Raw genomic sequence first — 64,739 nt, 5'->3', positions numbered from 1 at the left:
ATAGTCAGCATATAATTAGCTCATTTCTTGGCCTCATTGCTGTAGCAGGATTGCCCTTTCCTAAAAATACTGTTCACCATGTCAGGGTTACAAAGGACAACGTGACACACACACACACACACACACACACACACACACACACACACACAAAAGCAAGAGCCTCTTAAATACATGCATGTTGAACAATCCTTGCATTTAGTAATGAACACAAGGCATTCCAGCATCAGATGAGCCCAGTGAGAGGACAAGGCTGCTGGACACTCTGTTTATCTCTGCTCTTCTTTACCTGGCTTCCCCACTCTCTCCAGGGAATTTCTGGTCTCAAATCCAAGACAGATCTATGGTGGAGCTGTGGGTAACCATGACTTTGTGATGAAGATTTTGTAAAGGAAAATGTGATGAACATGCGTGGGTCAGAGAACAACTTAAGTGAGAAAGTTTATTTCTTCCACCATGTGAGTTCTGCAGATTGAACTCAGGTTGTCAGACTTGGGAGCAGGGACCATTACCTGCTGAGGCATGTCACAGACACATACACTTACTTATGTGTTCTATCTATCTATCTATCTCTCTATCATCTATCTTCTTATTGTGCTTGTGATCTTCTCATTTCTCTCTTTCTGTTTCAACACATATATGCATATTTTTGTCAATGCAAAACCAATCAAAGATCAAAAGAGCCATTTGTGTTAGAATTCTTGGGTTCAAGCTCATTCCTGTGTTGGGTGCATCTCTCCGAGAACATGTAGATACATGTATCAATTGAATGCGATGAATGGAAACTGGTAGTTGATTTGGGTTTATGAGGTCATGGAAAAATAGCCAATCAACATCTTTATTTGGAAAACTGGCTTCTCACAGAATTGATGCAGAATTACCCTGTACGAGGAGCAGAGAGATAACCTGAAGCTTAAATATAAAGGGTAGAATAGTGTTAAAGAGAAAAAGAGTGTTTGAGAGGTTCAGAGGAGAACAGTTGCAGGTGCACCGAGGTCAAAGATGTGCACTCATCTTTCTCACTGAGCAGGAGTGGAAAACCCCAGGGAGAGAACTCCAGACTATTGTGAAGACGATAGCAAAAGCCATGTTTAGGAAGAGGCCATTCCATGAGAGATTTCTGAACCCCATATTCCACAACTGTAACTTTCATCGTTATATCAAGCTTTATTTTGAGACACCCACAGCAGCAGTAGCAATGACAAGGGCCCAAAAGGCAGGCAACTCTTTCTCTTTTTAATGCCATATAAGATCCAGGTACTAGGATAATCTAAATAAAGACATGTATGTGTGTGGGGGGAGCTCCAACTGTTCCTTACATGGTACTTCCTTTCAGGCACAGAGGATAGGGTTCTAAGCCAGCTTTTATCTAAATTAGAAAAAGGGAGAAATGTGATAGTTCTTGCACCTGCATGGAAAGAGCAAATCTATGCCTGATATAGATGTGTTTTTAAAAACACAATGAGAGTGAAATCACACTGTATAATGTATCATGATCATCCCCTGGTGCTAAATATTCTCTTGTAACATAATTTAAAATAACTGCATAGTAACTGAGGTATAGACAAAATACAGTTTTACTAGTGCTCCTTAACTAAACAGTTGACTTCTACTAGTTACTACCATATATGTTATATAGATTATTACAGTAAATAAAATTTTAATATTTATTGACTTTTGTGGCTCTGTACCTTAGCCTGTATCCTCCATTCTTTCTGTAAGATTTTTGAAAAAGACTCAAGTCAAAAGACTTACTGAATTTTCAAGTTTTAAATTCTTGATATATGCCAATAAAGTGTTCTGTTTTTAAAGCATCAGCCTCCTTTTACCAGAAAGATGGGAAGTTGTCCATTCCCTGGTACTTTAGTCAATGCTGGGAAGCAACATTTCTTCCTTGTTGGCAGTGGAATTGGTGAATAATGGTATTGTCATCTTTTGACAGCATTTAACAAAAAAAAAAAAGGGAAATGAATTTCTCACCTTAGTTTCAGACCTCTATTTAATTTATAGACCTGATTCTGTCAGTTGATGTTTGCTCTGCTGAGTATAGACCATAAGCTGTGCAGATTTCTAGTGAGATGGGTGGAAAGGAAAGGACAAGAGAGAAAGGAGGAAGCAATGGTAAACTCCCTCAGTGCTTCCAGCAACAGTCCTGTGTTGCTGAAGAGGATGCACTGGAGGCTTGCTGTTTGCTGACTGTGTGCACTTGAAGGGCTCATCGTACTCTCTGTCTCATGCTCTTATCTGAGGAGATAATCACATCCCCACCTCACTGGCTTGTTGAAGGACCAAATGGAAGAGTCCCTTAAGTATGATGACAACCCTGGGAGCATAGGAAGACTCCAAGAAGTATCAGTTGTTATCACTACTATCCCAGCCTTAGCTTATGTAACTCATTACCTAGTTTCGTCTTTTGTCTGTGCTACTATATGCTGTTTTAAAGATGTATGGACAATTTGCATATGTTCATATTCTGCTCTGAAATGTTATGTCACATGCATGTATAAACTAGATAAAAATGTCTATTTTTCCATAAGTAGGTTGTATATGTATGGTACAATAACAAGATACTATAGACTGGTTTTTGTTTGTTTGTTTTTGTTTTTTGTTTGTTTTGTTTTCTTTTGAGAAAAGTATTTCTTTATTCATCTGGAGGTTAGAACTGCAAGATCAAGACATCATCAGCTTGGCTTTTTCCTGAGGCCTCCTTGCTCTTTTGTCAATATGACCTTGTCACCAAGTCCTTACTTAGTTGTCCCTCGGTGTATACTTATTCTTGCATCTCACTACATACCCAACTTCTTCTTGGGAGAATGCCAGCTCCTCCATGGGAGTAAGAACTGCTCCAGTGCATATATTTTAGTGTTTATCTCGTTAAAAAAAAGCCATATCTCCAAATATAGTTGCATTCCGAGAAGTGAGTTTAGAACTTCAACTACGAGTATCAGAGAGGACATAATTCAGTTCCTAACACTGGAAAGAGATATATATGTTCATATACATACATAAGGAATAAGTTTAAAGCACTTGTTTAGTGTTCACCCCCATACAATAATTAGTCACATTTTAATTGAGTTAAATCCAGTAATGCAGTTGAGTTTCATTCTAATATCGGATGTGAGATTTTAATACAAGTGGCCTGTTACACATTTTTTTAAAGAGAAACTACTCATGTTTTTAGGGAGTTAGAATGGGAAAGAAGAAGGGGGAGGCAAGGAACAGAGGAACTCACAGAGACTTTCATTTCACAAGATTTTATTGTCAAAGGCACTCAGTACTTTTGTAGTACTATTGCAGAGTCTGGAATATTACATTCCCAAGATGGAAAAGACACCAGGCACTTTCTCCATACTTACACAGAAATTAGGATATTAATTTTTGGTTCAATCCTTCCCCTGACCCTGAGACTCTGCCCAGTGAGGTCTAGTATTTGCATCTACATTTTGTTAGTACTTTTGTTATTTTAAAAATTCAGTCTTTTTAATGTTTATGCATTCGAGTGTCTTGCCTGTATGTGCATATGTGTACTGTGTGTGTGCTTGGTGCTGTCAGAGTCCAGAAGAGGCGTAGGATTTGTTGGGAACTGGAGTTATTGATGGCTGCATAGCACCTTGTGGGCACTGGGAACCAAACCTTGGTGCTCTCTCTAAGAACACCAAGTGCTCTTAACTATGAGCCCTCCCTCCTGTGCTCTCCTCCTCATTTTTCTTTTAATTTAAAAGGAACATTTGACATTTAAATTTCTATGTCATATGAGATTAATATACTCCCAATACTGAATGAGTTCTCTCAATACTTATCAGTGAGCTATAACATGTGGGCTTCATGGGGCCAGAATAAACAGAAAATGACTGGTTGGTGCCTAGCTGAGTGTAAGAGTTGAACATGCAAGCCTTTCAAGTTAACTCCTCTTCCAATTTTTCTTACTGGCTCCTTTTTGGTTTTGAAAACAAGTGTTCAACCCAACTCCAGTTTTAGAATTAGCAAATCATGAAAAGAGAAGCATTGGAACCTTGTAATAACTGAGGGAGTTTCTATCTGGCTTTGACATTCTGCTTTATCAGTGGGGTCTTGTATTGAAAGGAAAAGGTTTGTTGTCAGGGAAGTGACTGGTTCCCGGTCTTCTGTAACCAAGGCTTTGACAAAGTACTGCATTTCTCATTGTGGCTCATGGGATCACCAGAGATCCCTTTCTTTTCAAATTTATTTTTATTATTTTTAATTATGTATAGGTTTGTGTTGTTCGTGTGTGTATGTGTGTGTGTGTGTGTTTTCATATGAGTTCAGGTAACTCCCTGGATCTGGAGTTACAGACTTTTGTGAGCAATCTGACATGGGTTTTGGAAACTAAATCGGATGCTCTGGAAGACCGTCAAATGCTTTTAACTGCTGAGCTACCTCGCTAGCCCTGGAAAGCCCTGACTTTAATATTTCCAAGCTGACTTTCAGATTCCCTTCATTCTGGAGTTGTCTCTGCCCAGTGATTTCATTTTCTTTCTTCAGGAAAACACTTTGCTTTGGTTAAGCATGCCTTCCTCCCTGGCAAACATGGAAAAGATGCATTTATCCATTTGTTTTTCTAGAACGTTGCACTCCTTTGGCAAGTAACTTTCCTTCTTTTCCTGGCCAAATCTTGCTGAGTCCTTAGTTGACTTCTTAATTTCTTTTATGCTAGAAAAAGAGTTGTTCTATTATTTATCTTAACTTCTCATAAAATCTTTCTTTCTTTCTCTGGTTCACTTTTCTTATCATTTTGGTCCACTCCCTTCCCCTTCCCAGTAAACTTCACCTTCCTCGGGGGCAGAGTCCCTCATGTGTATGATTTTATGACTCCAGTGGAGTTTTCTTATCTCTGATTACTTCATGTTAAATTAGCTCAGGCTGACTGGGGGCACTCATACACATGATTGCATTAGTGGCTCAGTGACCTCGCTGGAAAAGGTCTTTGACTATTGCTGATGAACTATCTGAAAAATGCTGACTTTAGTTTAGTGTATGACCCAAGCCGGGGATGTGAGAGGGACATATCCCTGACTTCAGACCTGTAATTTGCTTGCTCAGTTAGTTACTCTCTAGCTAATGTAATGGGAAGTAGGGCTCCCTTTGCCACAGTAAAGAGGGAACTAGGGTGACTGCATGGTTAGTTATAACACTCTCAGCTGGTGAATTTCCAAGAGGCGATGGCTTCTTTGGAGCAGACTACACACGTGACTTTGTCAAAGTCAAAGGAAAATAAAGGAATGATAGTCTCTGGTCTTTGCATATCACTTGTGGTGACCATAGTACATAGCAGGCATTTTTCCTGAAGTCACCTGGTATGCAGCTCTAGCAGGTTATATGTTTGTAAAGATAAGATCAATATTGTCCATTAGATCCAGTCTCTTAACTATTTAGATATATTTTATTTACTCATTCACTCGTCTCTACATAACAGGGAAGTAGATAGTTAATTTTTCTTTTGTTGCTTCCCTCTTTACCTCATGAATCCCACTTTTCCCCACCTTTGCTCCTGCCAACTAGCCATGCCTTCCCTTCCCTTCCCTTCCCTTCCCTTCCCTTCCCTTCCCTTCCCTTCCCTTCCCTTCCCTTCCCTTCCTTTCCATAGTACAGCTTCCCTTGACTCTACTGTTTCTTCAAGATGTGTTCCTTTGTGAGTCTGTTCCCACAGAGCTCAGATGAGTAATTGCCTATATTATCAATTTTATTAGTTGTCTAAGGTGTTATGACATGGTAGACTTAGCTTAGCAATGAGATTCCAATATGGAAATTGCCTGCATCGGGAGAAGTGTTTGTAGAAGATTTGTAAAGAGGCCCAGCGTTTGAGGCAAGTTGAGGAGATCAACGGAGAATATGTAAGTAGCTGCCTACTTTCAAAGTATAATTTTCAAATTAAGTTAAGAGAAAGGCTTTCATAGAAGATATAATGAATGCATGTCAAAATGTATTCTGTTCATTAGTGAGGAACCCAAAAATATGGCAAAGATAATTCAAGGAAGAATGGAAGAACTGAGTATTTATAGATAATGAGAAAAAAAATGTGAAACTAACATCACTGTATTAGACTACCAGATACGATGCAAGAGTGTGTAATGTTGAACAATAAAACCATTACTTTATGGGTTTTCTTTCTCACTGGAGAGAAACTGTGTATACAAGTTTAAAATGTACATGTTAACTTGGAACAGATTGAGTGCTAATCAAGACCACACAAAAGGTCAGAGGTGTATTTCCCTAATACACCTCTGAATAATGAAATAATGAAATGAAATAATGAATGGATTCGGGTCATGATATTGCTGATGTATGGCATTGAAAAAGACACAGATGTCTTTGTTCAGAGAAAGAAAAGAGAGAGGAGGGGGAATATTTAGGGATATTAGAAACAGACATGTATGTGTTTATATATCCATCTATGAAAAAATATATAGAAATAATAAAATATGTGTCTCTGTGTGCATGTACATACATGAATAGATAAATGCTACTTCTCTAACAATGTCTAAAGCATTGGGCAGCTTATTAGCTCACAGATGTTGGTTCCTGGATGGTGCACCAGCTTTATATGGTTTGCAGTACAATCTAGTATCAAAGTTGGTCAAAGCCAGTCCTGATAATAACCCTAATTACTTTGACTAAGAGACATTTTCTGTGAAACAACTTGAGGCTTTATGACCCCATGAGAAAGGAGTCTTAGGATAGCTTTCTGAGTTCCTCATTCCGCAAGCTTCATGCCTGCAGATACTCCATGGTTTTATGCTTCTCTATGATATGGGTAGGGTATCAGCTCAGTAGTTGCTATTTGTCTAGCTAAAACAGCAGAACCTCAAAGCCATATAGAAAGGGAAGCCTCATTGGTAAGTCCAGTGGCCTGTTAGGATACAGTGGCTAGTTTGAAAAATGAAGCTGGAGGCACATACCAGAGAGGTTTCTGACACATACAGCCTGCAGCTGGTCAGTCACTAGGCTGTGGCAGATAATTCCATAAAGACCCTAACTTCTTGTTCAAAAAAATAGGTCTTACAATCTTCCTGGGGAACTTCCTAAGGCTTAGGGAACCTTGAGCCATTTAGTTTGTAGTTTTTCTTTCAAGAATATTATTTCACCATCTATCTTTTCTATTAGTGTCTTTTCTATTCATCAGTCCATATTCATTCACCAGTACCAACCTCAGTTTTCTTCAAGGTCTTTATCCTCAGGTTAGAGTGGTGAAGCAGTGAAGTGGCGAAGTGGTTCTGCAATGGTCCTTTTTTTTTTTTTTTTCCTCAGCAGAAGTGGAATAAAAGGAGAGTGTCAAAGAAAAACTTCTAGACAACAAGAGAAATGGTTCACAGAGATAGTCTCTGGCTATTAGGCCCTCATCCTTTGGTACATCTATCTGAATACCCGAGTACTAGATTTGCATTCTCCAACATTTGTGGACTGTGTATGGAGGCTACTGGTGTTGCCTCAGAGTTTAAGGAAGGCCAAATGATGAGTTGTCAGATACCCCTTCACAGAGTTGTTCTGCATTTTGTGATTTTTATACTTGGACCTCTTGTGAAGTTTCAGTTGCAAGACTCAAGTCCAGAACATTTTAATAAAATGAAATCATTTTATTGCCCTCACACTCCAATGATTCTGAGTCACCCATTCAAAGAAAAGTTTTCAAGATCTGAACAAAGTTCAAGGTACCACAGTGAGTGCACGCATGACTACGGGGGTGGAGGGTGGGGGGAGTTAAAATGCTGAGTAAAGGTTCCCAGAAGAGGAGATACCAGTTTATACTTGTGCCAAGCCTCTAATCTGCTAGGGGGGCACTGTTGTCCTCACCTAATACATGATAAACCCAAGGCTCTGCTAGGTTATTTTGTTGCATGGTCAATAAATGGCAGGTTGGGAATCAAACTCAGGCAGCCTGGTCCCAGAGCTCTGTTCTGAAGACTACAGGCGCCACTCCTAATATGCATAATAGGCATTGTAAAAGGACCAAAAGATCAGCCTAAGAGAATGTGCATTTGAGTATATTTCTGAGATCTAAGAAGGTACACTGAAAATAATGGGGAAGAGGCAAGTTAGTAGCAGCTCACAAGCTAACAGGGATGCTTCTTGCCACACAGAGAACACAGTAAGCATTGAGCTGAATTTGATATATGTGCATATATATATACCAAACAAAAGTAAGTGGTAGGTTATCATAGCTTCCCTGAGTATTGGATATAAATATAAAGAAAATGTTAAAATATTGAACAATGTCTCTGTTTTGTTCATGGTGTAATAGTTATGGATCGGCAAAGAAGATGACAAATATTGATATATTTGGTTGTCATTTATACATCTAATTTCACTTGGCAGGTAACAGACTTTGTCCAAACATTCTCAGAATTCAATTGAGCAGAGCCTTGTTTCTTGTAAGTACTGTATGTTTTTAATACCATGCTGGCTGTTTGGCCTTTCCTCTCTGGGTTGTGGGATTATAGTACTTTGATGGAATGATAGCTTTGGCCACTTGCAGGGTTAGTTTTCCTAAGCATCCTCTGGGGACAGGTTTTCAGTGTGATGTTGGTAGCAGGGTCCAGGTTTGATGTACACGCTGAGAACTTAGGTCACACTTTGATTGATGGCCACAGCAGCCCAGCTAATTTGGATATGGACCTTCCTGCCTTCCTGCCATGCTAGACTCTAGTCGGTGCTTTATTGAACACCTCTCTCTTTGCTTGTCTCTGCCCTGTCGGAAAGTGCAGTTTTGAACATAAGCTCCAGTTCAACCCAGCTAGGTACTTGGAAATAATTGGAGCTAGAACTTCTGTTGGATTTGCACTGTCAGGACAACCTAGGGGTTAAGAGATATAACTGTTAATAGTCACGGAGAGCAGCATGGCTCCCTGGAGGCACAGAGAGGCACACAGGAAATCGATGTGGCATAGTTTAGCCTGCTTCTACCATTGTCCCTTCTTGCCAAGGCTAGATAATGGGAGGGAGGTCCCTAGAGTACACTATTAATTTTACATGGAGGACTGGAGGTGAGACCAGAGGAGCCAACGAAGAGCCTTTCTTTCAAGATGCCTGCATGAGAATTCAACCTATGAAACAGTGGAGAAAATGGAATGGCAGCTGCTGGTAGTGCTTCATGCTGCCTGAGTGGGCTGAGTGCCCCAGTAAGGTAGGTGTGGTTCTCTACCTACCAACTCACCTTTGCTGGTTTTCACGATGTGGTGGACCTGAGAGGTTTTGGCTATGTAGCTAAAAGGAGTTTCATTGGAAATACTTTCAGTTTTCCAATCTTAGCGGGAGATATTTGAGATGGGTGCAGCACAGCGTACTCGAGTGACTCCAGTAGATCATGTCTTGCTTGTCATCAAGATGAGCCACAGTTGAATGTACTCTTTGCACGTCTTTCTTTCTTACCGTTTTTTTTTTTTTATGATCTCTGATATCATTCCCCAGCACCATCTTTCAATATACAGCCTGTGCCTTAGTCCTTCACTCAGACGGTATTGAGGACATAAACCAGAACAGCAGAGGTGCTGTGATGGTGGGAAGGGTAAGTACTTGAGCTAGATTTCTTAACTCCTTCCTTCTGATCCTGGCTCCGTCCTGGTACCATAGGTTGCCAAACTCCAGGTATAGATTTAGAAGCGGCCCATCCTTCTACAAACTGAAAATGCCTAGGATGAATTCATCTCTCCTACAGCCCCTGCCGTTTCCTTACTTTTGTTATTTTTTGACAATGGCCTCCACTATTTCTCCAGCTCTCCAGGGCTTGATTCTGATTCTATACTTCTTACATCTATCAGCTAAGTTCACCTTTGCTATCCCTGGCTCCCACATACAATAGACTCAATAGATCCCAAATTCTACCATTGAAACTGTTTCTGAGTTACTGCTTACCCTCCACCGTTCTAACCACTGCTGCATTATCACACTCACTTTGGACCCAGCTTTCCTGGATAGGGTGGCTCTCTGAACTCCTCTCTGGTAAATTGTAAAGCTACTTTATTTATCACATAATCTTACATAGGCAGTGAGTGCTGAAGCCAGGAGAGTGTTCCTTTTTGGCCTATGCAAACTGAGAGGTGATGTTTCCTACCCTCCAGGAGCATCTGATGCTGGACACATGCAAAGTACAAATAATACCCACTTTCTTGCCTCAAGATGGAATAACCGCCATTTTTTATCCCTGTAGCACTCTGTGGGGTAGGGCAAGGGCAATCTTTATTTGGGAGTACATCTTGTTGTGTTCTGCCTTTTCTCTGTCCTTACTTCCTACCTTGCTCATCTGTTTTCCTAGGAGAGTGCCTTTTTTGTAAGCCTTTTGTACAGGGATCTCTGGTTGAGCTCCACTTCTAGGGAACCCAACCTAAGAATATTTATAAAGTAGACTGCTGAGGGCCTCTGGAAAACCACTGACCAACAAGATTGCATGCTTGGTAACTTTTCCCATTTCCAGTGTTGTTTGGAGTTGCCTTTCTTGTGTATCCATTTTGTTGCCTTGTACTTGGCTTTCCTCCCTTTTGCTGGCATTTTAGATCAATAGCTGTATTATATACAATAGCATAAGCTCCTATTGTTAAATTTTGTAAGAATTCTCATACTTCCCTGGATGATATTGCTCTGTAGGTTCTTTTTCTTAAAATGTTGTTGTATGGCTTTGGTATCAGAAGAATGCTGTTCTCATAAACTTGTTGGTAAGCTATGTAGAATCAGTCTAAATTCTTTAAACATTGAGATGAATTAATGGGTAACACCACTTTTATCTTCTTTTTCTGTTTCCGTTTGTCCTTTCTTCCTCTCCCTCATGGTGTATAGCTTAGTCCTGATCCATCTCCACTCTGTCTAGTGTATACCTTGAACATAGATATTCCTAGCCTCTGGCTTCCAGGGGATTGAGCTTGTTCTTCAAGAATCATAAGGACTTGCTATCTTCCACGCCTTTGGGGGTTTTCTTCACATTGTCTATGGTCAGATCCATGTATGCTTTTAAGTGCTTTTTGTGATACTGTGCATGTAGATGTTCTTTTCTATATTCCTAGCCTCTATCAAGGCAGCTACCGAGAGGCTTTCTGTATAGCCTAGCTTAGAGAGGATAATGGGATACCCATACTGCCTTGTTCCTTACAGAGTTTCTACTCTTTTTCAGTATTGTCTCAGCTACATGGATTTAAATTCTGGGCCTAGGAAATCTAGAGTTACCTGCTTGCTGGAGAAACTCACCAGAGAGTGCACCACCAAGGTCTTCAAGGTCAAGAAATACATTGCACAGTCATCCAGCAGTGATGCAATTCTCATGGTATTGGTTGTTCACATTGCATAGTCAATTCAACGCTGACATAATTCCCATAATATTGGTTGTTCAGTTTTGTGTAGTCTGACTCCTTTTCTACATCTATGTGTACCACAGTCCCCAGTGCCAAGATCTTTGTTGACGTAGTTACACTGCTGTTTGCTGTTGAGATGTGGAGGACACTGATTGCTACATGGCATCCTGCATGTCAGCCACCACTTACTTGACTTTGCCATTCCTGTTTTCTTCTCTTCCAGGCATCAGACCTGGTAATCTTGGACTACTATAAGGTCTTCTGTGTCTACATTAACATGTTCAGGGACTTATTTTCCACATTTATAAACCAAAAGTCTTAAAATATATATACCTTGATGTCCCCTGCTGCATTAGTGTTCGAATTTCCAAGTTGATCTGCATGGCCCTTAAATTTTTACCTATTTAGAGAGGAGGATTTTCCACTCACTCTTGGTGACTAAGAGTCCTGCTATTCCCTTGATTGATATAATAGACTCTACAGACACACTACAAGTGTATAAACATCAAACAAATATATATTTCTAATGAATTATTTACATTGTATATCAGCATTAGTGGCAGTGGTTTTGTGGAAATGGAATTACAAGTCAAAATTCAGTTCTGGAGGAAGAGAGAGGACATTTTTTCACTTCCAGTTAGCTGAAGGCAAAGGTTTCTGGGAAAACAGAGGGTATTTTTTTTTTTTGGTTTTGTTTTTTAAGGATTTAGTTTAAAGGAAGTGGGGAGGAATTGCACGTGAGCTAAGCCTTCCAGTTACAGAGAACAGAATAAGAAACAAATTAAGATGAAGGAAGATTGCAGGTAAGCTTGGAGTTCTGAAATTGCAAAGGCTCTGGAGTCCTCCCTCTACCCACAGCCCACGCTGATTTTGTATTGGGGCCAAGACTGTGTGCTCTGGAAGAAAGCGCACAGTAAATACCATGGAAATAATATTTGTGGTTTATAAGTATAGCTCATGTTCACTAAGAGTTTGCTGTGTGCCTGGTCTGAGACCTAGTGCTTCATATGGATGGCCTTCTTTCCTTATCCTAACATGTGGATGCAAATGGTAGCATTGTCGTTTACAGGTGAGGAAACTGTCATGTCTATTGTTAGTAGCGAATTTCCCAAGGGTATGTAGCCATTGAAGTGTAGAAATAGGACTCAGTTTAATATTTGTGTAATCCCAGTGACTTGGAGATGGCTCAGCTACTAAGAGCACTTACTGATCTTTCAGATGACTGAAGTTTAGTTCCCAACACCAACATGGTGGCTCTCAACCATCTATAACTCCAGTGACAGGGGATCTGATGGCTTCTTCTGGCCCCTGCATACATTAGGCACAATAATTCTGCGCATGTGTGCACACAAACCAGGCATACATCTATAATGCTAGTACTGATAGTTGCAGCTCATTGGCCAGTTGGTCTTGATGAATTGATGAGTGTCTAGCTAATTGAAAGATCTTGTCCCAAATAGTAAGATGGGGAACAATAGAGGAAGGTGCACTATGTTAAGCTCTGGCCTTCACATTTCTGCTCACATAAGTGCACACACACATGAACCCATATAAAATACACACAAGCACACACACATGCATTTTTTTTAAAATGGTGAGCCAAGATCACTACAGGCAAAGAGAATGGTTAATATAATAAATCCTTAATCATGAATTTTCATTTGTCTATTTATTGATTCTAATTTTAAGTGTTTCAGAGTTGGTGTAATATGATAAATCTTACATTTTAAAATAAATAAATTTTATTTATGTGTATGATTGTTTGCCTCTGTGTGTGTGTGTGTGTGTGTGTGAGTGCACACATGCACGCATGTTTGCACATGTCACAGTGCATGTGAAAATCAGAATACAATGTGTAGGAGTCAATTCACTTCTTCTAACACATGAATACCAGGGATCGAACTTAGGTCACTGAGCCTGGTGACAAGTACCTCTGTCTACTAAGGCTATTTTGCTGACCCCTAAAATCAAAACAAGAATTTGATTTTATGTATATGTGCACGAGTGTTTGCCTGCATGTATATATATGCATTGTTTTACAAGCCAAAAGAGGGCATCACATCCCCTGAAACTCAAATGAAAGACAGTTATAAGCTGCCTTATGTATACTTAGAACTAAACCTTTGCCTTCTGCTCCTACCTTAGGAACCATCTCTATAGAGCCTGAGTTTTAGGCGGGTACTGAGAATTTGAACTCGCCGTTTTATATGACAGGCACTTAGCTGATTTATCCATCTCCTTAGCATCTGGGCTCACCACTAACTTGAGGTATCAGTGTGTTGCACATTGTGCTTACCATATACATTATTTTTCCTGATGCTGGGGTCAATCATGGTACCATGGAACTGGTAGGCAATTACTCTATCACTGAGTTACATCCCATCCCGTTTGTACATTGCCCTATAACACTTACCTCAAATTAAGCGCTATTATTATTATTATTTCTAGTTAAAAAATAAGCAGACAAGGCAGTGATAAATCTATTGCTCAAGATCACCTAGCTAGTAAAAGGCAGAGGTATTAAATGGGTGTTTTTGACCCAAAGACTTTGTACTTAGTCATAATACCATAATGCATGTTAACTCAGGGAAAGACAATCCTTTCAAACCCACACTGATCAGGGACAACAGATCACTGTTGTAGATATCTATTGTTGTAGATATTACATATCTATTGCTCTTCTAAAAATGTGCTTATTATTGTGCTGGGTAGTTTTATGCCAACTTGACACACGTGAGAGACATTGAAAAGAAGGGAATCTCAGTTGAAAAAATGCCTCTATAAGATCAGGTGATAGGCAAGCCTGCAGAGCACTTCCATAGTTAGTGATTGAGGTAGGAGGGCCTGTGGGCAGTGCCTTCCCTGGGCTGGTGGTCCTGAGTTCTAATAGAAAGCAGTTTGAGCAAGCCAGTGAGAGCAAGCCAGTAAGCAGCACTCCTCCACAAACTCTGCCTCAACTCCTGCCTCTAGGTTCCTGCCCTGTTTGAGTTTATGTTCTGGCTTCCTTTGATGATGAACAGTGATGATAAAGCATAAACCAAATAAACCCTCTCCTCCCCAAATGTCTTTGGTCATGGTGTTTCATCTCAGCAATAGTAAACCTAACTAGGACAATTACGTTCATCTATTTATTGTTTGTGTGCATGTATTGGAGCAGGCATTCCTCAGTGTGCATGTGGAGGTCAGAGGTCCAACTGCCATAGGTGTTTCTCTTATTTCACTCTATGGATCCTGAGAATGGAACTCAGGTCATTGGGCTTGATGGCAAGCACATTTTTCTGCTGATTGATCTTGCCGGCCCCTACCATTCTCTTGGTCAGCCGCTCCATCCATCTCCTAAATATCTTTTGAATTTGGATTTCACAACCTCTCACTTTTCCATAGCATGTTTAAGGAAAAAAGATAGAACCAGAGAAAACAATGAACTGGAAGAGGAGAGTTTAGAGCCTCAATTTTCTTAATAAGGCAGGCAGTCTATGGTTTTAAGCCACAGATTTAAGGGGCTGGGCAGGGCAGCAGGGCAGGGTCAGAATGACACATCTTTTACTTTCAGATTCTTGTTACTTTTCTCTAATGGGGACAGGAAATATGAATGAGTCACTCCCTTTGCCCTACTTTTTTCCCTGCTGAAGCAGGCCCAGAAAACTTCCCATGCAAACTCATCTCAGAAGCTTTTGCTGCTGTGTATTAAATAGCATTGTCCCCTGCTATGTGCTGAGGACTGAATAATCCAGTCTTTACCCTGAAGTGCTTCAGAACATAATTTCCACACAGTACTCCTCAGTTCTATTCCAATCCTGCATTAATCAGAGCCACCCAGTGAACTTCACAGTTTACTTTCTTTTCTTGAGAATCAGTAGAACAAAATGATTAGCTTATTATGAAGCCTGACTCCCTCTGTTCAAATCTGGGCACTGTGTGGTCTTTGTCAGGCTGTTTGACGTCTCTGGGTTTCCTTTTTAAGGATGTAATAACAATTCTTAACTACTTGGGCTAAAATAAAGATTTAAGTGGATAATATGCATAAGGAAGGAGAAGGAGGAAGAGAGGGTAGAGAAGAGGAAGAGGAAGAGGAAGAGGAAGAAGGTGGCTCTGCCACATTTGCTCACAAAATTATTAGGTCTGAATGAGAATTTGTGACATGGAGAATCTGGATTCATTCATCTGGGCTTTTAGGACTTGTGAGCGATTCTGCTCTTGAATCTGTTTTTGGACCCTTACTTTCTAGGGCTTGGCAAAATCTTCCAAATGGAAGCTTCTATCCTGGGCCTCTCTTCTCTTCCTTCCTTCTCTGTCTCCATCCTTTCTTCCCCTCCATCCTTCTCTTCTTACATCTTTCTTTCCCTATTTCCTATTTTTTTTTTTAAAATTCACTTATTCTCCAGAAAATCTTGTTTCTCCCAAACACCTTTTCTTGTCTGGGTTACACTGAGGTCTCTCAAGATGTATCAGTGACCAAGACACTGGCTCAGAAACTATCAACCTATTAAATCTTCTGGATGCATGCCATCCATCTTCTCTGGCTATTCCTGGTTTGTCAGCCCTGGGAGATGATAAATCTTTTAGTGTAGACCCACACCTATGTAGTTGCACACAGTCAGAGTGCAATAAATGTGAAGGTTGTAGTGATCTGATACATGGTTCAGGCAGCCATTCTGATTATACTTGCTGTAGTTATTGACAAGGTCTCCACTCAGCTGCTGTGAGTTATTTCCTTGATTCCTGCTAGGAGAAATAGCGTGTTTATATTTATGAATCTTAAAAATATAAGTGCAATGAGAAAAAAATATCATTTCACATATATAATAGTTTACAAGTGTGTCTTTAGTTTTTACGTCTTATGTATCTGAAAGTCACTGTCTACAGATATTAATTACAACCTATGCAAGATGGTTGAGATCAAGTCAGGGTTTCAAGAAAGTCAGTAAAGTAAGAGAAACATTGATTCCAGAGGGGAGGTTCATTATAATTTGCAAAAAATGTGGGGACAAGACTAGGCTAAGCAGAGGCCAGCCTTCCTTAGGAGCTATTGAAGCTAAAAATAAAGATCTCAGGTCTGCTTGATGTCAGGGTCAAACTGCGCAACTGGAGGCTTGTACAATAATCATCAGGCAGAGGTATACTGATGGCAGATGGTAAATGAGGCCTGAGAAACATTTAAAGCCCTGTTTTAAGTCCCCCAGCTTTCCCTCAATCTATTTCTCTCTGTCGTGCAGCCTGCAAAATCATTCCTTTTGCTTCTGCTTATATTAATATGATTATTTGGATGTCCTAGGTTTTTTAACCTGACTTTTAGAATTAACATTTCTTTTTTCTATTAGTATAGATATATGAATACAAAGCTTTGTGGTTTGAATGGTATGATATTTGACTCACAGAAAATGAAGGATTCATTTATGACCCAGACATTTTAAAACAAATTCTTGAGAAGCTCTATTTCTCTGTATGCAATGGGCATTTAATTCCTTCAGCCTCTATGTAAGATTTTTCATCTTGATTTTTCATAAATTCCATCTTCTTGGTTATACTCTAGCCTTTCTGTATTGGTGACATATGTTCACAGACTCTCACCACATATAATTTTGCCCTTCATAATTTGTTTCATCTGCAAACTTGCTGTAGTGTATTTCATATATTCGCACACACATATAAAATATGCAAGCTCAAAATGAATTTTCCTTTTATGCACATATTTTCTCATGCCTTGATTAGGAGAGCCAATAAAGTATGTCCTTTGCAGATACTTTCAGAAAGAAAGATGGGAACAGGGTGGTAGATAAATAACATATTTCTATAGTCATACTGTGAATTCTCTTATTGTCGTTAAAGCAAATGAACTAGAATATTAAGTATGAGCAGTGATTACTCTTATAACATTTTCATGGAAAAACATCAATGAGCAGAGTGACACAGGTAACCTGCTATATGATATTGTAACAAAATGTTGTTGACAAAATGGTAAAGTAAATGATCAATTTTAGGGGGTAGGAACATAGATAGCCCTCATACTGCACTTGTGGATTTCTGTGTTTTAAAAAATTATCTCATTACACAATCTACAGCTTCTAGTATGGCATGAAATATGAATGATCTGAGGGGAATTTTAAAAACATAAATTTATCTTATGCTAAAAAACTTCATGCGAGCTATCTTCAATATTTCAAGTGTGAAATTCAATGTTGTTAACTATATGCACAATGCTGAAACAGTGGATTCTAAGAACTTATTCATCTGTGTAACAAAAACTTTACATGCAGTGAAATGTGCCTTTCATTCTCTCCTTCCACATGGCCCTGAAAACCACCACTATATTTTCGGTTTCTCTGACTCTTCTTACTTTAGGCGCCTCATGTAAGTGGAATCATTCAACATTTGTCCTGTGATTAGCTAATGCTTTTGCTTCCACAAAGGATGCAATTTTCTTCTTTGAAAAGTTAGCTTGCATTTGATGCATGTGCATGCTTATAGTTTATTCACTCAGACATTTGATGGGCAAGCAGACTGCTGTCACATCTTTTGTTCATTGGTGAACTTGCAATGAGCATAGTGTGGCCTTCCCACAGGCCTGAGCAGGCCTGCAAGTCATTTACCACAATAGACCAGGCAATAGTAGGTCCTGAGATGCATTGCATTGCCAGCCTTGGCACCTTGGAGCCTGCTACCTGAGCTAAGAAGAATGGACTGCCTGCTGAGCTAGCCTTGACACCTTCCGGACTGCTATCTCCTTACCCAGCCTCTGGGCTGAACTGAGAAGAGACTCTGGGGGGGTGGGGCTTCCCCTTTACATGTGAAAGCAAAATATTAAACTTCGGGCCTTGATCAGAATACTTTCTCTTGGCCCCACGTTTCTCTCGCCCTCCATTCCCGTTAATTCCCAGGCTTCCTCTCAGAAGAACCCGGTTTCCCGTGGCTGCAGGCAGCTACACATAAGACTGTAAATATCAGCCATCTTGACTTCATTTAATTTCAGATCAGTAGATGAAGTACTGTTGGATTTTATGGTAGCTCTATTTTTTTCCTCTCTAAGAGAATCCTGAATTGTGTTTCAAAATAGAATAGATGCATTATCTACTGTTTCTACTAATGATTGCACACGTGTTCCAATTTCTCCCCACATTATTATCATTTGTTACCTGTTTAAAAACCATGTTTATCCTAGCACATGTGAGATGAGATCTTGTTGTGGGTTTGATACTTATTTCCTTGTGACATTTTCAATGTTTTTATATACATTTTGGTCTGGCATATATAGTTTTATAATTCTAAACTATATATTTGACATGTCACTAACTGTACCAACCTGCCCAGTTAATTGATCACAGAAGTAAACACATTTGTTTTGACACTGAACATTCAGCAAAGCCTGACTAGACACTCCTTGAAGCGACTCTTATGCATGCATTTCTCAACAGACCTTGAAGTTGGATGTGAGTTATGTGACTATGTCCTTCACTATAGAATGTGGATGGAAACAACAAGCCATGTCTAATTTTAGCCATCAAACTCCTTGCATAACCCTTGATGCTATCTGCTGCCTTCCATGATGGCTACAGACAGGTGGATGAGAAGAATGACCATTCAGAAGTAGCCATCTAAGGCAGCTGATCTCTTATGTCAGACTGTGATCCGCATGACTGAAATAGACTTTCTTGTGTTGAGTCACTGATAAGTATGGGAATGGTTTTCATATATATATATATATATATATATATATATATATATATATAAAGATTTTTTTATTCAATGGTATTAAAATATTAAAAGACAATTAAAAACAACATTCTGTTATTCTAAATCAACTTGTAATGTCTCTGGCTTTCTCTTTCCATTGTAATCCACTGACATAGTTTAAAGAAGCTTAAATCAACTAGCTACAGAAGAAAATCTTGGAGTAAGTATTCTATAGGGTCAGAATTATGGGAAAAGATTTTTTAAAAGTTTCTTGAGGTACAAGCAAATACATTTAATATTTTAGAATTAATTTATCAAATTGTAATACCATTAGCATTTCTTTCAGTAGGATTATCACTAGTTATTAATAACTTTTTATGTTATGAAAAATCAATTCTAAATTTCTGTATAAAGATATAATTTCTTTTGAAAATCTTAAACAATACAGAAAGTTTTCAACAATCTGTAGTCATCTTTAGGTCCCAACAAAAAATGTTTGATGTAACATTAATTATGTACATGTATGCAGACAGTGTGTATATTCAAATTAGTTTATTAATAACAGTCTGTATATCCTACCATGGTGATGAGCTGTGAATATGTTTAATGCAGCAAAATCTCAATGGCAGTACTTTAGATAGGAACTATCTAGTTTAAAATTCAACCTGGCCACCTTGCAGAAAGCAATCTACAGAGTCAATGCAACCCCCATCAAAATTTCAACTCAATTCTTCATAGAGTTAGAAAGAGCAATTTGCAAATTCATTTGGAATAACAAAAAACCAGGATAGCAAAAACTATTCTCAACAATAAAATAACTTTGGGGGAATCACCATCCCAGACCTCAAGCTGTACTACAGAGCAATAGTGATAAAAAACTGCATAGTATTGGTACATAGACAGGCAGGAAGATCAATGGAATAGAATTGAAGACCCAGAAATGAACCCACACACCTATAATCACTTGATCTTTGATAAAAGATCTAAAACCATCCAGTGGAAAAAGGACAGCATTTTCAGCAAATGGTGCTGGTTCAACTGGAGGTCAGCCTGTAGAAGAATGCAAATTGATCCATTCTTATCTCCTTGTACAAAGCTCCAGTCCAAGTGGATAAAGGACCTTCACATAAAACCAGATACACTGAAACTAATAGAAGAGAAAGTGGGGAAGACCCTTGAATACTTGGGCACAGGGGGAAAGTTCCTGAACAATGAACCAATGGCTTATGCTCTAAGATCAAGAATTGACAAATAGGACCTCATAAAATTACAAAGTTTCTGTAAGGCAAAGGGCACTGTCAATAGGACAAAATGGCAACTAACAGATTGGGAAAAGAGCTTTACCAAGCCTACATCCAATAGAGGGCTAATATCCAGTATATACAAAGAACTCAAGAAATTATACTCCAGGCAACCAAATAACCCTATTAAAAATGGGGTATAGAGGTAAACAAAGAATCCTCAACTGAGGAAACTCAAATGGCCAAGAAGCACCTAAAGAAATGTTAAACATCCTTAGTCATTAGTGAAATGCAATTCAAAACAATCCTGAGATTCCACCTCACACCAGTCAGAATGGCTAAGATCAAAAACTCAGGTGATAGTAGATGTTGGTGAGGATGTGGAGAAAGATGAACACTCCTCCATTGTTGGTGAGATTACAAGATGGTACAACCACTCTAGAAATGAGTCTGGCAGTTCCTCAGAAAATTGGACATAGCATTACCTGAGGACCCAGCTATACCACTCCTGGGTATATACCCAGAAGATGCTCCAAAATATAACAAAGACATATGCTCTACTATGTTCATAGCAGCCTTATTTATAATAGCCAGAAGCTGGAAAGAACCCAGATGTCCTTCAACAGAGGAATTGATACAGAAAATGTGGTACATTTACACAATAGAGTATTACTCAGTTATTAAAAACAATGATTTCATGAAATTCTTAGGCAAATGGATGGAACTAGAAAATATCATCCTGAGTGTGGTAACCCAATCACAAAAGAACACACATGGTATGCACTCACTGATAAGTGGATATTAGCCCAAAAGCTTGCAATACCCAAGATTCAACTCAGAGACTACATGAAGCTCATGAAGAAGGAAGACTCAAGTGTGGGTGCTTTAGTCCTTCTTAGAAGGAGTAACAAAATACCCATGAGTGCAAATATTGAGAGAAAATATGAAACAGAAACTGAAGAAGGGTCCATCCGGAGACTGCTCCACCTGGGTATCCATCCCATGTGCAGTCATCAAAGGCAGAAGCTAATATGGATGCCAGGAAGGCAGAAGCCTGATACAGCTGTCTTCTTAGATGTCTGACAGAGTCTTACATATACAGAGCTCACAGCTAACCATTGGACTGATCAGGGAGTTCCCAATTGAGAAGTTACAGAGAAGACTAAAGGAGCTAAAAGGATTTGCAGCCCCATGGGGAAAGCAACAATACCAATCAACCAGAGGTCCCAGGGTCTAAACCACCAGCCTGAGTACACATATAGAGGGACACATGGCTCAAGCTGTATATGTAGGGGAGGATGGCCTTGTCGGCATAGGTTGGGGAGAGGATATCCTTGGTCCTGTGAAGGCTGGACACCCCAGTTTGGGGAAATTCGTGGATAGGGAGGTGGGAGTGGGTGGGTGAGGGTACATCATCATAAAAGCTGGAGGAGGGGGGATGGGATAGGGGGATTTCTGGATGGGGGGGAATGGAGAAAGAGGATAACATCTGAAATGTAAATAAAATTTCCAATAAAAATTAAATTAAAAAAATAATAAAAAAAAGTCAACCTGGATATTTACATTGTTCATTAAAACTGAATAGTATAGAATAAAAGAGTGTTAAAAATGTCATTCATTCCTCATTTCTCCGTCACACTACTCACATTCAAATACCCTGTGGCTACAGAGAGTTGTATTGTGCTGTGCATTTAGAGAACATGTCCATTAGTGCTGGAAGTATGTTGTACAGCCCTGATATAAAGTTCAGAGGTCTACACAGGATGATTGAGCAAATCCTCTGCTCTGAGTAATTAGGCTTCCTTTGGTCATATTACATTCTAACTAATACAGCACCCAGGGATCTGGTAGCATTCTTTGGGTACGTACATTTATATTTATGCTTACTTTGCACACTCCATAGAGGAGATCTACTCCAGCTGGACGGCACAGGATTATTTCACCTTGGGTCCAGTTCTTGCCATGATTGCTTCCTGATTTTTCCCCTCATGGTCTCTTCTACCTCCACATTGTTATCTGGAGACCTTACAATCTCACGCTTCTTAGGCCTATTTTATCTTCATTGTCTCTAAGTATATAAAACAATGGTCCAAACCTCTTAGCTCTTCTTCTGGGAATAGCATTTCTGAAACAGTCACTTTCCATTTTCTGTATTCACCAGCAATGGGGTATGTTATGCCAGAGTAACAAATAACCCTAATTTCTTAGTGTCAGTACAACCAGGTTTCACTTCTCAGTCATGCTTTAGAAATTGTTCCACATTATCCTCCATCCAGGATTCTAGTTGATTGACTAACTGCCATCTAGAAAGCTGCTACAATTGAAGGAGAACCAGCTCCATAGTGCGTGCCCTAACTCTTAATGCCACCCTTCATAGGCAATATGCAAGTCTTTCCATTCATTTCAATGATTAAAGCAAGTTACATAGTTTTGCCTGAGTCTGAAGGAGGTGGGAAGTACATGTGGCTGGGAGAACAGCCAGAAATATTTGGTACAAAGCGTGGATGGTGTATCTGTAGTTTATTTATCTTTTAATGTTACAAATTTTTTTGCTTAGGCATAATAAAATAAGGATGATGACAGCAATATTTAATATTTACCATGTGTTGAATATTTTGGTGGTATTTGCATACTTACTTAAGCACCCTGATTACCTTCCTTTTACAAATGAGGCATGGAAAGGTTAATGATCTTACCTAAGGTTGCATAGCAATAAATGTTAGAACTGGGATCGTGATTCTTGAGTCTGAACATTCCAATGCTGTCTCCGCTACTTCACTAGCTCTTAAAGCCATACTAACGACCCCAGCCCCATACTATTCTTCAAATAGGACGATTCCGTCCAGACATATTATTTGTCCATAAGTAATGCTGCCTTTGTGGTGATTTGAGAGCCACCCGGTTGCTCAGATGGATGAAGTAATAGTATATATGGACGCATACCCTGCTCAACTGCAAAAATACAGTTTCCTTGGCATTCTGTGTAGTTTGCTGAATTTACTGCAGAAACAGTGGCTTTGTCTCTAGTCCTTTGGGCAGGATTTCTTCAGGTCCAAATATTTGGCCACAGGCTCAGGGCAATGTGTTTGTTAGAAGCAATTTAGTAAAGAGGAAATATTTTGGCCTGGGAGGCTTTGTACATGAAGTGGCTGTAAATGTGTGCCTCAGAACACCCATCTTTCTTTCTTTTGTTCCTATTCCATTCATTCCCGTTTCTTCCACAGGTTGCTTTGCTGCTAGAGCCTGTAGAAAGTCTATACCCCCATCATTCTGAAGTGATTCTAAGCTGAGTAATACCTTCATCAGTTTTCCAAGGTGAGTCAAATATTTGGAACATCCTGCTACGTTCTCATCTTTTCCCTGCCAACGTGTCTGTGCGCTCTGCCTGGCCATAGGGAAACGGACTCCACATATAACCACCTTCTATCTGCCCTGCACGTGCCCATGGCCTCTGCAGCCGTTTCTCTTTCTTCCTGCAATCGTTTGTAAGGAAAGGTAGTTATTTCTTCTCATTTGATGCTGAAGCTGGCAGAAACTAGTCACTGTATAGTTCACGTACGATTGGCACCAGTCCCCTAGGCCACTGCTGGCGTTTGTACCCGACACCCTCTCTCCCCGCTCTTCGGTAATTTCAGTTATTATCCTTGAGGAGAGTGGAGACTATGTTTATGTTGTCATCCTTCCTGTGAGTCTGGTTTTTATTTTTTCAACTTACATTTTTTTTAACTTAGCAGATGTTAAAAAGTTGCTTAAATTTGCATTTCTTGATTACAAGTTAGCTTGAACATTTTCCCAGACATTTGTTTCCTGTTTGTGTTTTCTCCTGTGTAAATCTTGTTGGTTTGAGACTTGATCACTTAGCTTGTAGAGCCCTAGGGCTAGTTTCTAAAAACACGTGTATGCATTTTGAGATCATCAAGGTATTGCTCTTTTCTTTCATTTTTGACGCAAATATTTTCTTGTCCAGTTATAATGCACACCCTTTTCATTTTGTGTATATTTTATAGTGGATTTTCAATTACATTATTGTCCCTCAAAATTATTTCCTTTTAAAAAGCTGTTTACTTGCTGGGTAGGTTTTCCTGTTCCTGTAGGACATGAGACCTGGTGGCTCTATTTTCCACTTCATCCCTACTATCTAGAAAATGTCGGTCACATGGTAGCAGCTCAGTAATACGTATTGTAGAATATGCCCATGATTTGCTTTATATATTCTAAAAGGACCATCTTCTCCTACTAGTCTAAGTGATTAATTAGAGTCTTATATACATTAGCTTGACTAAGCTAAAATACATAAAGTTCTTTAACTAGAACATATCGCTGATGCTTTTCTTCAAGTTATTATCTTTACCTTATATATTATATAATGCTTTCTCATTCTTTTTAAAATAACCTTTGAATCATATATTAAATTATTCCTTTTCAGGGGTTGGCTTTTGTAACTCTGAAATATTATCATATGGGTTGCATTATTACTGATAAGTTAAAACAGCTATCATAAGTTTCATTTCCCCTCCTACCCCTTCTTCCAAGAACTGTCTTAATGAACATGCTCAGATTCCTACGTGTTGCCTTCAGAATCATTTGTGAGTCTCTCCTGATAGTCTCTCATGATTGCTACCATATTGTTTTAATATTAATGAGAAGATAGTGGTTAATTCCGTTATGGATTGGCAGCAGGTTTGTCCGGTTGTCATTTCCTGTGACTACCTTTCCTACCTTAGAGAATGCTGAGTAATATTTTCTTATCTCTGAACTTTTGGAGTCACTTCCATTTTTCACAATTCACAGATTATTAGCAGGAGCTCGGCAATTGTACCAGACAAGGTCCATAGTATGAGAAATGTGATTTTTTTTTTTTTTTTTACTGCTGATTAAAATGAATTAAGCACCTTTAAAACTATGTATTCATCTCATTATCTTTCTTTTGTTTTTCGAGACAGGGCTTTTCCATACATCTCACGATGGCCTTGAACTCTAGGTTGTCCTGCCTCGGGCTCCGGATTGTTGGGATTACAGGTGTGTGGTACCACATCCAGTTGCCTTTATTTTTACCCTGTACATGTTGTCTCCGTCTACAGTAAAGCTTAACTCATGGTTAAATACTCCTTTAACAGTCACAAGAGTTATCAATGCATGAACTCCTAAAGTTCTAAAATGGTCCTTCAGGCTTCATAATTTGAATGCTCAGAGTAAGTTGTTGACTTTAAATACCTATTCCTCATCCACCCACGGACTTAGGACACTCTGGGAAGGCCTCAGATAGAATTCACATGAATCAAGTTGTTTATTATGGAAGTTACACAGTTGAGAGGTACAAATATAGGTCAGACTTCTGGCATAGGTAAACACAGAGAAAATTAGAAGAAAACATAAGATGTCCAAAATGTCACTGCTGGCGAGAAACCATTTGAATCAGACTTGCTTGAAAGGACCAAAGAAATCTTTATTTTAGCCAATTCCCAGGGAATGGTCAGGTGTAACAAAATGAGTTACACCCATGATATCACTGTGGAATCTGAGGTCTTGTACAACTAACATGAATAATATTGGCTCAACCAGAACATTCTCCATCTGGAGTCAACATAAATCCATCAAAGCAATGTTTGTTGTTTAAAATAATTAAACATCATTTGTTTCTGGACCCTGTGTCGTGTTGTGAGGCTATCAGAGACAATAGAAAGGTCCAGCAAGTGGCAGTGGAAACCTTAAGGAGACACTGAGCTACCAAGGAGCTTATAATAGCACATATAGGTAAGCAATGTTGCAGTGAAAGTAAGGGCACAATGCTTTGCAAGTGAACAAGAGGAATATAAAATGCAGATTACATGTACTGGAAAAGTCCTCTCAGGAGAGACCAACTTCTAATGAGAAAACTGAGAGCAGGGAAAACAAGACATTAGCTTGTCCACAGTAAGGTGGAAATAAACCTGACTGAAGATACAAAGACTATGGATGTTATGTACCATATTAATTACTCTTTATATTGATGCCATAGAATACCACCAGCAGCAGCTCAGGGCAGGAGAGGCTTCTTTAGGCTCTGTTTCAGAGGGTACCAAGGAGGAACAAGGCACGGCAGCCAGGGATGCTTGGTCAATGGTGGCAGGGACTTGTGGCAAGACTTGTTCAAATAGGTGAGTGTCAAGAAACAAAGGGTGGGAAGGAAGCAAAGTCAAACCATAATCTTCTCAGCCATCCTCCAGTGACCTCTATGTGCTAGCTAGACTTTGTCTCCCAAAGTTTCTTTAACAGCTCAAAACAGCAGTATCAGATGTTTCAACATACAAGCATGTGAAGACACTTTACATTCAAACCATGTCATGTATCTATGTTACAATAAATAAACAGAAACTTAAATCTATGTAAAATTTTTAGTCACTATTACACTGGACTTATATTAAACCATGGATTAGAGCATATTGAATCCAATAGCTTTTGCAAGTAGTTCCCTGGGCACTGGTGATGGTGGCCTTCATGACCTCCATTTTTGTTTGTTTTTGAAATTCTTCAACTTTCCCTCTTCCTCTCTAATTCTAATTCTAAGACTGATATAATGTTAAACTCTGATTACAGTAAACTATGCTCCTTCAGAGTCCTGTCATTGTCTTGGAAACCAGCCTATCTCCACCAAGGCTTTGTATGTACATGTGTTCTGACCCACAGTTCTTATTTTGCATTCTCTCAAAGACAATCTACTCCCTCGTTTCTAGGAATAAACCTCAGTAAAATTGAGGCTGCTATATTTTGTACTGTTAGCTTCTTGTTTTGCTTTCTTTAACACAGACAGAAGACAGCACACATTTAATGTGGAGTCAAATAGACTTTTTGCCTGAAGAAGCCTTCACCATTCATCAGTGATTCTCCATATGACTGAAAATGTTAAAGCATTGTTTGGTAATTACATACCAGACATGATATATGTGTGATTCCAGCAGTTGAGCAGAAGTTAATGATATTGTCCAAAAACCTTTCAAACCTAGGCTATTTCCTACAACTCGTATATAAATCATCAGAGACAAACACAAGTGTTGATAAAGTCAGGTGACACATACTGTCATCAATGAAGGTACAGACGTCAAGAACATGGACCTTGGAGGCCATTGATCTCATTGCATGGAAGAGAAAAACCCCACCTTTATGAGACTCCTGGCTCAATAAAACAGAAGAATCAGATTATCCACACTTTAAAAATTCCTAGACGACCTTTCTGGCTTGTTGGCATTAGTGAAGAGCAAATTTTCAGAGCTACTATTATTTTGTGCAGCACTCTTTTGGAGAAATTGGGGTACATTATACCAGCCTAAAACCTGGGTTCTCCTCCTCACTTGCTGCCTCAACTTTGGAGCACATTTTATTTTTTTTTTCTCTGCTATTTTTTTCTTTTTTTAATGAAAATGTCATCCTTGAGAGTTTTGGTCGATGGTTCAGAGTATGTCAATTTTGCTCGTTACATATGGCCCTGTGTCATTTATGTCAATATACAAGAGTGATTGACTGGGAAATTTTATTGACTGATAATATTGATCATTCATACAGAAGTGCTCAGACCTCTCTGTGGTGCTGTCCTCAGAAGGAAATTTTCCTTCATTATCATTTTCCTGAGAAATGACTTACTTCCAAGGGGTTATGTGACCTTTACCTTCTCGGCGTGAGAGACATGAAAAGTGACTTGTCTGTGGATAACCATGGAATGGGTTTTTTGGTTGTGAACTCATGTAGACTTGGCTGGCCAATATTTGTATAATACTTACACAGGGGCTCAAACACTGTGGGTGCCTTGAGAGGTATCTGGGAAATGCAATGTACTTTAAATTACCACCAAGTAATTTGATCTGAATAAGGCAACTCCAAAGAGAGCTCATTATGTTTCACCAAAAATGCAATTGCAAACTGTAATTGGATTTTCTTTTAAGATGAACAGCAAAGCAAGAGAAGTTGTGCATTTATCATTTTTGTCAATCCTTTTCCAGAACTTGAACACCAGGGATGAGAGTACACAGTGTCACCCCCTTGGGTAAGAGTGCTTTTATATTAGCTCTTACACTATAGTTAGAGTAAGCAGGTACTGCAGGATGTCACTCTTCTGTACACAATGGTCATCAGTGGACATTTGAGCAGAGGAGGCATTCGTGGATATTTGTAGAAGGTTATACTGAGAGGACAATTTATTGATTAGGAGTCAGAAAAAAAAGTTCAAGGAAGGTAGATTACGAGATTGATGTCCCAGTCCAAAATTATAGTGTGGTAGTGTGGATCCAGGTCAGCAGTAAGTTTGGAAAAGAAGGTGTGAGTATGAGGAACAAGTCAGGAGACCAGTATCCAGAACACTTAGCAACCAGTCTTGCACATGGGTGATAATGGACTGTGAAAATGCCTGGAGTCTAGGCATCAGGAAAGAAGATGCTCCAGGGTCACAGTGAGCCTTAGGTTTCTATTTTATAAAACGAGAAATTGAACCAGAATAATTTCTACTTTTTTTAAATAGCTACCATTATAAGATACGGTGATTTTTAAAGTATTTCAAAATTTCCCTCTGTTTTCTGTGGAGAAGTCTCATGTCAGGAAAGAGTGTTAGTTTTGTTTGTTGTCTTTCTGACTTCTTACAGATTCATGAGCACTTCAGGTAGATCCTTTGGCATCAAAGTGCTCAGTTTTACAGACACATCATCTTTTGTAACCACTGTTCAGAGTCAAAGACATCTGCCTTGGATTTATTTATGTTGGTAGATGGTCTTAGAGAGTAAGTTGTAATGTGGACTATCCTAAGGCATATCTTACTTTTAAAAAGATATTTGTTTGTTGTATGTATGTATGTGTGTATATGACGTGTGCATATGTGTTCATGAATGTGCATGCCATTGTGTGCTTGTGAAGGTCAGAGGTCAACCTTGAGTCTTGATCCTTGCACCCCACCTTCTTGGAAGCAGGGTCTCTTTGCTTTTCGCTTCTGTGGAGCATATTCTGGGCTAGCTAGCCACCAAATCTCTGGAGATTCCCCTGCCTCTGCCTCCCATCTCACTATACTAAGCCATGATTACAGACGCACAGTGCTATGCCAAGCTGTTCTAGAGATTTTGAACACAGCCCTCCATGCTTGGGTGGCAGAACTTTACAAACTAAGCCATCTCCCCAACTCGATGGCATAATTTCTCAAGAATAATATGTTACTTTTGTGCAGTCAGATCAGTTTTCAGATATAGGCAGGATTTTAGGAGCACTGTGGGTCCCAGAGACAGAGGCATCAGTTCATCTATAGATTAACTATAGATGAAGAAGCTGAGCATGGGGACAGCGACACAAATCTGTACAAGACCTCAGAACCAGCAAGTAGCAGAGAGACAGTGGAACAGAGTAGTTTTTGATTCCAACACCAATCTACTTTCAACCAACACATCATAACTGTGGAAATTCTAAGTCCCTGGGCAAGAATACTGAAGAAATGCTCCCAAGCTGGGGCCATGGGAAACGATGTAAAAATCACCCTTTGGCCTGTTTTTCTGTTCCCAGGTATAGTCCCCTGCTACCATCTCATTTTGAATAGTCCTGGCAATATGCTGCTTAGTAATCCATAGCAACGGTGATCATAATCACACGTTTTCCTTGACCATCCCGAAGAACATTTAGTGTATTAATGTTGTTAATTAATCTTTGTGACATCTTAGCAAATGAAGCAGACTGCAAGTGGCATGTCCCACTTGGATGACTGGGAAGCTGAGGTAGAAAGCAAGGTTACTGAGTTGCCTCAAGGTGAGAGAATAAGTCAGTAGAGCTGGTGAGCCATGAATAGCCTTTCCACAGCAGAAGTGTTAAAGTCTGTGGGGAAGAGGCTCTTGCTATTCTACTTCAAAGATTACTGTTCAGTCACCAGAAAAACATTGCCACTTTAAAGCCAACATTTTCTTTCTTTGCTGTTATTTTTCTTTTTAAATTTAATTAATTAATTAATTAATCTTTACTTAATCACTTTACATCCTGCTCACTGCCCTCCTCTTGGTCACACCCTCTCACAATCTTTCCCTCATCACCCCTCCCCTTTTTCCCTGAGCAGGTGTGTGTGTGTGTGGGGGGGACATGAGTATTCTCACTACCCTGGCACTTCAAGTCTCTGGGAGGCTAAGTGCATCATCTCCCACTAAGGCCAGACAATGCAGCCCAGTTAATAGAACATATCCCATGTACAGGCAACCATTTTTGGGAAAATCCCCATTCCAGTTGTTCGGGACCCACATGAAGACCAAACTGCACATCTGTTACATATAAGCGGGGAGGCCTAGGTCCACCCCCTGTATGTTCTTTGATTGGTGGTTCAGTCTCTGAGAGCCCCTAAGGGTCCAGGTTAATTTACTCTGGTAGTCTTCCTGTGGAGTTTCTATTCTCGGGGCCTGCAATCCTTCCTCCTATTCTTCCCTAAGAGTTCCCAAGCTCAGTTCACTTTGGCTGTGGGTGTCTGTATCTTTCTGAGTTAGCTGCTAGGTAGAGCCTCAACTTAAGAATGGATAAAGAAAATGTGGGACAATGGAATACTATTCAGCTATTAAAAATAAAGAGATATGACTCTGGAGGCAAATGCATGGGTGAGATGGCTAGATGTCCATGTAAATAAATGGAAACCTGCAACTGGTAGGGGTGAGGAGATGGAGGCATTTTTAGGATGAGACAGAGACCCAAGAATCAATAGGGGTGACCTTAGCTGTGATTCACTACATTGGGCATATGGAACCTGATGAAGCCACCTCCTGTAGCCAGACAGGAATCCCACTGTAATGATAGAGATACCAACACATCCACAAAACGTTCAACCCCAAATTTATCCTGTCTACAAGAAAAGCAGGGATGGGGGATGGAGCAGAGGCTGAGGGAATAGCCAAGCATTAACTGGCCCAACTCGAGACCCATCCCATGGGCAATCACCAATCCCTAACACTATATTCTATTATACTTGCAGACAAGAATTATTTTTCAATGCTTTCGAGTTTATTATTTCTCTTACTCTGGGCGTTCCCACTCTTCCAGGACTTGGGTGATTCAATATTTTTTTTTGGGAAAGCCTGTACTTCAGATGACAATATCATTCCCCCCTGTAGTTTCTTCTATGAGACTGGGACATTCTGGTTTGTAATGGGTCTCACCAATCTGTCCCATTGGGCTTGCTTTTCCTTACTCGGAGATTCTAGAATCGAGTCTTGTCTTCTCAAGGTAACATTTCTCCTAGGGGAGAACATTTGTTTCTAATTCTGTATTTCAACACTTGATTGTCATGAGAGCAAAGGCTGTGTGACTTCATTTCCCTGTGTTGAAAATGATGACTGTCCAGACCATGTGCTCCTCCCAAGCTCTCTGTGGTTTCTGTGGTTACTGTAGCACTAGAGGTTGGCCTTGCCTAGCCTTGACTGATTACCCTGAGGCCAAGCCAAACAGAAGAGTGTTATTTCTCTGTGGCAAAGTGTCTGGTTACACTGGAGGAGAAGGGAATGGGATTCCTGTAGGCTGACAGGAAGACCTTCGTTATCTGTGGGAAAAGGAATGATTATGTTTCTCTGTAGTTGGGTAATGTGGTTGCCTTTAACCTTGAGCCTGACCAGAGAATCCTGCTATCATTTATTTTGACACTGTATTTAAATTCCCACAATAATTAACCACGTTTCAAACATCTCCAGGAAATGAGTTATTGAAATAATATTCTGATGGTAAGGTAAAACGTCTTTAAAAGCCTGAGCCACTTACCAATGATAAAAAGGCAGAAGAGAGACTATACCAAAACATTTACTGGCTGTCCTTTTAAAAGTGATTCGTTGTGAGCTTTTTGAAGCTTTGTGTGATATAGAGGGATAGAAAGGCATGGAATGAAGCAATGCCACCATTTCATTAGGTATTTGCTTAATAAATGTCTTCTGTGAATTGAGATGAATTAAATGGTAGTGTTAAAGAGTAAAACACTGGCAGAGGTCTAGAACTAAAAAGGATAGAGGAAGATAATGACGACTCTCCATCTTGTTGCCTGAGATCAGTAACTTCATGGCAAACATTACTAATGGATCTCATCACTTTTCTTTGCTATGTCTATTCCAATCTAACCGTGTTTATCATTATTTCAGCAAACCAAACACAATTCTATCATAGGATTTGGCTCTCCCTTTGCAAACCTTGTACCAATGCTATCTCGGAGCAAGTCAACTGTTTTATCCTCAAGAACACAGCCCAAAGTACTAAAGAGTCACATGTTTGAGTCCCAGTGACAGTCCTATAATGTAGGCATTTTCCAGCGAAGTTGGCCTAATTTGAGTTCTAGACTTGCCTCCAAGTTTAGAACACTTGAGCACACTATACAATTAAGAAAATAAATGCAATTTAAAATGCCAGTTAAATTTTTTTTTTAGCCAAACATTTGATAATATAAAGTTTGGAGAAGACCTCTGAAAACATTTTCATATGTCTTAGGATACTGCAATTTAAATTAGCATTATGATACAAACACATATCTGTAACTTTTAAAATATGTTTAGAATTTCTTAATATTATTGCCACACTGAGATATTTTTGTTTAATAATACTTAGGTTTTAGAGCTAACATTTTCCAGTCACATAGGATACCTCTCTTCTTGGTCCTTATTTTTCTTTAATGTGTATCTTTTAATTGGATTACAAAGTAGTAGATTTTCATTTAAGATTTTATTAAAACCTTTATTACGGTTAACCTTGCCCCCTTCATCCTTCTCTAACTTTAAGTGGGAGCTTAACCCTTTCTGACCCAGTATTCTTACCCTCTATTTTCATGCTGCTTACATTCTAGTGTCTCTCTCCTTAAGGGATCTACCACCCAATGTTTTTTATTTTCTAGTTTCCTAGGTTCTGCAGGAACTCCAAGTTAAATACACAAATCTAAAAATTCAATGTTGGATCCACACTGGAGCACAAAACCAAGGTATCGTCTTTCTGTGCCTGGGTTACCTCAGTCCAAGTGATTTTTTTTTCCTGTTCCATACATTTGTGTGCGAATTTCAGTATTCTTTAACTGGATAACATTTCATTTTATGTTATTGTTTGAAAGTTTCAGACTTTATACAATGCTTACTGATCATATGCATTCGCTACCATTTCCCTCCAACTCCTTTTGGCGCCTCCTACTTTATCTTCCTCACAGCTTTCTATACACTTTTAAATCTTTCACTTTTGTTGTTCATGAGCCCCCAAATCTAATCAGTTCTGCCCATATGCATACGTGATTGTGTCCATCCACTAAGGCATGAGTAACTTACCAGCAGCAACATCCCAAAGGAAAGGGACTTTTCCCTCAGCAGACATCAGTTGCCAGTAACTCTTTCAATAGGGATAGAGCCTAGGGGTTTCCTCCCATATTTGTGCGAGAATTTTGGCTGTCTTGATCTTGTGTAAGTCTTGTGTGGTTAAGCAGAGCTGCTGTGAGTTGATGCATGATCATCCGGGTCATGTGGGAAAGTTTGCATTTCCTAGCTCTCCTCCTCAACCACTCACTCGTACACTATTTTCACCCTCTTCTATCAAAGTCCCCAAGTCTGTGATTGTGGGAGGTTGATATAGAAGACCCATCTGTGGTTCAAAACTCGGGAGTTATTTATACAAACACTTTGGCTGGTTATGAATCTTTGCATTAACTGCTACTCTTTGAAAAGAGAACCTTCTTTGTCCATAGTTGAGAGTAGCACAAATCTGTGGCCATAGACATAAATATTTATAATGTAGTTTGGCAGCATGACCACTGAGCAATGCAACAACAGTATGCTACCCCGCCCCCTATGATTTCCTAGAACCTATGATTTCCCAGTCTTAGGCTTATTAGTAGGATTATAGTACTAAGCACAAACTCCCTCCAGTGGAACAGAGCTTATATCCAATCAGCATAGAGTGGTTACCACCTGTCTTAGGGTTTCTATTGCTGAGAAGAGACACCATGACCAAGGCAACTCTTATAAGGGACAACATTTAATTGGGCCTGGCTTAATGGTTCTTAGGTTCAGTTCATTATCATCATGGCAGGAAGCATAGCAGAGTCCAGACAGACATGGTGCTGAAGAAGGAGCCAAGAGTTCTACATACTGATCTGAAAGCAGATAGGAGAAGATTGGCATTCTCAGGCAGCTATGAGAAAGTTGTCATCTATAATGGGTGGAGTCTGAGCATAGAAGGAAACCTCCAAAGATTATGCCCACAGGCTTCCTTCAACAGGGCCACACCTTGTAGCAATACTACTCCCTATGGGTCACCCATATTCAAATGACCACCTCACCATAATTTTCATGCTACTACTGAAACAGTAAACACACACACACATACATATACATACACATCATATACATACACATACATATATATGTACACACACACACACACATATATATATATATATATATATATATATATATATATATATATATATTTCTATATGTCTTGCATCCAAAATAAGTGGTATCCTCAGCAACAGGTTCTGGCAATCTAGTTATGGTGGACAATCAAGAGTAATAGGCTGTATTGCTTTTGGTGTCTGGGGCTTTCTCATCAATAATGCATGAAGAGGTATTCGTAAGACTTTCTTTTACTAATCCATGTCTTCTGGGGGAAGCATTGTCCCCTGATGCATGGTACTTCTCTTTAAATTTCCCTTAAAAAATTAGCCTACATTCTCCTCTTCTCCATCATGCCCCATCCCCTCTTAAAATCTTTAACCCTAAGTATATTTCTCCTCTCTTTTCATGGCACCTGTGTCTACTGTCTTCTCTAACTGACAGTTTCCTACATGTTTCCCTAAACTTTTTCAGACAACATTCGTCTGCCCAATGTCTCATTTCAATATCCTCCACTTCAATACTTAAGGTTTTCCACTCGCAGTATGAACCCTTTCTACTTTCATGGATCCCATTTTTCACTATCGACTATTACTTAAAGCTTCTACCCCAGGAGACTATTGTTGCCTTGATATTCTGCTTCCATGGCTTATCTTTCCTTTACCTTTACTTCTTCCCTCATTAATTCCTGGTTGCCTTAGGTCTCAGATACCCTTCCCTTATACAGACATCTGCCCTGTCCTCCCAAGGCCAGGATTTACTCTTCTGTGTGTGATATACTACTCTTGTGTTTAGAAAAAAATTATGGAACAATCTTGCTTTGATTTCAATGCCTGCTTGTTTTTGTCCCTCCCTCCCCCCCCCCCGACTGTTTTTTTTTTTTATTTCTTTAATGTCTGGCTTATTTATCATTATGTCCCCAGAATCTTATTCCACATAATATACTATTAATAAATATTGTTAAATTAATGAATAACCTGAAATTATTTGATAAGTAATCTTTACTAAAATGTTAATGTCTTTTCCTTAGAGAAATTTGTCTTTTATTACAAAAGGGCAGAAAATTTTAGATTTTTATCATTAATGAGCTGCTGGCAACTCTAGTTTACTAATTTATTATTTTGGCTTACAGGTTGTCAAGTGTCTTGTCTGGGTCTCAGGGGTTTCCTGAGACTTGGACAAACTGAAATGGTTGGCCACTCTAAGTTTAGATCAACTACAACATAACATGCTGTTCTGTTTGCACAAAAATGAAAATAGCTGGTATCATTTTTCTCATTTCAAAAATTCAGAAAAAAATGTATTACTCATTTGCCATATAGTTATGATCACATACCTATGAGGAAGCAAGTTAAAGACATAAAGGCTCATGTGGCTCACAGTCACCAGGATGCAGTCAATCACCATGGGAGAAATCTGGCTGCAGGAGTGGGAGGCATTTGATTACAGTGCTTGGGAAGTAAAAAGGCAGAGAGATTAAACAAGTAGTGAAGCTACGCTATGAAATCTCAAGGCCTATTCCCAGTGACCCACATCCTCTATTGAGGTTCTGCCTTCTAAGGATTTAACAACCTTCCCAAATAACTCCACCAACTGAGAACCAAATGCTCAAACACATGACTTCATGATGCATACTTCACATTCACAATTCAATGTTCTGCTCCTGGTGTCCATGAAGCAGTGAAGCAAAATTCATTCATTTCAACTTTAAATGTCCCAGTGGTCCCCATTATACTGACACTGTCCAAAGGTCAAAGGACAAAATCTTCTGAGACTCAAAATAATTTCTTTTAGTCCCCATAATATAAAGAATAAATTGCATAGGTTTAATATTCAATGGAACAAAGTGAACATTCCCATCCCCCAGAGGGAGAATTGGGGCACAGTAAAAAAGATTGTACCAAAAAAGCAAGACCAAGATCCAGAAGGGCAAACATCAAATCCTTCAGCTCTCTGGAATCTGTCTGGAACTCGTGTTGGAATCTTCTTGTATGTAAAGGACTTTGGTAACAGTACACCTCCAGCCCTGTTCCTCCAACTTTGGTATCTGTAGGACATACATCCTTCCTTTAGGGCTAGTGGTTTTCTGTATATATTCCTTTCTTCAGTAGAAATCCCATGGTCCTGGCATCTCTGCTATCCTGGAGTCTCTTTGGCAACCAAGGCTGAACTTTCACAACTTCGTGTAATGGGTTTTCAAGGCCTCTTTTTTGACCTAAACTCTCCCTACACAATAGGCGGCTTCAACAGCTCTCTGAAATTGTATAACAAGACATCATAACCCCTCAATGGTGCATCAAAACCAGTATTGTATGAAGGATGCTGCCGAGTTCTGTTGCCAGATTAGGATAGAGTCAAGCTCCCTTGGAACAAAGCTATAGAAGCCCGCGCATACTTTGGTGGCTGCCTCTGCAAAATTACTTCCCTAGGCAGTTGTTTACAATGTGGAACACTTTTTGTGACATTATCAATTTAGACTCTTTTCTTTCAAATAAATGTGCATTTTAGGAATGTTTGATTGATGGAGTCTTGACCTAAGGGCAAGTTTCTCATTGTTCCAGCATATACATAGCAGCGGCTTTCTCTTTAATAGGTCTAGTCGCTTTAACAATTACAACCTCTTTTCTAGCTTTAAACTCATGCTTTGTTCCCCATCAAACTGTAGTTCTAAAATGCCTTTCTGCCAGACTTGTAGCTCTCTTTCATTATAGATCTGGATAATGACAGGAAGAAGTACTGTCATATGACCACCTGAATGCTATCCTGCCTTGAAATTTTCTCTGCAAAACACATTGACCTGTTTCTTTCAAGTTCAGCCTCATTCACGTTCCCAGGATAGAAGCAGAATGAAGACAGATTGTCAGAATATCGCCTGAATGGCCTCTAGCCCAGATCCCAATAGGATCATGTTCCTCTCTAAAACCTCACGAGTTGGGCTTCCATCGCTTGCATTTCTCTCATTCTTCTTGTCTATCAAACTCCCATGAGATGGCCAATTAAGTTCTGTTCATGGCATTTTAGGGCTTTTCTAGTTCAATGTTCCAAACTTTTGCGCTAGTCTTACAGACTAGCTCCAAATGTCTATAAACCACAGGGTCAGTTTTATTGCAGCAACAAACCTATTTCTTGGTACCCATTTTCAGTATTAATTACTTTTTTGTTGTTGTTGACCAAATACTTCTGAGAAGCAAGAATTAATTTTGTTTCATTTTGAAGGACAGTATGGTTCACCGTGGCAGGGAAGGCATTATTGCTTTAGTAGGAGACAGAGGGTCACACAGCATATGAAGTCAGGAAGTAAGATTGTGAACAGAAAGCAAGGCCAGATTACTCAACCTCAAGGCCCATCTCTAGTTACCCACTTCCGTCCACAAGGCTTCACCCCTAAAGGGTCTACAACCTTCCCAAACAACACCCTTAGCAGAAGACCAACTGTTCGGACATCTGTCTTTATGGGAAGGAGACAAATCATATTTAATAATAGCAGAACATTACAATGAAGATGCAATTTTCAATATTCTCATTTTTATTATTTACCAGAGGATGATCACAACTCCATTTATAACCCATGTGGTTTGGTTTCACAATACAAAAATATAAGCCATTGATTAAATTATTTTATCCTTTTCCACTATGCATATCAAAAGCTGTCAGTCGACATGATTGTGATGGTTTGAATACGAAAGACCCCTATAGGATTTTTATATTTTATGCTTATGTATCTTAATGCTTAGTCAACAGGGAGTGGTATTAGTTGAGAAGGATTAGGAGGTGTGACTTTGTAGGTGTGGCCTTGTTATCCATGCCAGGCCTGGTTTCTCTTTGTCTTCTCTGCATGCAGATCAGAATGGAATGTTTAACTACCTCTCCAGCACCATGTCTGCCTATATGCTACCATGTTCCTGCCATGATGATAATGGAGGCTCTGAAGCTGTAAGCCAGCCCCTAGTTAAATGATTTCTCTCATAAGAGTTGCCATGGTCTTGGTGTCTCTTCTCAGCAATAGAACAGTGTCTAAGTCAATGAGGAACTTGTATAGGGCTTTATGTAAATACACAGAAGGCATGGGCTAGGATGCTTTCATAGAGATGGGAAGAGTCCTGAACAAATGTTTCTTTCCAATTATAACTTTTCATGCTAAAAGTAGTTATGACAGAGGGGTGGCTTTAGGTTTGTTAGGTATACTCCTCGTTACCACAAAGCATTTCTTCTGGCTAAAGTTTGTTCTCTACAAATAGTCCTTGGGTTTTTCCCAGGGGTGTTTATATATCAGCACCAGAGAGACATGCTCTTAACTTTGTTAAGTCTTCATGCTTCTATCCACGTCAAACCATTTCCCTGTAGGTGAGGGCCAGTTGAGGTCAGTGGGTAGCAAAGCTGCGGAATACAGCATCTCTTCATCTCAGCGATGTCAGGAAGTCATCTCTCTTGGGAGCAGCTGTGATCCATTATGAAACTCCCAAAAGATATCTGAGGTCCAAACCAGATCTTAGTCCCGACTGCTCAACTTTTAGAAGCAGGACATTTCTGCAAATATCAGATTTCATTGAAAAGTGTTCTCTAAGCTGTGGTTTGGTGAACTCTTTACCATCTCCCTCCTTTCTATTCTTTCCTCTGTACCTTGTACTCTGGGGAACTGAGAGGCCCAGATGAGCAGAGGCAGCAAGAGAAAAAGAATTTAAATTAACAAAGCCTGGACCATTCATTCAACCAGAAAATACTTACCCTACTCTCTGTTGTGTGTTTTTGGAGGGAGCGGAATCACAGCAAGTACCCATGTCAGCGGCATCTCTCATATTTCTTTTCTGGGTGAGGCCCTTGAGGCATCTTTGGAAAGAACATTAAGACTATATTTCTAGATAGAAGTAGACTACACAAAGGAATACATTAAAAAAAAACTTGTTTGGCTTTTGGCTGGGGCAGACACCTAGCTGGTCTGCTCCCATGAAGACACTATATCCTGAGACATCCTAGAGGAGCCACTGCACTCAGAGCAGTGGGTAAAAACTCTCTTCCACCACTCTGTGCCTCAGAGTTACAACTGGGAGCCTGGGGCACTCAGGACCCATCAGCCACCCAAATCCCACCTCTTCAGAATACCATTCCCCTGACACCCATTGCTTGGTCCTTTTGGCTGGGAGAGACACCTAGCTGGTCTTCTCCCGTGAAGGCACCATATCCTGAGACATCCTAGAAGAGCCAATGCACTCAGAGCAGCAGAATTTCAGGATGCCAGAGGTAGCCTGAGTCCCAGGAGTTCTTCTACCCAGGAGCTCAGGATCACAGAGACATCTGAACTCTGAGGAGTTCTGACACAAGCAAGATAACTGCACATAAGGCTCTAGACAGAGACAGTGAGTACAGGTAGCACTAGAGTTAACCGTATGGCAAAAGGCAAGCACAAGAACATAGGCAACAGAAACCAAAATAACTTGGCATCATCAGAACCCAGTTCTACCACCATAACAAGCCCTGGACACCCCATCACACTGGAAAAGCAGGATTCAGAATTAAAATCACTTCTCATGATGATGATAGAGGACTTTAAGGACATAAATAACTCTTTTAAAGAAGTACAGGAGAACACAGGTAAACAGGTAGAAGCCCTTAAAGAGGATACATAAAAAATTTCTTAAAGAATTGCAAGAAAACACAACCAAACAGGTGAAAGAATTGAACAAAACCATCCAGGATCTAAAAATAGAAGTAGAAGCAATAAAAAAATCTCAAAGGGAGACTACCCTGGAGATAGAAAACTAGGAAAGAGGTCAGGAGTCATAGATGCAAGCATCACCAACAGAATACAAGAGATAGAAGAGGAATCTCATGTTCAGAAGATTCCATGGAAAATATTGACACAACTGTCAAAGAAAATGCAAAATGCAAAAAGCTCCTAACCCAAAACATCCAGGAAATCCAGGACACAGTGAGAAGACCAAACCTAAGGATAATAGGTATAGATGAGAGTGAAGATTCCCAACTTAAAGGGCCAGTAAATATCTTCAAAAAAATTATAGAGGAAAACTTCCCTAAGCTAAAGAAAAAGATGTCCATGAACATCCAAGAAGCCTACAGAACTCCAAATAGACTAGACCAGAAAAGAAATACCTCCTGTTACATAATAATCAAAACATCAAATGCACAAAACAAAGAAAAAAATACCAAAAGCAGTAAGGGAAAAGGGGAAAGTAACATATAAAGGCAGACCTATCAGAATTGTACCAGACTTCTCACCAGAGACTATAAAAGCCAGAAGATCCTGGACTGTTATCATACAGACCCTAAGAGAACACAAATGCCAGCCTAGACTACTATATCTAGCAAAACTCTCACTTACCGTAGATGGAGAAACCAAGATATTACATGACAAAACCAAATTTACACAATATCTTCACACAAATCCAGATCTTCAAAGGATAATTGATAGAAAACTCCAAAACAAGAGGGGAAACTACAACCCAGAAAAAGCAAGGAAGTAATCCTCCAACAACCCCAAAAGAAGATAGCTACCCAAACATAGTTCTACCTCCAATAACAAAAATAACAGGAAGCAATAATCATTTTTCCTTAATATCCCTTAACATCAATGGACTCAATTCTCCAATAAAAAGACATAGACTATCAGACTGGATACATAAACAGGACCCAGAAATTTGCTGCATACAGGAAATGTACCTCAGTGACACAGACAGACACTACCTCAGAGCAAAAGGATGGAAAACAATTTTCCAAGCAAATAGTCCTAAAAAACAAGCTGGAGTAGCCATATTAATATCAAATAAAATCGACTTTCAACCAAAAGTAATCAAAAAAGATAAGGAAGGACACTTCATACTCATCAGAGGAAAAATTTACCAAGATGAACTCTCAATTCTGAACATCTATGCTCCAAATGCAAGGGCACCTACATTCATAAAAGAAACTTTACTAAAGCTCAAAGCACACATTACACCTCACACAATAATAGTGGGAGACTTCAACACCCCACTCTCAGCAATGGACAGACAGACCATGGAAACAGAAACTAAACAGAGACACAGTGAAACTAAGAGAAGTTATGAACCAAATGGATTTAACAGATATCTATAGAACATTTCATACTAAAACAAACAAACAAAAAATCCCTTTTTTCTAAGCACCTCAAGGTACCTTCTCCAAAATAGACTGTATAATTGGTCACAAAACAAGCCTCAACAGATACAAAAAGATGGAATTAATCTCTTGCAATTCTATCAGATTACCACGAACTAAGGCTGGTCTTTAATAATGATAAAAACAATAAAAAGCCCACATACACGTGGAAACTGTACAACACTCTACTCAATGATGACTTGATCAAGGAAGAAATAAAGAAAGAAATTAAAGACTTTTTAGAATTTAATGAAAATGAGGACACATCACACCAAAACTTGTGGGACTCCATGAAAGCAGTGGTAAGAGGAAAACTCATAGCTCTAAGTGCCTACAAAAAGAAACTGGAGAGAGCATTCACTAAAAACTTGACAGCACACCTGAAAGCTGTAGAACAAAAAGAATCAAATACACCCAAGAGGAGTACACAGCAGGAAATAATCAAACTCAGGGCTGAAATTAACCAAATAGAAACAGAAAGAACTATACAAAATATCAACGAAACCAGGAGCTGATTCTTTGAGAAAATCAGCAAGATAGATAAACCCTTAGCCAGACTAACCAGAGGGCACAGAGACAGTATCCAAATTAATAAAATCAGAACTGAAAAGAGAGCCATAACAATAGAAACTAAGAAAAAAAAAAAACATCAGATCCTACTACAAAGGCATATACTCAACACAACTGGAAAATCTGGATGAGATGGACCATTTTCTAGACAGATACCAGGTACCAAAGTTAAATCTGGAGCAAATAAACCATCTAAATGTTCCCATAACCCCTAAAGAAATAGAAGCAGTCATTAAAAACCTCCCCACCAAAAATAACCCCCAGGACCAGATGGTTTTAGTGCAGAATTTTATCAGACCATCAAGGAAGACCTAATACCAATTCTCTTCAAACTATTCCACAAAATAGAAATGGAAGAAACACTACCCTATTCGTTCTATGAAGCTACAATCACACTCATACCTAAACCTCACAAAGACCCAACAAAGAAAGAGAACTTCAGACCAATCTCCCTTATGAATATTAATGCAAAAATACTCAACAAAATTCTCGCAAATCAAATATAAGAACACATCAAAACAATCATCTATCATGATCAAGTGGGCTTTAATCCCAGGAATGCAGGGATGGTTCAATATTCGGAAATCCCTCAATGTAATCCACTATATAAACAAACTCAAAGAAAAAAAAAAAAACACATGATCATCTTTCTAGATACAGAGAAAGCATTTGATAACATTCAACATTCTTTCATGTTAAAAGCCTTGGAAAGATCAGGAATTCAAGACCCATACCTAAACATAGTAAAAGCAATATACAGCAAACCAGTAGCCAACACCAAACTAAATGGAGAGAAACTTGAAGCAATCCCACTAAGATCAGGGACTAGACAAGGCTGCCCACTCTCACCCTCCCTATTCAATATAGTACTGGAAGTCGTAGCCAGAGCAATTAGACAACAAGAGGAAGTCAAAGGGATACAAATAGGAATGGAAGAAGTCAAAATTTCACTATTTGCAGATGATATGATAGTATACTTAAGTGACCCTAAAACTTCTACCAGAGAACTCCTAAACCTAATAAACAACTTCAGCAAAGTGGCTGGATATAAAATCAACTCAAACAAATGAGTAGCCTTCCTCTACTCAAAGGATAAGCAGGCTGAGAAAGAAATTATGGAAATGACACCCTTCACAATAGTCACAAATAATATAAAATACCTTGATGTGAATCTAACCAAGCAAGTGGAAGATCTGTATGACAAGAACTTCAAGTCTCTGAAGAAAGAAATAGAAGATCTCAGAAGATGGAAAGATTTCCCATGCTCATGTATTCGAAGGATAAATACAGTAAAAATGGCCACCTAGCCAAAAGCAATCTACAGATTCAATGCAATCCCCATTAAAATCCCAAGTCAATTCTTAGAGTTAGAAAGAGAAATTCTCAAATTCATTTGGAATAACAAAAAACCCAAGATAGCAAAAACTATTCTCAACAATAAAAGAACTTCTGTTGGAATCATCATCCCTGACCTCAAACTGTACTACAGAGCTATAGTGATAAAAACTACATGGTATTGGTACAGAGACAGGCAGGAAGATCAATGGAATAGAACTGAAGATCAGAAATGAACCCACATACCTATGGTCACTTGATTTTTGACAAAGGAGCTAAAACCATCCAGTGGAAAAAAGACAGCATTTTCAACAAATGGTGCTGGTTCAACTGGAGGTCAGCATGTAGAAGAATGCAAATTGATCCATTCTTATCTTTTTATACAAAGCTCCAGTCCAAGTGGATAAAGGACCTTCACATAAAACCAAATACACTGAAACTAATAGAAGAGAAGTTGGGGACGACCCTCCAATACTAGGCACAGGGGAAAAGTTCCTCAACAGAACACCAATGGCTTATGCTCTAAGGTCAAGAATTGACAAATGGGACCTCATAAAATTGCAAAGCTTCTGTAAGGCAAAGGACACTGTCAATAGGAGAAAACAGCAACCAATAGATTGGGAAATGATCATTACCAATCCTACATCCAATAGAGGGCTAATATCCAATATATACAAAGAACTCAAGAAATTAGACTCCAGACAACCAAATAACCCTATTAAAAATGGGGTACAGAGCTAAACAAAGAATTCTCAACTGAGGACTATTGAATGGCCAAGAAGCACCTAAAGAAATGTTCAATATCCTTAGTCATTAGGGAAATGCAAATCAAAACAACCCTGAGATTCCACCTCACACCAGTCAGAATGGCTAAGATCAAAAACTCAGGTGATAGCAGATACTGGCGAGGATGTGGAGAAAGATGGACACTCCTTCATTGTTGGTGAGATTGCAAGATGGTGCAACCACTCTGGAAATCATTCTGGTGGTTCCTCAGAAAATTGGATATAACGTTACCTGAGGACCCAGCTATACCACTCCTGGGTATATACTCAGAAGATGCTCCAACATATAACAAAGACATATGCTCCACTATTTTCATAGCAGTCTTATTTATAATAGCCAGAAGCTGGAATGAACCCAGATGTCCTTCAACAAAAGAATGGATCCAAAAAATATGGTACATTTACACAATGGAGTATCACTCAGTTATTAAAAGCAATGAATTCCAGAAATTCTTAGGTAAATGGCTGGAACTAGAAAATATCATCCTGAGTGAGGTAACCCAATCACAAATGAACACACATGGTATTCACTCACTGATAATTGGATATTAGCCCAGAAGCTTAAAATACCCAAGATTCAACTCACAGACCACATGAAACTCATTAACAAGGAAGACCAAAGTGTGCCTGCTTTGGTTCTTCTTAGAAGAAGTAACAAAATACTCAAGGGAGTAAATATGGAGACAAAGTGTGGGACAGAAACTGAAGAAGGGGCCATCTGGAGACCATTCCACCTGGGTATCCATCCCATGTGCAGTCACCAAAGGTAGACGCTGATGTGGATGTCAGGAAGTGCATGCTGACAGGAACCTGATAAAGCTGCCCCCTTGAGGTCTGCAAGAGTTTGACATATTCAAAGGTGGATGCTCACAGCTAACCATTGAACTGATCAAAGGGTTCCCAATGGAAGAGACAGAGAGAAGACTGAAGGAGCTGAAAGGGTTTGCAGCCCCATGAGGAGAGCAACAATACCAACCAACCAGAGCTCTCAGGGTCTAAACCACCAGCCTGGGAGCACCATGGCTCCAGCTGTATATGCAGGGGAGGATGGCCTTGTTGGGCATAGGTGAAAGAGGAGATCCTTGATGCTGAGTGTGGGGGATTCGAGGGTGGGGATGTGGGAGTGGGGGGGTAGGTGGGGGAACATCCTCATAGAAGCAGTAAGAGGGGGCATGTGATAGAAGGTTCCTAGGCAGGGGGTGAGAAATGAGGTAAGGGGATAACATCTGAAATGTAAATAAAATATCCAATAAAAAACCCTGATATGTAAAAAATAAAAAAAAAATAAAGAAAACATTAAAAAAAAAAAGATTGTTCATTCTGTCAACCTGTGGGCTAATAACACCACTGTGTGCCCTCCCCCCAGCCTTGAGCAGGCCTGAAAGACCTTGTTTACCACAATAGACCAAATAATAGGATCTAGGTGGAGTTATTCACCTTGGCTGCCCATTCAGTCTGCTAGAGGAATTTAGAAGAATAAACTGCCTGCTGAGCTTGCCTTGAGACATCTTAGGCTGTGACTAAGGATGGGTTCCCCATCCATCTCTGGCTGACACAAGAAGGGGTTTGGTAGGGCTTTCCCTTTAAATTGATAGCTGAACATTAAACTTCGAGCCTCGATCAGAAGGAAAAAAAAAAAAAAAAAAAAGAACTTGTTTGGGGAACTAGAGAGGTGACTCAGCAATAAGAACATATACTTGCTACTCTTTCAAACCATTGAAGTTCAGTTCCCAGTGTGCACATCAAGTGACTCACAACTACCTGTAACTCCAGTGCCAAGGGCACCTGATGCCCTCTTTTATTATCTGCAGGTACCCATAATTATGTGTATAGATGCCCACACTGATACATTCACATAAATAATAAAAACATATCTTTTATTATCTTCAGGTACCCATAATTACGTACATTGATGCCCACACTGATACCTACACATAATTAATAAAAATATATTTTAAAAATAAACACTTGTTTGTGCAACGAAGTATTTTTTAAAAGTGATTCTGAAAACTCTGATAGTTACATGTTAAACAAAGCAGCATGAGTGTAGAACAGGACTCAGAGGGAATGAGGCAGCAGGAGACAACAGTAAGTGACTGGGAGCCTTTCTCTTTCTTCTTCCTTACTCTCACCTCAGGATCACTTTCCTGACATTAGCACCTAGACAAAGTCTCTCGATATTGTGTGATGCCTGCCTATGTTGGGTTCTCCAGGGTCTTTGTATAGGGGTAACCTCTTAGGATGGGAATGGTGACCACAATGGGCACATGCAGTCCATATCTGTCTCCATATAAAGTGAAGAAGTACTGCCTGTCTTAGCTGCTATTTATGAGTCACAAACTGTCTCACAGCTCAGTGAGAAAGACATCCATTTAATTTTGTTCTTAAATTTTGTTGATTGGGAATTAGAGAAAGGGTTCAAAGCCAAAGCCTTTGACATCTGATCCATAATGTCTGGAATCTCCTTTGGGAAAAACTAAAGTCTAGAAGTGACATGTCAGGTGGCTGCTGGAATCACCTGGAAGTATTTTCCCTTTTGGGGGATTCATTTCTGTGATTTGCATGTGTTCTATGTCCTCAAAGTTCTTATGATGTTACTATAATGATAGTGGTAGGGTATGGGAGTTTGGGGAGGCTTTACCTTCATGGTTAAGATTAGTGATTTGTAAAAGCAACCCTAAGTAACTAACCAGCCCCAACACAACATGAGGAAGGAAGTAGAAGACACTGGGCATGAGGAATGGATTCCCATCAGACATTGAACAAACCAACACCTTAATCTTAGATTTTTATAGCCTCCAGAACTATAAGAAACACATTTCTGTTGTCTATTAAATATTCAGTTGAAGGCATTTGGTCATAGCAGCCAAAAAATTTTAGTAACTAATCCTAGCAATTTACTAAACCCTCAGCTAGATGGTTGGCTAAGCACCTTTATGCAGCCTTTCTTTGTGGTCTTTGTGCATGGTGTAATTTAAGCCTCCTTACATGTTGATGGCTGGTTTCTACGAGCAAGTGTTAAAGACTGCAGAGTGGAGTGCAGTCGTCTTTATGATAAATCTTTAGAAACTACTTCTGTTCTACACTTATGGTTAAGTAAAGAGCATAGGACTAAGTTCACAGCAGAGTAAAGAGAGACTCCACTGAAGACCCCCATACTCGGGAGACCCTTCCTCAAGCCTCCGGATTGCGACCACCCAAAAATCACAAGAAACCAGACCTGGATGCAATCAGCAGAGGTTTATTAGGGGAGGAGCCTGTCGTTTTTGGCTGCCGGCTCCTCCCCTAATAAACCTCTGCTGATTGCATCCAGGTCTGGTTTCTTGTGATTTTTGGGTGGTCGCGATCCGGAGGCTTGAGGAAGGGTCTCCCGAGTATGGGGGGTCTTCATCCACCACCCAATAGAATGAATAATAAGGTATCATCCAACATGACAGGTTAAGCAGGAAAGACGGTAGACTAAAGGGACTCTGGCTTGCATGGCTCTGCCAGGTCTTGCCCTTTTCCCTAAATCACTCTGCTTTGCAGGAACCTGTTATATGTAATAATGTAAATTATTATGTGAATTCCTAAAGCTAGCCCCTGAGGTCCATTCCCTTATATAACAACTTCCTCCTCCTGAGACTGACTACTATGGTCCAGCTATCAAAGTGTTGCAGGCCAGCAATCAAAAGTCCCCGTTGACTCATCTAATTACTGTGGTCAATTAAAATTAAACACTTCATCCTAACAAGGGGTTTCTCACTTTGCCTTTGTAAAATGCCATTTGCCTGTGTCTGTTTCTTCTCTATCCAGAGGTAGTCCTTTGTCCCACTCTGAGACAAATACACCTTGTCCCTCTCCCTTGTCCCCTTCCCATTCTCTTTTGTTCTCTATCTCCTGTTCCTGTTCCTTATCCCTGCCCCTCCCTCTCTTGGGCTGCTATATCTCTTTCATGCTGAGATTTGGTCTTGGGGTTCCTGAGTCAATACTGTTCTCTTACAATGACTGACACCACTATTGGAAAAACACCATTTGCCACTTCTTTCTATATTAAAAGCTTAAGAAGAAATGTTAAAATGTAGGCAAGATGAATCTAAGAGATGGCTCAGTGTGTGGATTGCTTGCTGTGTGAACATGAGAATCTGAGTTTGGATCTCCAGAACAGAAGTAAGAGGTATGTGTGGTGGCGCCCAAGAAGATCATTTGGGATTTACTAGCCAGGGCGTGGACTGTCATCAGTGAGTTTCTGGTTCAATAGGAGACTCTGTAGCAGAAAAAAAACCCCAAAAACTAAAAGCATCAAAAATGAAGAGAAATAGAGAAAGAAACCTCTGGCTTTTACATGCTTAAATACCAATGTGCACACATCATAACATGTGCACATACACGGACTGCACACATCGTAACGTGTGTATATATCAGGACATGTGTGCACATCAGAATATAAACATACACAGAGTGCTCACACCAGAACATGTATACACACAGAGTAGAGGGTGCATTTAGGCAAGACTAGGCAAGTAGAAGCCTTAATTTTGTTGTTATTTGGAAATGTTTCTAAATTTTCAAATACCTTCTGCTGATTAAGCTTCCCTACCCTGAGATAGACACCAGTGTGAAATTGCTTTTCTGTCTTCTCTGGTATACTTTGACTCCATGGTCTGATCATTGTTTACTGAAAAAAAAAAAAACCCTTGCTAATAGAAATCACACAATTTGTTCTGCTCTAAACAATAGCTAATATTTAATGAGTGTTTTCTGTAAACCAGACAGTTTAAAGTACATACATATTTTAAAGATTATTTCTAAAAAATTATATGGTTAAAGAATATTAATATGTTCCTGTTTATATTCATGTATAATAGATTAAAATGTGGCAACACTGAAGGATTCACTAACTTCACTAAAGACATCCAGAATTTAAGGTCAGGCTAACCTAAGTCTGCTAAGACAGAATCAAGAGGCTCAGCTTCTTTAGTCATGGTTGTATATGACTTTCCCAATGGATTGAGTTCATTCAATTATAATTCTTGCCTTATTGAACCATATTACTTTACCTGCTTGTACCTTCAAATTTTAATTATTTTTCTCACCTAATATTTATTTGTTAAATGAATCAGTAATTCACAACAGAGTTGAGACAATATAGCCTTGTTTCAACAGAAAGAATTTAAATTAGATGTAGTCCCATTGTGGAGTATTTAATGTTGTTGGTATTTAAGTCATTTACAATGTATACCAATACATTTAAGACATATTTTTTATTGGAAAACTATTGATAGTTATATACTTAGCAAATTAGAAGTAAAAGAACAAAAAGATATGTATAGAAACAGTGTGGTCAGGTAAGAATGGGCCTGTAGGTAGGGCTTAAAAGATGTAGGCAATAAGCAACGTAAAGGAAAAGTAAGAGCACAGTTCATCAGAGAGCAGTAGTGACGTTCATTTTTACTTTATAATTGTGTGAACCTAAGGGGGACATATGAGATGAAGACATTTGTAACAAGTGTGGAGTACCAAAGCATACTGGATAGTCTCTGAGTTACCAGTTATAATTAATGAAAACCAGCTGCTTCTCAAAGTGTGTTCTCAAAGGAATGAAGAGTCACAGGTTAGTGAAGGAGAGTAAATCAAAGAAGGTAGAAACATACAAAAGTTGTCCAATACCCCTTCCGTGATATAGTTATATGCAGTTGAAAACAAGGTTTAATTCAACCTGTAAAGTACATGGCATAAAGCAAGACTCTGGTCAATGATAGTTACCAATATTATAGAAAAAGGGTGCTAATGGGATCTATTCTGTCCTGTTTTTATTAGAATTAAATGCATACAAAAGGCATAGCATTGAGCCCAGCACAGAGTATTCTACTTGTTATCACTCGAGGAAAATGACAGAGTAAAATGGTCATGTAAAATAACAACTCTACCATTAAATTAGAAATCAGATTATCATCGTGAAAAAAATATCATTTTCATAAAAGATGGGGGTTCCTGTTCTGGGAAAGAAAAGTTTTACTCCTTTAGGCTCTTATAAAGAAATACCCTGAAGTGTGTATTTTATAAACAACAGAAATTGTTCCCAGTTGCTGAGACTGAAAATTTCCTAATCAAGGTCCCAGAAGACTTGTGTCTGGTGAGGGTCTGTCTCTAGCTCAGAGGTGTTGCGGTAAATCTCTTGCCCATAGGGAGTCCATAGAATAACGACACAAGTCAATAAGTATCAAATGAATGCTGCATGCCTAGATTGGGCAGATTTACCATTAAACTACACTATTCCCAGGCTATGAGAGGTCTTAACTTGCGGTTTCCTAGGTCAAGGCCTTCTTCGTCTTCTCTCTCTCCACCAACTGCCCTCTAGCTTCGACCAACTGACAACTCCGCTCCGCTCCGCCTTCTCTCCTCTTCGGCTCTCCTCGTCCTCCTCTTTTCCTGCCTCTGGCTCCTCCCACTCCTCTTCCACTGCCCAATCACTGGCTGTAGCCTTTATTTAACAAATTTGATTGGACAGAAGGTTTACAAGATTTACTCCTCCTTCGCAGCCCCTCCCAGGAGTGGAGTTACCATGACAACAAGAGGCTAGGGCTATCCACCACATTTCCCCCTTTTTGTCCAATAATAAAAAAAATTTTTTTTCTTTTCACATATTAATTGAACACTAACTATATTACCATGTTGTGATTGTTAAAGTACAAGATAAATCTAACACCCAGTCCATCATTTTTGTTAACTAAATAGAACCTTTGCCATCTCTCTCAATTAATAAACTTAGTTCTGAACCTGGCTTATGTCCTGTCTTCAAAATGAATAGCATCTGAAAACCATCCTCTCAAAGTAAATAGCCTGGGTTGGCTGTGAGATTATAAATCTTCAACCCCATCAGAAATCCAGGATGACTAGTTAATTAAAGATATGGGAAGCACAAAGCATGGCTTCTAAAACTCAGCCAATTTAAATAGACCACTGAACATCTAGACAGTTCCTTATTTCAAAACGTTGGAGCATTTGGTCTTCAGCCTTCTGGCCCAGGAATCATCTAACAGACCTAGTAATGCAGAATTACTAAGGGCTGATTACTCTGTCTTGGCAGATATAATCAGTCGACTATTCTGCAAGTGTGTTTCTTTTTTGCACACTATTTTGTCTGTAGATTAAAAGAGGCAATTCTTGCCTAGTGGCTGTCATACCACAACTGGTGTAACTCCAAAGATGCTCAATTTCTTCTTAGAATCCAAGACTGGGAAGTTGTCAGGATCAGATAGGTCTCCAATAAAATAAATGTTTATATCAGAATGTTTGTAATGTCAATTCTATGGATTTCTGACGTTTTTGAAAATCAACTATGTAAGGCAATCTGAACAGTTGTCTGTTAATTCCTTTCCACTAAATTTTTTTTTTTTTTGATTAAAAAGGACTGGGTCTAAGCCTTGTATTTCTAAATAAGATATATAGGTACAATGCCTACATTAGAGTAATATATTAATCCCACTTTTGTATTAATAAGAAACTTATGCCAGTGAAAATCCTAAATTTGTATAAAATAAATTCCATATCAATGTAAGAGATTATAATTTCAACCTTGTAACTATCATAAAGATTTCTTACCAATGTAAGATATACCTTTTTTTTTTTTTTAAACTGGGTCTAAGCTTTGTATTTCTGTATGAGTTATATAGGCACAATGCCTATATAAGAGTAAAATATTAATCCCACTTAATTTCTGAGATTTAGTTCTCTAATTCCCTTCCTGTCTGAAGCTACATTTGTAAAGTATTCCTTAAATTACAACACATGTATAATTTACAAAGTAACCAGAACCATCCACCCCAACATAAGGAACTGGGGCAATGATCTCCTTTTGTCTGCTTCCAGCTGAATTGGGGCGAAGAATTCCCATCTGGGGGCCCAAAGGGAAACAGGAAAATTGGCTTAGTCAAAGGAGAGCTGGCTGGCATCATTTGCCTTGAAGTCACTGTGTACTGAGAAAGTTCATAGCAAAGCTGACACCATAACTGTTACAGTCAGAAAGGTTGGACAGGCAAGCTAGATGTTCTGGAAAAGTTCTGGAAGCAAGTCCTTAAAAGAAGTGGCTTCGATGCAGTTGCAGTAGAATCAAGCACGAAGCTGGAATAGGAGGTCCTAGAGACTCAGAATCCCCGAGTAAAAATCATGCTAGGGCTGAGTTTCTCTTCTTTCATCCTGTAACATATAAAACTTAAAAGCAACAGGTAGTTTTATAAAAACATTCACGTGGAACATGTAGGGCACACAGCTTTGTCAATGAAGATCAATAAAGAAAGGCCACTGCCCTCTTCAGGTTAGTTTGATTACTTAATCAAACTATATATAACTTATATACATGCCCTCATAAAGGATGGCATGTATTAGGTCATGAGAAATTATTACCCAATTAAATGTTCTTGGCTTTGTATTGACATTTTAGTCCCAGCCAGTTAAGTCCATATAAGAGACATAACACCATATATACATCACCCATTTGGTTGGTTGAGTTAGTCTCCCTTTTCTTCTGTGTCGACTAGTGCTTCAGGGGGTCTCCCTTTGTCATTTCTGATCTTTATCATTTTGGAAGGAACCCACAGCTTTTCTTTTCTTGTGGAAATATAAGCATAACCTCTCCCCCAGCATAATACATTTCCCACTTTCCATTCTGACGTCATAATATTCTTAATATAAACAGGTTGATTTAGTTCAGAAGTTTTTTCCACAGTCCAATGTCTCTCAGCAGCTGTGGAGTTTTGTTCATTAGCATTTAAAAAATTTAGAGTTAATAAAGCACTATGTAATCTAAAAGGGGTTCTTATTGATCCCTTTTGCCTATTAAGCATCTCCTTTAGAGTTCGATTGGATCTCTCCACAACTGCTTGTCCCGTAGGATTATGTGATATGCCTGTAACATGTTTTATATTATAATATGTAAAAAACTTCTCCATTTTATTAGAGGTATATGCTGGACCATTGTCTGTTTTAATTTGTATGGGTATTCCCATAATGGCCATGACTTCTAACAAATGTGTAATTACAGAATCAGCCTTTTCTGATGCTAATGCAGTTGCCCATTGAAATCCTGAATATGTGTCTATAGTATGGTGCACATATTTCAGTTTGCCAAACTCTGTAAAATGAAAGACATCCATTTGCCAAATGTCATTTCTTTGAGTACCCTTAGGGTTAGTTCCTGTAGGCAAAGGAGTTTGGTTATATAATGAGCAAGTAGGGCACTGCCTCACAATTTCCTTGGCTTGTTGCCAAGTAATAGAGAACCCTTTCTTTAAACCTTTGCTATTAACATGATGTTTTTTATGAAATTCTGAAGCCTCTAGCACGCTTCCAATCAATAGCTGGTCGATATCATTATTACCTTGTGCTAGAGGGCCTGGCAGACCTGTATGGGATCTTATGTGTGTTATATATATGGGGTTACTTCTATTTCTAATAATTTGTTGTAGTTGAAAAAATAATGAGGTCAATTCAGAATTATCTTGAATAAGTTCAGCAGTCTCTATGTGTAAAACAACCCTTTCGGCATATTGAGAGTCAGTTACTATATTAAGGGATTCTTGAAAATCTGACAATACCATGATTATTGCGTATAATTCAGATTTTTGAACTGACTTATAGGGACTCTCAGCCACCTTACTTATGTCTTCTGATATCCTGCCTTTCCTGATTTACTAGCATCAGTGTAAAATGTAGGGGCTCCAGATATCGGAGTTCCTTTTAAAATACGAGGGATAATCCAATTAGTTCTTTTTATGAACTGAAGCCGCTTGCTTTTAGGATATTTGTTGGTAATCTCTCCCAAAAAGTTACTACATGCTCTTTGCCAATGTTCATCTTGTGCCCATAACGAGGTAATTTCTGCATTAGTAAAAGGTACTACAATTTCAGCCGGGTCCATTCCAACTAATTGTCTAAGTCTCATTTTTCCTTTCAGTATTAATTCAGAAACCTTCTCAACGTAGGTTTTTAATTTTTTACTCTGTTTATGGGCTAAAAATATCCACTCTAGAATATAATCTTCTCTCTGCATAAGAATTCCAGTAGGAGAGTGAGTAGAAGGTAAAATAACTAAGATGCAGGCCATTTTTGGATCAATACGATCTAGATGTGTATCCTGCAGTTTTTTTTCTACCAAGGCTAACTCCTTCTCAACATCAGGAGTCAATTTCCTAGGACTATTTAAATCTTTATCACCTTGTAAGGTTTGAAATAAATTACTTAGTTCTTGAGTGGTCAAGCCAATTGCTGGTCGCAGCCAGTTTATATCTCCAAGTAGCTTCTGAAAATCATTTAGGGTTCTTAATTGGTTTCTTCTAATTTGTACCTTTTGTGGCTTAACCGTTTGTAGACTTATCTTATACCCTAGATAATTAATAGAATCTCCTCTTTGTATTTTTTCGGGGACTATTTGCAATCCCCAGCAAGGCAAAATTTTCTTTACTTCATCAAACATTTTTTTCCAAGATATTAATATCTGAATCAGCCAACAAAATATCATCCATATAATGATAAATAATTGATTTGGGAAACCTTTTGTGAATTATCTCCAATGGCTGTTGTACAAAGTATTGACACAAGGTAGGACTATTTACCATTCCTTGTGGTAAGACTTTCCAATGATATCTCTTTACTGGGCAACCTTTATTAAAGGTAGGTACTGAGAAAGCAAACCTTTCCCTATCACATTCATGTAGAGGAATTGTGAAGAAATTGTGAAGAATTCTTACAGATTATACATATATACAATCAAATAAAAACTGGACTAGACTTAGAACATGATATCCAGCTCTGTGTGCACACAGTGCATGCATCCAAGAACACAATGATTCATAGCACTACCCTGAAGCTTCAGTAGGATAGAGATAAGGCACAGTAGGATAAGAATGGGATCTTAAGCAACCTTCCACACCCACACATATAACTTCACCTGCTCTGAGAACTTAAATACACTGGAGACTCGTGAACCCATTCCTGGCCTGTATGTGAACAATTCCCAAGTTTTTCTTTGTAATTTACTAAATTTTTATGTGTGGGGATATTTTGCCTGAATATATGTCGATGTACCACATGTGTGCAGTGTCTACAGAAGCCAGAAGAGGGCATCAGATTCTCCAGGACTAGAGTTAGAGACTGTTGGAGGCTTCTATATGGTGGGTACTGAGAACTGAACTCAAGTTCTCTGTAAGAACAGCAGGTGCTCTTAAGTTCTGATCCATCTCTCCAGTATTCTCTTGAGTACTTCTTCAAGAAAAAAAGGCCACCCCTTCCTTAACAAAAAAAAAAAAAAAAAAAAAAAGTACACATTTTAGGATTACCTTACTTATTAAGAAAGTCTTCTCATTTTGCTTTCAAGACTAATAGTTTTGCTGGCATTTTATAAGTTACACATAATTTAGGTGTGAAATATTAGTATTTTTTTATTTGACCAGCTCTTTTTGACTTTATTTGACAATGTGAATTGTAGAAACGTTGGCATTGTCTTTCTAGTTTGCACCAGTACCCTGAGCAGACTTTGGGTGCCAGCTCTGCACCCAATCCGACAACATCCAGAGGAGGATGGATTCCCAGGAGCCCTAACACGACCAGGATGGTAGGTGAAGAGGCCACTACATCTGCCCCAAACAAGGAGTAACTGAGACCCCCCAGGGACACAGTAACCCCTGTCTGACCAGTGACATGGGTTCTTTCCAGTCTGCACAGGTGCCCTGAGCAGACCTTGGGCACCAGCTCTGCACCCAATCCCACAACATCCAGAGAAAGCTGGACTCCCAGAAGCGCTAACACATACAGGAACATAGAATGGTTGGATCACAGGATCTCAGGAGTTTGGTCACATCAAGATTTCAGGATCCCAAAGGCAGCCTCACTCCCAAGAGCTCTTACACCCATGATCTCAGGATCCCAGGATCATAGAGACAGCGGGACTACAAGGAGTTCTGACACAACCAAGATAAAAGGAGAGACAAGCTACAGTCAGAGACAGTGAGTGCAGGTAGCACTAGAGATAACCAGATGGTAAAAGGCAAGTGAGAGAAAATAAGCAACAGAAACCAAGGTTACTCGGCATCATCAGAACCCGGTTCTTCCACCATAGCAAGTCCTGGATACACCATCACACCAGAAAGGCAAGATTCAGATTTAAAATCACTTCTCATGATGATGATTAAGAACTTTAAGGAGAACTTAAATAATATGCTTAAAGAAATACATGAGAACACAGGTAAACAGGTAGAAGCCCTTAAAGAGGAAACACAAAAATCCCTTTAAAAATTACAGGAAAACACAGCCAAACAGGTGAAGAAATTAAACAAAACCATCCAGGATCTAAAATAGAAGTAGAAACAATAAAGAAATCTCAAAGGGAGACTACCCTGGAGATAGAAAACCTAAGAAAAAGACCAAGGGTCATAGATGCAAGCATCACCAACAAAATACAAGAGATAGAAGTGAGAATCTCATGTGCAGAAGATACCATGGAAAACATTGACACAACTGTCAAAGAAAATGTGAAATGCAAAAAGCTCCTAATCCAAAACATCCAGGAAATCCAGGACACAATGAGAAGGCCAAACCTAAGGATAATAGGTATAGATGAGAGTGAAGATTCCGAACTTAAAGGGCCAATAAATATTTTCAAAAAATTATAGAAGAAAACTTCCCTAACCAAAAGACATGCCCATGAACATCCAAGAAGCCTACAGAACTCCAAATAGACTACACCACGAAAGAAATTCCTCCTGTCATATAATAATCAAAACACCAAATGCACAAAACAAAGAAAGAATAGTAAGAGCAGTAAGGGGAAAAGGTCAAGTAACTTATAAAGGCAGACCTATCAGAATTATACCAGTCTTCTCACCAGAAACTATAAAAGCCAGAAGATCCTGGACAGATGCCATACAGACCCTAAGAGAACATGAATGTCAGCCCAGGCTACTATACCCAGCAAAACTCTCACTTAACCATAGATGGAGAAACCAAGATATTCCATGACAAAAACCAAATTTACACAGTAGCTTTCCACAAATCCAGCCCTACAAAGGATAATAGATAGAAAACTCCTACACAAGGAGGTAAATTACACCTAGAAAAAGCAAGAATGTAATCTTTTCCAACAACCCCAAAAGAAGATAGCCACACAAATATAATTCCACCTCTAATCACAAAAGTAACAGGAAGCAATAATTCCTTTCTTTAATATCTCTTAACATCAATGGACTCAATTCCCCAATAAAAAGACATAGACTGGATATATAAACAGGACCCAGCCTTTTATTGTATACAGGAAACACATCTTGGTGACAAAGACAGACAATACCTCAGAGCAAAAGGATGGAAAACAATTTTCCAAACAAATGGTCCCAAGAAACAAGCTGGAGTAACCATTCTAATACTGAATAAAATTGACTTTCAACAAAGTTATCAAGAAAGATAAAAAAGGACACTTCATAGTTGTCAAAGGAAAAATCCACCAAGATGAAATCTCAATTCTAGACATCTTTGCTCTAAATGCAAGGGCACCCACATTCATAAAAGAAACTTTACTAAAGCTAAAAGCACACATTGTACCTCACACAATAATAGTGGGAGACTTCAACACCCTACTCTCAGCAATGGACAGACCATGGAAACAGAAACTAAACAGGGACACAGTGAAACTAAGAGAAGTTATGAACCAAATGGATTTAACAGATATCTACAAAACATTTCATCCTAAAAAAAGAATATACCTTCTTCTCAGAGCTTCCTGGTACCTTCTCCAAAATTGACCATACAATTGGTCACAAAACAGGCCTCAACAGATACAAGAAAATTGAAATAATCCCATGCATCCTATCAGACCACCAAGGACTAAGGCTGGTCTTCAATAACAACAAGGACAATGGAAATCCCACATACATGTAGAAACTGAACAATGCCCTACTCAATGATAACTTGGTCAAGGAAGACATAAAGAAAGAAATTAAAGACTTTTTAGAATTTAATGAAGAACAAGGAACATCATCTCAAAACTCATGAGACATAATGAAAGCAGTGCCTAGAGGAAAACTTATAGCTCTAAGTGCCTACAAAAAGAAACGGGAGAGAGCATATACTAGCCAATTGACAGCACACCTGAAAGCTCTAGAACAAAAAGAAGCAAATGCACCCAAGAGGAGTACACAGCAGGAAATAATCAAACTCAGGGCTAAAATCAACCAAATAGAGACAAAAAGAACTATACAAAGTATTAACAAAACCAAGAGCTGGTTCTTTGAGAAAATCAACAAGATAGATAAACCCTTAGCCATACTAACCAGAGGACACAGAGACTGTATCCAAATTCATAAAATCAGAACTGAAAAGGGAGACATAACAACAGAAACCAAGGAAATTTTAAAAAAAATCATCAGATCTGACTACAAAAGCCTATATTCAACAAAACTGGAAAATCTGGATGAAATGGACAATTTTCTAGACAGAAACCAGGTACCAAAGTTACATCAGGAGCAGATAAACTATCTAAATAGTCCCATAACCCTTAAAGAAATACAAGTATTCATTAAAAGTCTCCCAACCAGTAAAAGCCCAGGACCAGATGGTTTTAGTGCAGAATTCTATCAGACCTTCAAAGAAGAACTAATGCCAATTCTCTTTAAACAGCTCTACAAAATAAAAACACAAGGAAGACTACCCAATTTGTCCTATGAAGCCACAGCTATGCTCATACCTAAATCACAAAAACACTCAATAAAGAAAGAGAACTCCAGACTAATCTTCCTCAAGAATATCAATGCAAAAATACTCAGTAAATTCTCTCAAACTGAATCCAAGAACACATCAAAACAATCATCCATCATGATCCAGTAGGCATTATCCCCAAAATGCATGGATGGTTCAATATTCGGAAATCCCTCAATGTAATCCACTATATAAACAAATTCAAAGGAAAAAAACCCACATGATTATCTCAGGAGATGCTGAGAAAGCATTTGACAAAATTCAATACCCCTTCATGTAAAATTCTTGGAAATATCAGGAATTCAAGGCCCATACTTAAACATAGTAAAAGCAATATACAGCAAACCAGTAGCTAACATCAAACTAAATGGAAAGAAACTTGAAGCGATCCCACTAAAATCAGGTACTAGACAAGGCTGCCCACTCTCTCCCTACCTATTCAATATAGTACTGGAAGTTTTAGTCAGAGCAGTTAGACAACAAAAGGAAGTCAAAGGGATACAAATAGGAAAGGAAGAAGTCAAAATTTCACTATTTGCAGGTGATATGATAGTATACTTAAGTGGCCCCAAAATTTTCACCAGAGAACTCCTAAACCTGGTAAACAACTTCAGCAAAGTGGCTGGGTATAAAAGTAACTCAAAGAGATCAGTAGCCTTTCTCCACTCAAAGGATAAACAGGCTAAGAAAGAAATTATGGAAATGACACCCTTCGCAATAGTCACAAATTATATAAAATACGTTGATGTGAATCTAAGCAAGCAAGTGAAAGATCTGTATGAAAAGAACTTAAAGTCCCTGAAAAAAGAAATTGAAGAATATCTTAGAAGATCTTTCATTCTCATGGATAGGCAGGATTAATTTAGTAAAAATGGCCATCTTGTCAAAAGCAATCTACAGATTTAATGCAATCCCCATCAAAATTCTAACTTAATTCTTTATAGAGTGTAGTGAGCCGCTGTTTCAGTGGCTACACACGTGCATTTTCCAAGATGGCGCTGGTCTCATGTTTCCCCAGCAGTAAACAATCATTCTGTGCAGCTGCTAGGCAGAAAGAGCGCCAAATCACTGGCCTATCCCGAGGCATAATATTTGGTGGTGAGCGAGCAGCCATTCAGAAGTGAATACGTCACTCTAGGGTGTATTTAAGGGAGCCTCTTCCGGTTTCTTCTGTCTTTCCGCGTTACCATGTGGAATAGTAAAGTTCCTCGTGGCAGTACACCCGACTATCGCCTCCTGTCCTTATTCGTGGGCGAAAAGGGATTTTGGGGGCGCTCGTTACAATAGAGTTAGAAAGAACAATTTGCAAATTCATTTGAAATAACAAAAAATCCAGGATAGCGAGAACTATTCTCAACAATAAAAGAATTTCTGGAGGAATCGCCATTCTAGACCTTAAACAGACAGAGCTATATTGATAAAAAAAAAAAAAAAAAAAAAAAAAAAAAACCCCAAAAAAACACCCTGCATATTATTGGTACAGAGACAGGCAGGAAGATCAATGGAATAGAATTGAAGACCCAGAAATGAATCCACACACCTAAGATCACTTGATCTTTGACAAAGGAGATAAAACCATTCAGTGGAAAAAAAGACAGCATTTTCAACAAATGGTGCTGGTTCAACTGGAGGTCAGCATGTAGAAGAATGCAAATCAATCCATTCTTACCTCCTTGTACAAAGTTCAAGTCCAAGTGGACTAAGGACCTCCACATAAAACCAGATACACTGAAACTAATAGAAGAGAAAGTGGGGAAGAAACTTATGGTCACAGGGGAAAAGTTCCTGAAGAGAACATCATTGACTTTGCTCTAAGATCCACAATTGACAAATGGGACCTCATAAAATTGCAAAGCTTCTGTAAGGCAAAGGATACTGTCATTAGGACAAAATGGCAACCAACAGATTGGGAAAAGATCTTTACCAATCTTATAACTGATAGAGGGCCACTATCAGATATATACAAAGAACTCAAGAAATTAGACTGAGGCAATCCTAAAAATGGGTTACAGGGCTAAACAAAGAATTCTTAACTGAAGAAACGCGAATGGTCGAAAAGCACCTAAAGAAATGTTCAATATCCATAGTCATCAGGGAAATGCAAATCAAAACAACCCTGAGATTCCACCTCACACCAGTGAGAATGGCTAAGATCAAAAAGTCACGTGATAGTAGATGCTGTAGTAGTGAGGATGTGGAGAAAGAGGAACACTCCTCCATTGTTGGTGGGATTGCAAGCTGGTATAACCACTCTGGAAATCAGTCTGGAGGTTCCTCAGAAAATTGGACATAGCATTACCTGAGGACCCAGCTATACCACTCCTGGGCATATACCCAGAAGATGCTCCAACTTATAACAAGGAAATATGCTCCACTATGTTCATATCAGCCCTGTTTATAATAGCCAGGAGCTAGAAAGAACACAGATGTCCTTCAACAGAGGAATGGATACAAAAAATGTGGTACATTTACACAAAGGAGTACTACTACCCAGCTATTAAAAACAATAAATTCATGAAATTCTTGGGCAAATGGATGGAACTAGAAAAATATCATCTTAAGTAAGGTAACCCAATCACCAAGAACACTTAGGTTACGTAATGACTGATAAGTGGATATTAGCCCAAAAGCTCAAAATACTCAAGATATAGCTCTCAGACCACATGAAGCTCAAGAAGAAGGAATACCACAGTGTGGGTGCTTTGGTCCTTCTTAGAAAAAGTAACAAAATACTTACAGGAGGATATATGGAAAAAATGTGGAACAGAGACTGAAGGAGGGGGCATACAGAGACTGCCCCACATTGGGATCCAGTGCATGTGCAACCATCAAATGCAGATACTGTTGTATATGCCAGGAAGTGCATGCTGACAGGAGCCTGATATAACTGTCTCCTGAGAGGCTCTGCCAGAGTCTGACATAAACAGAGGTGGATGCTTGCAAGCAACCATTGAACAGATCATGGGGTCCCCAGTGGAGGAGTTAGAGAGAGGAAGAAAGGAGCTGAAAGGGTTTGCGGCCCCATGGGGAGAGCAACAATACCAACCAACCAGAGCTCCCAGGGTCTAAACAGCCAGCCTCGGTACTCACATAGAGAGACCCATGGCTCCAGTTCTATATGTAGGGGAGGATGACCTTGTCAGGCATTGGTGGGAGAAGAGGCCCTTGGTCCCATAAAGGCTGGATGCCCCAGTATGGGGTGAATGGGAGGACCAGGAGGCAGGAGTGAGTGGGTGAGTGGGGGTACACTCTCATAGAAGCAGGAGGAGGGGGAATGGGATAGTGGGTTTTGGGGTAAATGGGGACCTGAAATGTAAATAAATAAAATATCCAATTAAAAAAAAGAAGAAGAAATGCTGTCAAATCAAGCTTTTAATTTGTATACTGATAGCTAATATATAGCTCATGGTTTACAATTACTTAAAACTGTTCCTATTTTATACACTACTAATTCTCAAATTTGCAATTACTTATGCAAATACAACTCAATTTAAGAGAACATACTGTTCTTTAACTTTATAAGACATTTAAGAGCTCACACTGAATTGCTTGGACCCCTTAGGGCAATGCCACTGCGGATTTGTATACCAGGCAGATTATAAGTTTTACACAGGAACAGTTAGCCAAACAATCTCATTTTTTACATCATCAAAATAGTAACAGCTTGAGACAATTTGGTATTTCTAGAGAATGTGCATGTCAAATTGTAAAGACTTGTCCTGAACGTCCTCAGTTTGTACCTGTGCCACATTATGGTGTTAGTCGAGGACTCATACCTAATCAGTTGTAGCGAATGGATGTTACTCATATTTCTGATTTGGGGCAATTATAATATGTACATGTGACTACTGACACCATCTCAGGCTTTCTAGTTGCAACTACTTTAACAGGAGAAGCAACTAAAAATGTAATTAGTTATTGTCTACATTGTTTTTCTATGCTGGCTGTTCCAAATCAGATTAAAACAGATAATGGAACTGGCTATTGCAGTCGAATATTTGAGACTTTCTGTCAAGAATTTAATATTACCCATATTTCTGGGATTCCTTATAACCTTCAAGGACAAGGTATTGTGGAAGAGGCCTGTGGAAATTTAAAACAATATCTTTATAAAATAAAAAAAGGGGAAAGTATATTTCTGTATACCACAAATTTATTTAAGTTATGTTCTTTTTGTTTTAAATTTTTTAAAAATTTGAATGCCAAGGAACTTTTTGCTGAGTATCTATGGCACTTTACAACTGGGCATACTTATGCCTAGGTGAAAAGGAAGCAGCCACTTACTAGCATATGGCATAATCCCAATCAGGTATTTATTATGAGGAAGAGGGCATGTTTGTGTTTTGTCTGTGGGATGCTGAAGGATGGTGGCTGCCAGAGTGCTTAGTGAGACATGCTGATGCTGGGACAAAGAATGATGTTGACCTGTGAGCTTGCTGAGTGCCCTGACAAGGGTGACTAGGAGGCTGTATTAGACATACATTCCTGACCCACCTTTGCTTGCCTATATCCCAGATTGGGCAAGCTGCCTTGCCTTAAGATTTTAGACCTTGTGGGACAGAGAATCAAAAAGAGAAGTTATAATGACTCTTGTATTTTTTTTTTAAATATGACCAGTTATTTGGACTCAATCATGGACCGATCTAGAAATCAATCCAGTATTGGAAATAACAGTCTTCATTTGGAAGGCTGGTTCTGGACATTTTCAGAGACATATTTGGAAGTTAGCTGCAGTTCTCTATGATGTTACGTTAGCAAGAGATAAAATTGGGACAGGATCTGGATTTCAAACAAGTGTTAGTGCATGTGTTAAGGCTCTTTTAATTGTCATGTTAAAATCACTTTTGTTTCTTCTATAGTATTTAATATAAGTTGTATTGATTGTACACTTTCTAATTCTTAGTGTGTTGAGACCTGCCATGTCTGTTATGTTAAGCTTTTGTTTTATTGCCCTGAGTATTACAGGACCTTGGTGTTCTAAAAAAAACCTTGCAAGTACTTGAAGAAGTGAGTCAGGCTTTAAGCAGAAGCAAGAAAGTGTGGGCTTGATTATTGCTGGTATAACAGCTTTAATTATATTAATTGCTAGCACCACTGCTTCTGCAATTGCTTTGACATGAGAAGTTAAGACAGCTACTTTTGTTACTCATTTAGCAAGAAAATGTTACGAATATGTTGAGTACACAAGAAGATTTAGATAGGTGTTTGGAACAATGGATTGATGCTCTTTACCCTATTCAAATTACTGGAAGGAGGTTCAGACTTTAAGAGTAAGGAGCCATCTCGAGTGTCATGCCAAATACCAATGGATTTGTGTTTCTTCTAAAATTCACAATGATAGTCATCATAATTAGGAAAAAGTTTAAAGACACTTGTAGGTTATTTGGCATAATTCTAACACCTTTCTGGATGTTTTAACTTTGCATACTGAGATTATGAATTTAAAGAATGCTGCTCTGCTGAGCTTTGATGCTGCAGATACTGCTGATAAAATTATCCATGGCCTGAGGCCAATATTTCCATTTTGGTTAGGCTTCAAGAATGGCATATATAGCTTGATCCTAGCCCCTTTGGTCCTGGGAATATTTTATTTCTGCCCATTGTATTAAAGCTTGTCTTTAACAACATCAGCATGTGGGTGGCCAAAGTACATGGCTTGAAACTGAAAATAGA

At 39.0% G+C, this 64,739-nt stretch overlaps 1 long non-coding RNA gene across 1 annotated transcript; it reads left to right on the top strand.

Moving 5' to 3' along the window:
- Window positions 1-5,328: 5,328 nt before the first annotated feature.
- LOC143434207 (uncharacterized) lies at window positions 5,329-9,275 on the top strand. Its single transcript, XR_013103548.1, has 3 exons — window positions 5,329-5,849; window positions 8,329-8,384; window positions 9,036-9,275. It is a non-coding gene; the product is annotated as an uncharacterized LOC143434207 (long non-coding RNA).
- The last annotated feature ends 55,464 nt before the right edge of the window (window positions 9,276-64,739 follow it).

This window comes from Arvicanthis niloticus, chromosome 13 (genome assembly GCF_011762505.2).
Source record: "Arvicanthis niloticus isolate mArvNil1 chromosome 13, mArvNil1.pat.X, whole genome shotgun sequence".
NCBI classification, from domain to species: domain Eukaryota; kingdom Metazoa; phylum Chordata; class Mammalia; order Rodentia; family Muridae; genus Arvicanthis; species Arvicanthis niloticus.
This window is presented reverse-complemented; position numbering and strand designations above follow the sequence as displayed.